The sequence below is a fragment of the Strongylocentrotus purpuratus genome, unplaced genomic scaffold (assembly GCF_000002235.5).
Source record: "Strongylocentrotus purpuratus isolate Spur 01 unplaced genomic scaffold, Spur_5.0 spur5_scaffold_7, whole genome shotgun sequence".
NCBI lineage: Eukaryota > Metazoa > Echinodermata > Echinoidea > Camarodonta > Strongylocentrotidae > Strongylocentrotus > Strongylocentrotus purpuratus.
The window spans coordinates 36,289,487-36,350,950 of NW_022145613.1; the positions used below are offsets into that span (position 1 = coordinate 36,289,487).

At 36.4% G+C, this 61,464-nt stretch overlaps 4 protein-coding genes across 5 annotated transcripts; 1 reads left to right on the plus strand and 3 right to left on the minus strand.

Annotated features, from left to right (window-relative positions):
- Positions 1–2,449: 2,449 nt before the first annotated feature.
- LOC591391 lies at positions 2,450–9,962 on the minus strand. The gene is made up of 13 exons (XM_011662825.2): positions 9,930–9,962; positions 9,064–9,132; positions 8,088–8,135; positions 7,384–7,457; positions 6,976–7,089; positions 6,303–6,409; positions 5,621–5,728; positions 5,100–5,200; positions 4,503–4,616; positions 3,976–4,105; positions 3,404–3,509; positions 2,935–2,998; positions 2,450–2,551 (listed from the first exon to the last, which is right to left on the minus strand). The coding sequence occupies exons 1-12, from the start codon at positions 9,939–9,941 to the stop codon at positions 2,986–2,988; spliced, it is 996 nt and encodes a 331-aa protein (XP_011661127.1). The 5' UTR covers positions 9,942–9,962; the 3' UTR covers positions 2,450–2,551; positions 2,935–2,985.
- Positions 9,963–12,701: 2,739 nt separating this feature from the next.
- LOC115919909 (uncharacterized protein K02A2.6-like) lies at positions 12,702–16,496 on the minus strand. Its single transcript, XM_030974541.1, has one exon. It carries the CDS (start codon positions 16,494–16,496, stop codon positions 12,702–12,704), a length of 3,795 nt encoding a protein of 1,264 aa, XP_030830401.1.
- Positions 16,497–19,531: 3,035 nt separating this feature from the next.
- On the plus strand, positions 19,532–44,701 carry LOC590836 (probable GPI-anchored adhesin-like protein PGA55). Its single transcript, XM_790424.5, has 4 exons — positions 19,532–19,788; positions 30,540–31,027; positions 35,674–35,817; positions 39,711–44,701. The coding sequence occupies exons 2-4, from the start codon at positions 30,727–30,729 to the stop codon at positions 42,329–42,331; spliced, it is 3,066 nt and encodes a 1,021-aa protein (XP_795517.3). The 5' UTR covers positions 19,532–19,788; positions 30,540–30,726; the 3' UTR covers positions 42,332–44,701.
- A 7,383-nt stretch (positions 44,702–52,084) lies between these two features.
- Positions 52,085–58,591, minus strand: LOC584614 (LETM1 domain-containing protein 1). 2 transcript variants are annotated; one of them, XM_784471.5, is made up of 9 exons: positions 58,424–58,591; positions 57,074–57,264; positions 56,336–56,451; positions 55,854–55,936; positions 55,164–55,356; positions 54,761–54,856; positions 53,930–54,085; positions 53,181–53,277; positions 52,085–52,805 (listed from the first exon to the last, which is right to left on the minus strand). In XM_784471.5, the coding sequence occupies exons 1-9, from the start codon at positions 58,570–58,572 to the stop codon at positions 52,678–52,680; spliced, it is 1,209 nt and encodes a 402-aa protein (XP_789564.4). In that variant the 5' UTR covers positions 58,573–58,591; the 3' UTR covers positions 52,085–52,677. The 2 variants fall into 2 exon arrangements, with proteins under 2 accessions (XP_789564.4, XP_030829567.1); XM_030973707.1 differs by lacking the exon at positions 52,085–52,805 and having other exon boundaries at positions 53,192–53,277; positions 53,855–54,085.
- Positions 58,592–61,464: the final 2,873 nt, after the last annotated feature.

Below are 61,464 nucleotides of genomic sequence, written 5' to 3' on the forward strand. Positions count from 1 at the left end.
TCAATAAGTAGGCGGTTTCCCGGCAAAATTTGTATCATAACGTATTAGTAAAAACATGTTTCACATGATTGGCAATAAGAGCTTCCATTTCATTTTTTGAGAGGGGGGCGTTTCCAGAACTGGTCTATAACTTTAAGAAATCAATAGTCAAACTCACTCTCTTTTTCTAAGATGACAGCAATGCTCTCCTTGAATCTGTTGATGGCTCTCATCAGGTGAATGCTCTCTTTGTGAATGTTGCCAAGTAGCATCTTGATATCCTGCTCCTGTCGCCGCTTCTCGGCAAGAAATCTACGGGGAGTGAGGATCAAGAAGTAGGATGAATAGCTGATACATCCTCTGAGTGTGCTAATTTATAATTACCATTCCGGTAATTAAAAGCATGATATATCAACGTATATACATTTGCATGCACGGTCAAACCTGTACAGAAAGACCACCCAAGGGAAACATAAAAAGAGGGTCTTTTTTGGCAAGCTTAATTTACCATTATAAGAAAACATTACATCAAGGGAAACAAACAGGCATATGGTCTTTATAGCAAATTTTACTATTACACATGCTTCAAGGGAATCGCGATCACGAGAACGGGACGTACAGACGGACGTACGGACAACCCGAAAACATAATGCCTCTGGCTACTTCTTAACGGGGGCATAAAAAGGTGGTCTTTCTATACAGGAGGTCAGAAAGCAATTGATCTTTGACATTTGACCCTCACCTACTTCTCTCCTTATCCAGATAGACCTTCAGTTTGTCAATCTCAGCCTCATAGTCTCCCTTGATGCTGGCGAGACGTTGTTTGAACTGCGTCGACGTGTCGCTCGAGAGCGAGACTTCTTTGCTTCTAGGCGCCCTCAGGAGTTCCTTGACCTGCCGCTGGAATTCCTTGACCTGTCGACCAAGTTCAGCAATGTTATGCTCCTAGAGTTTCAGCCAAGAAAAAACAAGCGACAATTAATGACGTTCATGTAGCAAACATTTAATTTGATACAATTGTAATGAATATGCAAATTAGATGATTGATGAATATGCTAATTTCAGACGTTGCTCGAGTTGAGTATAATTAAAGCACGAATTCGGATCAAAGGTAACCAATCGTCTCAATTTTATAATTATATCTATATAATTCTAAGTTGTGAAAGGGGAAAATTATGAGTTAATTGCCCCGACCCAACACACTACGAACTAACAAATTGAGCTACACTTAAAGGTAAAGACCAGTATTGGAAATGCCCCAATTTCAAAAAATGAAATGGAAGCTCTCATTACCAATCATGTGAAAGAATATGTTTTGACTAATACATGATGATAAAAAATTTGCTGGGAAACCGCCTACTAATTCATATATTTGGTAAATTTGTTTCTCTCATGGTCTGTGAGAGATATAGGGTAGTCCCATATACGTCAATCTGTGTATAGTGCTTGTAACTTTACGAAGAATGGGCCGAATTTCTTATCATTTTGATGATTCCAGAACCTTGCAGATGCTAGATGCTAGATGATCAACCTTTTCTGATCGATTCCACAACGTTTCTTTCACAATGCAATCGCATGACCATAACTGGTCTTTACCTTTAAACCCATGCTAAATTGAAGTCACACATTACCTAGAGAACACACAGAAATATCATTTGTTTCAACTGGAAACTACACATCGATATACATTTCATTTTCTGGCTCATAGGTTGGGTTTGTTTCACTTGAGATCACTTAATTTGAAGGAGGATGTTTAATAAAGGACAAGTACTTTTTAAGGCTAACCATTGGTGTCAAAGGTCACAGGTTGAGTGAATTAAGTTTGTTTTACGGTAAATAACATAAATATAACATTCTACCTGTGCTTCTATTGTTGCTTCTTTGGAATTTAATTCAGCTTTCTGTGTTGAAATCTCTCGGTGAAGGTCATCTGTCTTTAAATCATATTAAAAAAAAAATGTTTTTACACCTAAAAAGAAGGTTCTCTTTTCAAAGTTACAACAAAGTTACAATGCTCTTTTTTTTAATTCTGTGAAAGCCGGTAAAGGGGCGAAAAATAGGGGCAGCCTTTAAACATGGAAACATATACATGCACATGAATATACTGGCTTGAGACATCCATCCTTAAAGACCTTTAAAAAATTAGCAATCATTCAAATATTACCTTTACATAGTGAACAGGGAAATGTAATACAAATATGACTACTATCAATATACCTATAATGTATTTGGTGTCACATTTTCATGGGAGGGGAAAAACAGAACAAACTCTCATGTCTGTCCTCTTTGTTAAAATGATTGGGATGTAAGCATCAACATTCATCATGACAAATGGTCGAAAGCATCGTTCGTTCGTTCGTGTCTCCTTAGATCAAGATAGTTAATATGTAAAGTTCCTTAATCAAAAGTAAATTAAATTAAATCAAGTTCTTCCATGAAAGGCATCTTACATCTTTCTTGAGATCCTTGATCTGTGTTTGGTACTGCTCTTTGAGTGATTCTGTCTGGTTCTTCCCATCTTTCTTCTGATACTCAGCGAGATCCAACTCATGGGCATACTCCTCTTGGGTTTCTGATAAAACAATATATGAGGGCATTGTAGTCTAGTGACTGATGGGACTGGGGATCATCACATGCTAAATGGTTTAAAAGGTCCTTTGGTTAATCTCCTTTTGCAAACCTCAATCCAGGGGTAAATGAGTAACTACAGTCATATATGGCCACTTTTGCTATAAATGTGGTAATAATATACGAGTGCCAGGAATATTAAGATGTGGACATGAGCGCTATATAATTCGCCATCATTACCAATTTCATTATTAAGATAATTGATGAAAAACATCTAATCAAAGCATACATGTAGCTGAAATTTTGCTACATTTTCTTTAACATCAATTTCGCTTTCCAAATCTTACTTCTGCTTCGAAATATTGTCAAACACAAATGAGTACTCACGCAGCGTCTCTCGCAATTCAGACTCCAAGCTATTGACAACTTTCTCCAACTTCATGACTGTGTCCTGTAGCATAAACATGAGAAATAAAAACATGTCAACATTTTATCCTGAGACAAAGCCATGCACAAGAGATTATTGGGACACTTCTTGACTCATAATGGAATGTTGATGACTCCCTAAGCCCAACATTTCATTATATTCTTCTGTCTATTCATGCTTACAACTATCCATTTATCCTTCTATTTCACTTCTGGCCGATGCTCGCCCAGCGAGTGAATTTCTCCGGCAGTATGAATGGCATATGCGGGCAAGCGTTGGTTTCACCTTTGTTTACATAAGGCATATTCTATCAGTGCTTTTTTATAGAGTCACTATGAAAAAGGTATTAGTCATTCATTTATTCATCATCTTGTTATTAAATCAATATCTGATTTCTCAAGTCAGTCATCCAACTCTCCTCCATCTTACCGCTTCATTTTGTACTTTGTTTCTAAATCTTTCAACATCTTCTTGTGTTGTTCCTCCATCTTTACTATGACTGCTTCTAGTACGTTGGACTTCGCAAGAGCAGCAACTAAGCAGAAAGGAAAACACAGAATAATTGTTTGAAGTAGTACTAATGATAACATTCTGGATTTATAAAGTAAAAATCAAGTATAATTTAAGTATATTCTGTATAAATTCAAGTACATTTATAAAAAATAAGGACAGAAGTGGAATGAAAAACAGAAAAATTTAGATTTTCAAAAGGGAGTATACACTCACAGTATTAATATTTCAAAAGAAGAATGTTATATCTTGTAAAGTAGAACATTTTTATCTGGCTGGACAAATAAAAATAAAGGCAAAATTTGATTTTGAATGAGAATACATCAACCTATTGCTACATGGTTATTCCTTACAGGGCAAAATAGAAAAATAAATTTCATCACATCCACGACTCCATCGGCACTATGGTGGTATGGTTAACAGTGACAGAGAGGAGACAGTATGATATGACAGGTATCCCTAATTCCACACGATGACATAAAAATCCTCACCCTTTTCTTTCTCAAGTATGTTGAACTGGGCTACATATTTTGGTGAGTCCTCGTTGATCTGTGATTCAACCTTTGTCTTGAGAGAGGATATCTCCACCTTTGATTCTTTAATCTTTTTGTTGAGATCAGTCTGGAAACAAAGAGCAACCAAACACAGGAAATTCCAAGTAAAAAGCATTTCAAGCAATTCAACCATTTCAAACTCAGAAGAAACAGCACTTCTCAGGGCTGGCTTATCCTAAAATAAAATCACCAATGTTATGAATAAAAAACATCAATCTAGGTATATAATCAGACCAAGATATAAAGCAGTCACCTGACACACATTATAAGCTAGTTCAAGTGATGATCACACCAATAATGGAGGTATTCCCACTGTATTCAATACTGCATTAACAATCTTCCAATTGCTTGCTCAACTGGCAAATTCCTTGATATTTTCATCTAGCATACAATAACTTTTACTATAGAATGACAAAAGAAATAACGATTCCTACTCAGCAACATTTTCATTGATTCAAACTTACCAGCTTTTCGTTGTTCTTCTTGATAACATTCTCAACTTGTTCCAGTCTTTGGATTTTTTTCTTCAACTCCACCTCAACTTTTTCATTCAACCTTGACACATGGTTGATCTTAACCTAGGTGGGAATAAATATACAGGATTGAAAATTTCTCATTATTTTTCTTCTCACATAAAATTGGTCATTGTAATCTTAGGCTAAATAACTGTACTTTCTAAACATCCCACTAAAGCTCAACTTAAATCAACAACATGAATGCAAAAATAAATGTTATCATGTTATCCCTAATTACAAAGGAATAATTCTTCTTTGAGGGGGGGGGGGGATAACAATCAGGGGAGAATTCTGTGATTTAAACAGTACAAACAACAGATACTTTGAGCGGGGAGACTTAGACTTTGCTTAAACAAAAATACCTTTTCGAGATGTGTAATAGAATTACTTGATAACTGATCAGCTGACAAAAATTTTGAAGTGGGCGGAGGGGTGCAGGTTGGGATTAGCAACTGCTCTTTCAAAATGAATTCTTCACAAGGGCTTTGACTTCAAATGTAAATGGCCATCTGGAATATTGTATTCAATACGTGTGATCCTACTTACCTCACATTCTAAGATCTCTTGACCAAGATGGCTGTTTTCTTCGTTTCTCCTCTCCATGGCTAGCATCATAAAGTTGAACTTCTTCAAAGCATTTTTCATGGCTGTGAAGAGAGTTTGTGTATTTTGTTAAAGCAGAAATGCAAAGTTTCAAAATAGCCCTGGATATACAGTGTATAGGGTTAAGCCATTGACTTTACTAGATACTCCAATCATCCAGGCTACATACATTAACAGCTTCGCTCCCAAAGGCAATGGTTCACCCAGTTCCATAACAAACAAAGAATGTTGCTGGGTGTCATATTCTTTTGAGAATAAAACAAGCAAAATTTCCTACCACTTTTTCTAAGGGTTCAAAATAAGGTTTGAGAGAATAGGAAGAGATTATGTGGAACAAAAGATGGCCACACCTTTTACACAACATTGGGCTTATTACCCCTACCATGCTATGCAGACACAGCCTAGAAGCAACGGCTCCACCCCTGTAGGAATTAGTTACACAACTGAGTAAAGATATTTGATACCTGTACGATCATTACTAGTCCTAGCTATCCTGCATGCTATTTCTATTGAGTTCTCTACATCCTTGGCAGCACTCTGCCAATTTGCAATCTCCTTGAGAGTCTGCTCATCTGAAAAGAAAGACATTGCAGAAAGGACAGATGTTAAGGATGATGGAATGAAGCTAGGAAGGTAAAACTAGAAAGTAAGACTTACAAGATATCATATGAGAATTGAAAGTGATCTCCTAAATAGGATGTCCAAGGGTTCAAAACCAAGCCAATTCGCAAATACCCTTTGATACATATAATTCCCCAGTATCAAGTCACTCACATATTTTTAAAGCCATAGGACTATTGGCTGCTTATCTACAAGCATATCATAGCAGTCGGGCAAAATAAATCATCAAAATCATCATATCACAAGAAATGCATTAACCATTAAAAATACACAGAAAATGGTATATTTTGAAATCTACTATAAAAACAGAATATGCCTCCTCCTATACAGTAGCAAAGAGCGGAATACTAATATTTTTATTCAAAGGTCAAAAAAATTAATTTCTGTAGCGTATTTTCAAAATCAATATGAGAATGAGAGAAAAGGAAGAAAAAAATAAAGGAAAGACAGGATATGAGAGATAGATAAATAAGGGGGTGGAGTAGGAGTGTGAGAAAAACAGATATAGACAATCATGATATAAACCTGAGATGAGATGCTCTGTCCGTTCTACTTTTGGTTTAAGAAGAGCAAGCTTATCGATCGCATGACTGACATGATGGCTACTGCGCTCACTCTCGTCATCACTCATTCTGCAAATAAAGGATATGACCAAGAGTTTTACGTCAAAGAGTCAAAGTATCTGAAGCACTATCTCATATACAGTGGACAAATTTCATAAAGAGGAATTTCTTTCTTGAATCCCTTTGATAGTATACCTATACCTACAACAAGGTAACATTCCATAACAGGTGGGTTGTATGAAAGTAAGCTGCTTAAGTTCTGTGACGGTATGTATATAAATAAAACTTCATGATAAAAATTCTTATACTTTTCGCCATCACCTAAGACAAGAGGCATGGAGTCAGAGTGATATCAATTGTAGGGGCAGGAATCTTTGACTTATTAGAGGCATAATAGCCTTTAAACACATTATATGGTAGCACTAGGACACACCTAAAATAGCTGTATGCTATGTCTATTTGAGGGGGGGGGGGGTTGTAGCCAGTGATAAGGCATCATTGTAAATTTGCATGATCTCTGGGTAATTTGAGACATGAGCCTATACTTTGGAGGCTATAAATTGTTTACAAATCAACACGAATATCACTCATAAAATTGTTAAAATTTATGTAAGTTAAGTTAAGAGTGAACTTACTCTTGACTATGGTCCTTGAGCATCTCAGAGAGTAGTTCAAAGATTTCTTTCCCAAGTCGCCTCAGTTTGTCTTTGTACCGTTTCTTGTATTTATTTCCATCAGCCCATATCTGACTACAAAATTTGGCAATAAAAATCACAAGGATAAATCTCAACATAAAATATGTTTAAACATAACTGCAGAAAGTAACTATGTGTTGTGAACATCTGAATAGGTACCTAACAACTACAGTATATATCAACCAAGAAAAGTAGCTTCAAAATCTTTATAAATTTACATGTATCTTACAAAATATATTAATCACTATCTAAAATTATAAAATGGGACTATAAAACCTGAACAAAATCATTAAAGAAACATCACCTTACAGGGTCAAAACAGTGTCACTTAATGTTGAATTATCTTACCTACAATCCTGGTTTAGTTGAATGATTTCAGTCTCGGCCTCCTTTAATACATCCTCTGTGACCAAATTGCTCTCCTACAGGTTTAATAAAATAATCAAATCAATCAATCACTTGATTATTACATAATTCTTTACCTGTTACTTGCTCATACAGTCAAACCTGCCTAAGTGTCCACCTGTATAGAAAGACCACTTGTCTATAAAGACCACCTTTCTTGTTTCCCTTGAAAATGGTTTCTCATTGAAACATGTACCAAAGGAACCTGTACATAAAGACCACCTGCCTATAAAGACAACTTTTCTTGCCTCCCTTGGGTGGTCTTTATAGACAGGTTTCACTGTACCACTTTTTTATCGAATAATATAGCCTTCAAAAGCACTTAAAAGTGTTGTAATTAAGATTATCTGCCAAAATTAAAACCATGATGTCATATATATTGAATATCACATCTTGACCCGTGATGACAGTAAAGGATGAGACAATTATCCTTCTGTAGTCTTGTTCATAGTCAGTACAGAAATAAGAAACACAAAATTAAAAATTGAGTGAAGTGTTTTGTATGAGATTAGATTAAATATTATAATTCAAAATTTCTTTGGGATTTGTACAAGTCTCAAATTTATTTCAATTTGAATTAAAGTCGAAAAAAGTTGGAGATTCTGAAGGAAGAACTCCTTCAGAGGAATAGAACAGCATTCACTTACCAGAGTAGTTTGAACATCAAACAGCCAATCGTTCACTTCCTCCATATTCTGAAACAGAAAAAATATCATCAAAATAATAATAGTAAGCAGAATTTTGCCACGTAAGACCAGCATACATCACTACCAAATTTTACGACTTAATAAAAATGTGATCAAAATATTGATTTTCCAACTGCTCATTCATTGCTGTAGTCGCAAAAATGACATGAGAATTCAAAATCCTTTTGTGAAACGAGATTAAATAATATACCTATTAGCGAGGAGCCTAGATACGTTATACCTTTTAATTCAGTAATTTATTTTCTCTCCCCCCTCCTTCAAATAATGTTAAATTTCCATGATTTGCTAAATCGTCCCCACTGCTAAAATTGTTCTCAATATTATCTTGTATGTACATGTAGAAACAGACAACGGCAACTGTCAGGCATTTGCGCTCAGCTCGGGAAAACATTGCAAATGCTCTGCTTGTCTTGGATCTCAGAACAAGGACTTTCTTGGGAAAGTTGTTACCGTAGCAACGGTTTTCATGACGACAAGAGAAGAGACTCGACAGCATTGGATCACAGTTGTACAGTGTATGAAAATGATTATTTAATAAAGTAACTGTCAGATTTAAACTTTATTTTTAGATTGATGACAGATATTTTTGTAAAATATTGACTTCAGCAATTTATAATGCTGGAAAAAAGGTGAGTTTTTCTTTATTTATTTGTGTAGTGAATTTTCTACACATGTAGTGGTGGTTCATTCGTGAAAATGGGTAAACGTGTCTCTAGTTTTCTCATCAAACAAAATTGGTCCTATGTGGGACTAATGAGTAGGCTTTAAATGAGAGAGACAGTAGCAATAAAAAGATTATTTGGTATACTCTGGATTTAGAAACTAAATTCAATGGAAGATGATCTTTCTGAAGATCGGTCACTTTCCTGGGAATATTGGTACATTTTCTAAACAGAACTTATATGAGTATTCTTACCCTTTCGCATGATACGCAATTCTGTCCAAACTCATGAATCGTATCCAAGACCATCTGCTTATGCAGCATCTACAAACACACAAAAACATGTTGAAAAATATATCAAATAACAAGACACCCCTAGGATTACTTTTAACTTTCTGACTTACTTGCTCCTGAATATAATAATAATAATAATAATAATAATCTTTTAAAGTACACTCTAAATTTTATTAAGTTAAACCAAAAAATGGAAATTCTTTTTGCCCAATTGATTGTGAGCCCGGCAGCCACTGAGCAGCACCAGATCGACGTTGCTCTTTCCCTCATCGTTGAATGCCAAATAAGGCAGCAGCAACTCCCGTCTTTTAACGTCTTTTGGTATGACGCGGCCGGAGTTCGAACCCACGACCTCCTGGTTGTGAGGCGGACGCTCTACTGACTGAGCCAACACACCTGTCTGCAAAAAAATTCTACAAAACATCACACAAATTTTTGTAAAGTAACAAAATCTATTACACAAAAGTTTCTTAGATGCCTCGTTACAAATAATTGTATTTCAATACCAGTAGTCAGAATGCAAACTGCATACCTTAGGTGTTGTTAGGTAGGACAAGCCATGTTTGTCATACCTGACTTTTGAAATACAATGACTTGTAACAGGTGAATTAAATAATTCGTAAAGACACACTTAACAAAGATTTGTGCATTAAATTTGATTACATTACGAAAATGGCCTTTTGAACAGCATCATCAAAATTCAAGAGATAATAAACAACTTTTTTTTTTGTATTCTTTTATCCAAATGTAAGTTTATATTTACGTAAAAATCATTGGAATATTGATTTCAAATCATATCAAATTGAAATGAAGCAAATGGATCTTACATCTTTTTTCATTTTGTTTGTTAGGAAGCCAGGTGGCCTCCTCCTCCTTCTCTCTTCCTCAAGGATCTATGAAAAAGGGGATATAAAGTAACATAAGAGAGAGCATGACGCTCCAAATGGAAAAAAAGAAGACATTTTTTTAATCCATGAGAAGAGCAGGTCAGTTAAAAAAGAACTTCCGGTACATATACAACACACAAAAAAACTCATAATAGCACTTACCAATTGTTCTATCACAATTCTTTTCCTCAACTTTCTATTGGTACTTATTTTGAATAAAAAATGATAATAATAATAAATGATATCTGTGTAGTGTATATTGAGAATTTATATGCTTTGTAAGATGAGGAAAGGTACAGAATTAGAAAATAATAGGAAATACAACTCGAGTTAGTTATCAACTTAACTTAAGCATTCATGCATCATCTATATTTCTCCTATAAATCCAACCGTGTTTACCTTTCAACATGGAAATGTAAACAATATCTTACTTATCTAGGTAATACAAATAGTCAAGTTTTTTTTTTCTTTTTCAAGCCATTCAGTCCAAGCAACGCGCCAACACACCAGTGTCATTAATCAGACCAAGTGACATTTAACGTCAACTACAAGCTGATTGGACGTTTTTTGGTCACAGTCAAGTTAGACTGAATATGGTTGCTGTATATAATCTTGTTATTAATTGACAAAATATATCTTCCTAAACTCACCTCTTCCTCTGTCAGCTCAAGGTCCCCACTCACTCCAAAGTGTCTCAAGGCCTATACAAAAAGATATCAAAATACATTAGAATAAATATGATCTAATAATCAATAATGATCATATTAATGACTTGTTGTAATTATTTAGAATAGAACAGTAATGCTTCTGTCCAAACTGACATTGAACTGTATATACCAGGCTGTAGTTAGGCAATGACAATTGGTTATCCTTTTGATATAGCACTAAAAATCCTTGTAACAAATTATGTAATTCCAACTTTATCTGGACTAGACAAGCATATAATGCACAATAAAAGTATATATGTATATGTACATGTATTAAAGGTACTTTGTCATAGTAAGATATATTTTCACTTCTATCATTATTGTGATATAAAAACAAAACTTCTTAAATCAACTTCTTCTAGGATTTCTCCCACATAAAACTGAAATGATGCCAATATCAGCATTCCAGATATGCATATATCTCTGTTTTTTGTTCTTTGCCAAATATTTAGCTAAACTTTAGCATACACTGTACCTCACCGATAGAGTGCTTGTACATAGACGATAGGAGCATAGGATAAGGCTTCAGGTAAAGTTTCGGATTAGGATTAGGCTTAGGTTTAGGGGTAGGGATAGACAGAAATAACTGTCTGGTATGGGTCATTTAATAAAACTGACATTTGTCAACATAGAGGCGGTCAGACCGTCAGAGGAGCCAGATGTAATCTCAGTAGAACAACCGTCGATATCAGAGACTGAAGCTTTCGGTCTTAGAATTAGAGTTAGAATTAGCCATCGAAAACTTAAGTCTTTGGTGCAGCAATTGTCATCCAATTGACATTTGGTCGACTTTGCGGTTGAGCATTCTTAAGTTGTTCCAAATATTCTTTGACATTTTGAGCTTACCGCTTTTATTCTGCTATGAATAGCTGTAAGTTGCATGATGATCTCCCTCTTGATTCGATACTGTTTGTTGAATTCCAAGAAATCAAAGACGGCATCAACATGAAAAGTGGAATCCACGCGTCCATCAGCCTCTGACAATGGCAGAACTTCCATCTCACCCCAATCCTTTGACATGGTGGAAGTATTTTTCTATTCCTGTCTGCAAATGAGAGGTAGTTTATGACAATGGAAAGTTGAAAGGAATTAGTATTTAAAGCAAATTACTTGTGTCAGACGCACAGTTATAAGATGACATGTTTCCAAATACCCCTTTTGGCTTTAGTCGAAGCTCCCCAAAAGTACAGCAAGTGGATGGAAACTTCATTAAATAATTATCAGTCTTCTCACTTTCTGTGATAGTTTGAGATTTTAGAAAGAAAATCAAGTATTTCAATACTTGTTTCTACCACATGTATCATGAAAGATCTATCTGGTCACTGGCCTTCAGAACAACCAAAAACACAGAACAAAGAGAAGAAAAATACATTTTAAAGAAGTGTTGGTAATACTTATATTTCTGGATTCCATTCTTGAATCTTGTGATGTTCTTGTAAGTATCATATCCTTAATACAGGAGTTACATACTAGTTATAGTTAGGAGGCATAAAATGACAATAGTTACAACATGGTTATGTGCTATAAGAGAGGGCTATCAAAGCTCTTCATTTACTAGATGTATTTTCACTGTTACAAGTCTACCACAAGGTGGCGCTATTTCACTGTTGACTTCAAGATACATTGACTCATATCATTACACCTTTCCTTCTTTAAAGAAGCATGTCCTTATATGTACTACAATAACGCAAACCATGTTGTTCCGAATTAAACCGTACTAAAACGTTTGAGAATGTTACATAAGCTTTCAAACCCTGACCTTTGTATTGTAAATATGCATGTGTGTATTCCATAACAATCAGCTCACACATTTTTGATATAATGATAATAAGTGATCCAATTATCACCGAGGTATACATAACAATTAGTGATCCAATTATCACTGAGGTGTAAACTTCTAACTTCAACAAGCATATATTTAAAACTTAGTATAAACAGTAACACCGCAATTATACTTGCTTGATTCTTACTTACTAACTGTTTATTGTTTTTATTATTCATGAGTTCAGTTGAGTTTGTAATCTTGTAGGTATGCTGGCTGTTTAGTCTGCCGCTGACTTCTGCGGAATTGTTCTGAGCTCTGCCCGGAGTTGTCACTACTCGATGTCATGTTTGGTGGTGACTCGGTAGGGGTTGGAGGTGTGTTTTGAGGATTGTCCGTTGCAGAGGGTTCTTGATCCACAGCCAAGTCAGTATTATCATCAAACTGTTCATTTGATTTTCGAAGATGTCGGCGGTTTCTTCGAATCTCTGCTCCGCGCTCAGTTCGGATGGAGTATGACCGAATACCAACTTTCTCGAGAACGATGGCACTTTCCCAGGCCCTGGCATGCTTTTTTGGCTTAACCCTTACAGTATCTCCGACTTTAAGTTCTGGCAGATCTTTGGCACCGCGATTGTAGTAATGTGCCTGCTTTTCGCGATTCTTTTCTTTTCGTTGATTAGTGTCTGTTTGTAGCTTCGGTTTAAGTAGAACGCTAGCTATCGGCAGATTGTTTCGAAGTCTGCGACCGAATAGACGTTGAGCAGGTGAACTGTTCAAGCCAACAGTTGGTGTGTTTCTCCACACAAGAAGGCTCATGTAGAAGTCCTCCTCTCCTTTCTTAGTCTTTTTCAGAAGCTGCTTTGCGATTTTCACCGCATTTTCCGCTTTTCCGTTACTTTGCGGATATTCTGGCGAACTTGTAGTATGCTCGAAACCGTATACACTCGCGAATTGATTAAAATCATGCGAATTGAACGGGGGTCCATTGTCGGATTGGAACGTTTCCGGGATGCCGTGATTCGCGAAATGTCTCTTCAATCGAGTGATCACAGCTGGCGCATCCTTTTTCCCGGTCAAGTTGTCTATCTCCCAGTAATCGGAAAAATAGTCCACTGTGCAAAGATAGTCACGGCCATCTAGCGAGAAAATGTCACATCCGATTTTCTGCCAAGGACGCGTTGGTAGTTCATGGTGTATGAGAGTTTCCTTCCTTTGTGATGAAGCATATATGTTGCATGCTTCACACCGCGACAAGTAGTCCTTCATGTCGGATGTCATATTCGGCCAATAGACACACTCCCTTGCTCTTTGTAGTGTGCTCTCGAGGCCTGTGTGACTAGCGTGTAGTTTTTTGCGAATTTCGACTCTCATGTCCGCGGGGATGACACATCTCAGTCCTTTGAACACGATACCGTTATCGCTTGTTAGTTCGTGACGAATGCTGAAGAACGGTCTTGCCTCCGGCGTACAAGTCTGGCTAGTGCTCGGCCATCCTGACGCAATATACTCCATCACTGCGTTCAGGGCTGTATCGCGCGCGGTAGATTCGCGGATCTCTTGTTGCGAATTCTGAGATACTGGAATAGCATCAATAAGGTGAATACGCTCGACCTCTTCTTCAATGCCTGATCTGTCACCGTTCTCCAGGAACGCTCGCGATAGTGTATCAGCAAGGTACATCTCTGTACCTGGTATGTACTTGATTTCAACATCATACTGACTCAGTCTTATCATTAGTCTCTGAAGGCGTTTAGGAGCTGTTGCAAGAGGTTTGCTCAAAATGTCGACAAGAGGCTTGTGATCCGTCAACAAAGTCACCTTCCGACCATAAACGTAGTCATGATGTCGCTCTAGTCCGAATACTTGTGCTAACAATTCTTTCTCAATTTGCGAGTAACGGGTTTCCGCTGGTGTGAGAGCTCGACTCGCATAGGACACCGGTTGTCCATCTTGTAGTAATGCATACCCGAGTCCGTATTGGGATGCATCACCTTGCCCCTCGGTGGGACACTTCTCATCGAAATATCGCAAAACCGGGGCGCGGCTGACCAGATCTTTGATTTCTTGGAACGTTACTTCTTGTTCCTGTCCCCACAGGAATTCTGCACCTTTGTGTGTAAGGCGTCTGAGTGGTTCGCTAATGTCCGATAGTCGCGGCAGGAACTTCCCGAGGTACTTCACCATTCCTACAAATCGTTGTATCGCTTCAACTGAATCTGGACGCGGCATATTCTTTATAGCTTCCACTTTCTTAGGATCAATTTTCAGTCCATCCTTACTCAGAACGTGTCCCATGAACTTGATCTGTTCAGACTTGTAGTCAAACTTCTCCTCGTTAAGGCGGATTCCTCGCTCAGAACATCTGTCGAGAAATGCTTTCAAGTTCTCATCGTGGTTGTCGTTCGCTTCAGCCATGTCGGCTCCATGTCCTGTTATGATGATGTCATCTGCGATCTTGAACACACCTTCCAACCCTTCCAAGTTACAGTCCAATTGTTGTTGGAATATCTCCGGCGCTGGGGAGATTCCAAAGGGCATCCTATTCCACTTGTATCTGCCCCACGGGGTCTGGAACGTTGTCAAACGAGTTGATTCATCATCAAGTTCTATTTGCAAAAAGCCTTCTTTACAGTCTGCTTTAGTGAAGACTTGAGCTTTGGACATGTGTGGTAGTACATCTTCAATCACAGGGAGAGGGTAATGTCCCCTTTTCAAGGCCTTATTTAAGTATAAGGGATCTATACATACTCTGATATTCCCATTAGGCTTCTGCACTGTTACCAAACCCGAGACCCATTCTGTTGGTTCTACAACCTTCTCGATGTATCCCAACCCCTCTAGTCTGGTCAATTCTGATTTCAACTTTTCTTTGACTGCCAAAGGCACACGCCTTGGAGGCATTACAACAGGCTCTACAGCCGGATCCACCTGAAGATGTACCTTCCCAGGCATCTTCCCACGTCCCTTGAAGACTTTAGGGTACGCATTTATCACATCTACTTTGCTTAAAGCTTTGCCTACAATTGTGCAACCATCTGACACTGATCCCACCACAAAGTTTTTGTGTTGTACTTTTAGGATTTTCATTATCTGGGACATCCTAGCACCTATCAAGGGCGTGCAATCCTCATGAACGACCACAAACTTTACGTCATACTTTCTATGGTTCTTTGGGTTCTTCAGAACAATGTTACATACACCTATCCCATCTACTGTGGCCTTATTACCATACAATGAGAGTCTTCGTGTACCATAGTTAATCTCAACATTGTCAGGGACATGTCTCTTTGGTATAACATTGCACGTGGCCCCGCTATCCACCTGCATTGAAATTTTGTTTCCTCGTATTAAAAATGCAGCCATCACTTTGTCTTTGTAGGTACTATTATCACCAATTGCATTTAGGGCCAACACCTCTTCACCATCATCTTGGACTAGTCTGATTTTGTTTCTGAACTGTGTCTCTTTCATACAGACCTTGGCAAAGTGATTCATATTGCCACATTTATTACACTTTTTTCCATAAGCTGGGCATTTTCGGACTTCATGAGAACCACCACAGTATTTACAGTTTTTAATGACCTTAGGCTCTTTATCTCTATAAGTGCTTTCTTTGTTTCTCAGAAATGAAACACTTTCATCACTCTTGGTCATGTCCTTCATGTGTTGCTTTGTTGCGTAGAACGCGTGGCCAATTTTGATGCCTGCCTCGAGTGTGAGGTTACTTTCTTGGAGTAGCCTTTTTTGGAGAGTGTTGTCGGCAACTCCACACACCAGCCTATCTCTGATCAGGCTGTCTCTCAATTGCCCAAAATCACATGACTTGGCCAACGCGCGTAGTCTAACAACAAAAGCATCAAATGAATCTGACCCTTGAGTACAGTTGTTGAATTTAAATCTCTCATAGATAACATTGGTAGCCCCTGTACAATGCCTGCCCCAAAGATCTAAGACTACTGACATCTTCTGTCTGTCAGCATCCGACTCATATGGAAGGTTATTATGAATATCTAAGGCATCTGACCCAATGGCCATTACAAATGTGGCCACTCGTATTTTCTCATCTCTCTCTGTAAGACCAGTCACCAATTCATAACTATCCCATAATTGGCTGAATTTCGACCAATTGGACTTGAGGTCTCCTTCTACGGACAGCCTCGGCAGTGGAATACCCTGTGCCATAATCCAACACTATATGCTACACTTGGGACTACAATGTACAACTGACTACCAGTGCACCCGTACCACGAATTTATGCATACATATTCACAACAAATTTATGCATTCATCTTCATCAAAATGTTGCTTCCTACTACATCAAACAACAGATATCATATTATCAACCACTTCTGTCACCATGTAAGTATCATATCCTTAATACAGGAGTTACATACTAGTTATAGTTAGGAGGCATAAAATGACAATAGTTACAACATGGTTATGTGCTATAAGAGAGGGCTATCAAAGCTCTTCATTTATTTTCACTGTTACAAGTCTACCACAAGGTGGCGCTATTTCACTGTTGACTTCAAGATACATTGACTCATATCATTACAGTTCTCATCATCAGATTTTGCTCAATAACATTTATATCAAACTATAGACAGAAATAACCGTCTGATTTGGTCATTTCTTTTATAAAACTGACATTTGTTGACATTCCCAAATACATAATCTATAAAATCTATAATCGGAGGTCTAGTGGAGCCAGACGTAGTCTCAGTGGAACAACCGACGATTAGAGAGACTGAAGTTTTCGGTCTAATCAAACTAGACTCTACTGATGTAGCTGTGCCCTATTTCTGCCATTTAACATTTTCTCATTTGAATAAACTTTACTTTTTAAAGCCAGTTTGGTTCCACATGAATACGTTAAGTAAGTTAGGTGTAAGAATAAGAATGGTCAGCGCTAGCGCCGTACTTACCACAAATACAAATCACTCGTATACTGCCGTGTGTCCTCGCCAGCACCATGCAATGGCAGGCCGAGGGCCAGGGGTCGAGTCCAGGCTGAATATTTACCCGACCAGCTCAGCTCAGCTCAGGGGATAAGCAGCACCCGAGTCACAACTTGTCAATTAGCTTGGAACAGCTGTTCAGTGTTTGTTAGCTTCACTAAAGTCTTGTAAAGACAGTCTTTAATCCTTCCATTATCTAGGATACATTGTCATTTAATACCTTGTGAATGTCAGCAGCCTATTGTTGAAAATGTAAACAAACGGTTACACATAAAGCACGTGTACGTTGGTTTCCTGTGAGCTCATAATGAGCTCAGTGGCGTGCGCGCGCGGGTACTCGAGCGTAAATGCTAGGTACTTTTCTAGAGGATGCAAATACAACTTTGCAGAATTCCAATCAATTTGTTGTACAAATGTTTCGTTAATGTTAATATTATTGTAATTTTCTAATGATACTTGATAATTTAATATCCATATAAATGTGTTTTTTATTAACTACTCAACTCCAAGTCGGTATTGTGATATTTGTTACCCCTACGAAGAATGGTATCTACTGAGAGTGACTATTTGTTTTATTTACAGTATTAGTCTTAATTCAAGAAGAAATATATTAACATAAATATATTATACATATACGATATAATATACATCGACACTGCAAACTATATTCAAAGCCTTCAAACATTAACTTTTCACTTCTAAGGCCGAACTTATTCTTGATTATACTGAATTTGCTTCATTCATATAAGTGGTAATGGAAATGAAAATTCAGAATGATCAATAAAACATATAAATAAATTTTTTTTTTTTTTAAATTCACTTAGATTCTAGGCCTAAACTCTTATAAGATTTTAAGTTGCTATAAATAGGGCTCATTCGTACAGGATATTTTAGTCTCGTTTGTCTTCATCCACCTTAGTTTATAAAGAGGATAATGCCTTAACAAAACAAAATTTGTTGTATTGCCCTTTGGCTTTGCAACGGTCAGCTTTTAAAATAAATTTTATTTATTTTACATTTTTTTGAAGAAAAAAAATGTATTAAAGCATTCAAAACTGAGAAATATCAGCCCAAAGAGGGAGTTTTAAAAAAAGAGTTCCGACCGACCGACCTATGTTTCGGCACCTAAAGGGCAATATATAACATCTTTTTTTAGGCCTAAGTTGATTTTCTGTGCTAAGCCGGCTTTTCGTAAATTGTTTGGATGCCAGGAGTAACTGAATGAGGGGTATATAATGATGGCTACCCCCTCCCCCCCAAAAAAAAAAAAGAAGAAGAAGAGAGGCAGAGAGAGAGAAAACGATTTCTAATATTTCAATCTCGTTAATTTAACGTGCATTCAATTGTTGTTTTCTGATGTTAATAATGATGATAAATGTAACTTATATAGCGCCAAATCCACTTTGTGGAGTGCTCAAGGCACATGTAGAAATAATGAAGTTTTTGTCACTGTCAATAGAATTCATGTTGAATTTGTGGCATTTCTTTTGTGAAATCATTGAATGTGAAATTTATGTGAAACTTATGAAACTAATAAACCTGAAACCTGAAGAGTGAGAGAAAGAGAACGAGAGAGAGAGAGAGAGAGAGAGAGAGAGAGGAGGGAGAAAAAAGGTGGGGGTGAGGTGAAGGGAGGCCTGTTAGTGTTACTAGTTGCTATCGAATAACATTGTTAGGTATATCTTTCTCTCTCAATTCCCCCCAATTCCCCATATTGGAGACTTCCTTCAAAATATGATCGTGGGATAATACAAGAAAATTGCCCTCCCCCATTCCGGGACATTGATGGATTCGCTCCTGGTAAATAGTCCGACTGAAATATATATAATATAGTTATAATCAAAATTAAATTTCTTGCTAAAGATTTTTTAACCCTGATATGTATGTTAATGTTTTATTTTTTTCTCTGATCGTTCCATCAAGAAAGGGGTGCGACCCCTTATCACCCTGTAGATCTTTCCTTTTCTTTTAGTCGCAGTACAGCCTATACAGGCCATGTTACCATCTCTTGTCGTACTGGAAAATTCAATACAAAAAGCCTTCTAAAAAGCTACTAATATATTTGTTTACAGCAGGAAGATGCTAATTCATGCACACAGCTATACGCAGAACACACAGCGAAGTGCATTGCATTAGCATTGCATCGCGGGGCTGCGCTATGTTCGCGTGCGCACGTACGTAGATCGCTGTTGTATCAATGAAATTAATTGTGTGTGAAGAAATGAATGGGTGTGGAGCAGAAACTCCAGACGTGTATTGTTCCTTTTAAATCATTTGTTATTTTTATAACAAAGCAAGAGAGAAAGAGTGCTGCGGCCGGGAGACATTCTTCTGGGATATTATTCCGTGATTTACCCATAGTTTTTGTGGTAAGTCTTCTCGCATTTTTATGTTTTAGTGTGATTAATGTAATCAAACTGTGAGCAATGCCAATGGTGAGTGTGAGAGTCGGCTGACTTGGGCCACTGCAACTGTCCATACCGTATAGGCCTACCCGCGGCCTGTACTAAAGCCAGCCTCAGTCTGAGCTCTTCTAACTAAGCATCGGCCTCGGCTCTAGTAATGTAAGCAGGCTACACTAGTTTGATTGCCCCTCTTTATTACACTTTCTCCCATATGAAGTAAGATAAAATAAGATCTAAGAAAAAAGTAAGATCAACAAAGATGAGAAACATAGCCGCTAGACTAGTGAGTAGATCTAGTCTACTGAGTAGTGTACTTTCGTATCCATTTTTTTACCAATTTCATATCCATTCATAAAATCGTAGCAAAGGAATTTTAGGCTATTATTTGCCCAATTTTTGGTGCTAGCCTGCTGCCTAGTTCAGAAGTCTATCCAAAATTTGACCCGTATCTCCGGCGTGGAAATACCTTACTAAACATAGACTACCCAAAATGTCCAAATAAAGGTTATGATTTAAAAGTCGATATGTTTGTTACCTGTTTCGTGTCAATTTTCTTATATTTTTTAGAGTATTTTTCCTATAATTGAAGAATTATAATATGCACTTTCTCACAGGATTCACAGCAAACTGAAGCACAATACAATTACATACCGTCCCGACGGTCGGGTGTGCGCGTGTGTTAAAGGGAGTGTATCATGGGAAATATTGGTTAAGGCCATCTACGTTTACTTTTTGACAACTGCACATTAACGAATGGACTTGATTAACTGGGTCAGCGTGAGCTAGAGTTTGCGAAACAGACCAAAGTTCTTCTCACGCTTCGGTTTTGCGTATGTGGCACACAAGTGAATGCTGCGGTCGTGTCGTTCGTAGTCGTATTATACCCGATTGGCCCCGAGTAGGGCCGTGGGAAAGACACATAGTCTCGTCATGATACACTCCCTTTAAGTTAGCGACTGAAATCTTAGTTTACGGTCGCTAACTGAACACACGCGCGTGATTATGTGTGCGCCCCACCGTTGGTACGGTATGCTATTGTCCTTCTTGATCATCATCATCTTCTTCTTCCTCTTCATCCTCCTCCCTCTCTTCTTATTCTTAGTACTAGTAGTATTAGTAGTAGTAGTATTTTGATATTATTATTATGTTTTCTTCTTCTTGTAATTAGAATCTAATTTTTGTAGTTTGTAAAATGTAACTTTTTGTTCAATCTACTTACCCTTGGAATGGCTTATAAGAGCAGAAACCAATCCCAAGAGCAAGTTATTAATGTGAAATTATCCTCTTTTTTCAAAACAAGTGGGCTCACTAGTGACCCTTTACTCATGTAATGTTCATTTATATCATTATTCCGTTCTTTTTCCTCCTAGCATACGTGTAATGTCTAATTTTTTTATATATTTTTTTTTTTATTGCTGTGTACTTATGTACTGTGCTGCATGATCAAAGCCATTTTAAACAACCTTTTCTTTCTTTCACCAAGTTGCTGATGATTCATAGATCATTAGTCCTGCCTTACATTTTACAAGATCTAGAAATAAAAGAAAAGGGACATTAAAAAGACAGCGTTCACTTGCTTACAGTGTAATTTGTTTTCATGCATTTATTACAAACTGGTTACGTGTAGCACTCGCTGTAAAGTTCTAGACCATTACAGTATGTCCTTATTCTTTTCCATTATTGTCATTCACAAGAAAAAAAACTTGTTTGCTTTGCTGCTCTCTCATTTCTTCCTCCTGATTAATTTCAACTTACAGCAAAATGACAATAACATAATTTAGGAGATACATGTACATGTATTTAGATGTTTGTTAAACACAGATGATGGGTACTCATCTCATCTCATCTGTCCGGTAGTCTGGCTGACCGTTGGGGCACCACTGTAGATTTTACAACCAGCTGATGGCGATGTTTTTGTCTGTCCAGATGACTTTTAGTTTGGTCACTGCAGCTGTGGTCTGGGCTATCCTGGAGAGTACTTCAAGCTTGGATCCCTCATCCGATACTAGTATAACTCACATACATGTACATGTGTAAATAGACCTATTAAGATTATTGTGTGAACATTGACATTTGGTAGCAAAACATATCATACACCCCCTGTACATGCAATGTGATGTGTGCTATATAAGAGATGAATACATATTCATTTTTTGTACCACACTTTATGTTCTTGCTGCCCTTGCTAGCAGATCATAGCCTACACTATTCAGTATCATGAACCTCATGAGAACTGAAGATACTAGTTTACTACATGTACATGTACATGTAAAAGTAAAATGATACCAAAACAGAATTATCATGATTTAATGTAAATGAAGTGATTACATATAAAGCGAATACATGTACGTCTTTTGTCATTTTGGTTCACATTAGAGTCGCGCAGTAATAAAGTCTGTGAAAAATTTGCAGGTAACTTCAAGTTCATGTATTCATGTAAACGTATAGAGCATGGCCCAATTTAAAAGAGGGTACTATCACATAACTAGACAAAGACCCAATTTAACTAAGTTTCAAAGTCACAAACAAAAGCACAAACAACAAAATCAGAAAAGCGGGCAATTTAAGTTCTGTAAATGTCGAAATTACATCAGTGTCTAGATCTAGTGCATACATGTACAAGTACATTGTACAGTATGTGCAAAGACTGCAGCTCAAAACCTGAATTTCTTGTTTTAACTGTTGGGAAATAGTCTACCGGTATAACCTATTTCTATCTTTTGAAAATCTGCTTGTGGAAATGGAATACCACCTTTTTTAATGAACCATACCGGTATTTGTTTAACCTGTTGTGCACTACCATACTGTACATGTATGCCGTGAATATTACTGGTACACTGCAGACATTACAGCATGTACATTGTACATGTACAGTTTGTGTGGGTCTGAACTTGTTAAACAGTTCATGTTCACGTCAAAGCTGTAGATTGTCCACCAGCATCAAGTAAATTGGCCCTTCCTGAGAAGGCAGACAGGGCTATTTTGGGAGAAAGGAAAGGGGATGAATGTATTTGGCTGAAAAACATACAACATGATTTGTTAGCCATTGAGTGTATGACGAGAATAGGGATCGACAATCAATTAAAACGAACACATGTGTGCCTGCAATCTTCATTTACATACAGGCCTACATGTATACATGTACAGTATGTGTATGCCTACACTTTCTGTTCCCGTTTATTTGTATGTTTATTTTGTCAATACTTGTAGATGAGAGAAAATCATTTGATGTGATTTGTTATTTGCTCCAACTCTCATTTCTTCCAGTTCCAGTCGTCTCCCCCCCCCCCCCTTATTGTTATTTTGACTGTTCATGAGTTCTAGAGAAAAAAACAAATCTCTGTATAATACAGACAATACAGTACAGTAGTATGGATATGTGACGGTCATCTTGAAAAAATATCAAACAAGACACAAGAATTTTTGATCCCTCCTCTTTTTCAAAACTAAAGGATGAGAATTTTTTTACATGTACAGGTACATGTGAATGTGAGAATTATTTTCATTTGGCTTGCAGAAAATGTCTGACAGTCCCTTTGCATCCTACAATTCATGTCCATCAGAATTAGTTTCATTGTTGCAACATGTCAGAATAAATGGATCCATGGAGCTTAATATAGAGCTGCATGGAAAGATGAAGAAAGAAAGCATTAATGTCGGTCTAAATGAGGATGCTCAGGACAGGAACAAGACTAGAGGGAGGGAGTGTCATCATGGGGCGAAAGTCAGTAACCCCTCGTAAGAGGTAAAATACTGACTTTAGTAAATGATGATGATGATGATGATGTAAATCTGATTCAAAATACAGATGAATGCTACAGTACATACATGTAGTCGACAATGATGTGGCTCTATGCTTTACATGTACTGTACATTTAGTACAGGTAAGAGTCTAGTCAAGCATCGCCGTCTAGGCGTCTACATCTATGCACTTGTAGAGTAAACGAGGCCAAGTTTGTTACTCAATGCAGTGCCTATTGTTAAACCCTTATTTTCAATTCCAATTCCCCTGGGGGCAGCGAGCCATGTCATCAGTTGCCATGGAAATCAAGATATCGAGTGATGGGTGACTGCATTTGTCTCTTAGCAACCAAATTCCAACCACTTTACATTACTCCTCCAAAGATCCTTTCAAGTCTGGTTGGCAAATACATCTCACTGACTCCTTTTCTCCATCTCCCTTTCACCTATTCTGCCAACCTCTACATATCTTTTTGTATTTCTTTATATATTCGCTTGCCAGTTGCCACACACCCTATGTTAATGTTAAGGACAAGTATTTCTGGGAGACTTTATTGTGTCATTTCTGTGTTGCATCACTAAATTATAAATATTCATTCGGTACATGTACTGTACAGTACATACCAATATGTCTGCCTAATACCGGTATGTCAAGCTGTATTATGTATCCCATCTGTAACCCTATCAGAAATATACACAGAGCTCCTACAGTACATGCAGTTTGTGAAAAGGAGGATTCAAAGTCCACTGCACTCCAGATTCAGTGCTCTTGAAAGTGAGAAGACTTTGTTGAATAATTGCATGTACACTGTAGATGTGATTATATGAAATTGGATTAATCAATGTCTTTCTATGAATAATGGCTAATGAATTACTAGAGAGAGGTGTATTTATGGTCTTCAGTCAGAAAATTCTGGATCCACAAAAGGGTTCTAAAAAGTAACATACCACTTTCTGTTATTAACTTAGATTATCGCACCTTCCATTATCGGTTTCATTATGACATTTATCTGAATAATTAATAGAGCAATGACCTACATGTACATGAACAAGTATACCTGTAACTTGTACAAATTTGATTTTAGAAATATTTTAGTATAATCCTTCTGCACCATCAACAATATGAAAAGTGGGGGATGAGGGCAAAATACTCAGATTGAAAGTAATACTGTAGTTGCTTTTTTTTTGCTTCAAATAGAAAGAGAATGTTTAAGATTTCCTTTCATGAAAATACAGTTTATATCTCCTGCTACAGATGAATGCTGAAAATCATTTTTTGGGTTGTATTTCTGCATGTAGTTTGGACCCCACATCGAACTGAAATGTTTGTATTTGCCAGCATATAATGCATACCCATCATTCATTACCCCATCACACAAAAAACATAGTTGACATTCCTCTAGAGAGAGGGGTCAGCGAGGGATTGACCTCTACAACTTTCACCCAGTGAAAATGGACTTGATCATGGCTTGTTGTTTTCATGTACCTACATGTACATGTGTACATCTGTAGGCCTGCAGTTCTATTTAGAGCAGTGTACAATTTTATAATATATTTTATCATACTGTACTGTACATGTTTATCTGAATTACTGGAAAGGGCTATTGTTATGTTCTTTATTTGGCGAATCTGGCAAAGGATGTGTGGTAGTCAAAAGAGCGCTTTTGCAAATGCTGAACATGTACATTTACCAGTTGGCATTCAACTTTCAAGTACATTTATATTCACTGTTAGCAGAGTTCTCTTTTACATGATGAGGTTTTTTTTTTCTCAAAGGCCTTTTATGAACAGTATTTCTTTTAGAGTGCCACAAATACAATATACCGGTACATGTATATTTGTAATTACGGTAATAAGTATCTAGGCCCCAATTACTTACAACAAGTGGATGCAACATACACTTTATGCTGTAAATTTCATAAGATCGGAAACACAATTTATCCCTAATAATAATTAGTTTTATCCAAAAGTCTTTGTTTTAATCAGATGTACTTTCATGATGTACATTGTATATGTACATACAGTACATGTACATTGTACATGTACGTGAACTGTTTGCATAGCCATAGCTGTGTTTGCAAATACATACATGGTGCGTAGCTGTGTTTGCAAATACATGTACCTGTAGAAAATATCAGAATTGGATTTCATAATCATTGTTCTTTGAGCATGTTTTAAATCTGATGGTGATATGCTTTTATCAAAACATGAATGCTTATTTGCCGGGCAAACTGTGATCCCTGACCATGACATACTGGCATAGAGTCAGCAGAGTACATGTAGGAACGAACCGTGTGAGGTCAAAATCTGAAGCATGAAAACACAGGAATTGAGGAATTCTATTAAAGAGCCTTTGGTGACGAAATCAACACCCGCCCACAGTTCTGTAAAGGTCACTGAATAATCATGAGCAGTTCTTTATCTCCTTGACATATCCTATAGAATGTGATACACACTTACAGGTTTGAAGACTGAAATTATGACAGATGTATTCTGTATGTGCTCCTATCACCCTCTTTGGTGATGAATAACATATGTACATGTACAATGTGTACATGTATATGTACCAACATTATAGGATGATGCATGGAAGGCGTACATGTAGCCTCCATTTATATTCCTCCATTTATATTCCTCCCCAAGCCCTCAACAGTGCATGTTCAATACATGTACTGTATGCTGAGATTTTAAATTTGTTATTTGAATTACAATATACATACACTGCACTGCATATATTATACAATGTTCATGTAAGCTGATGTGACACTTGTGTTCTGAGTCACTTTAGGATTTAAGATAACATTTCCAGCATTTGGAATGATTTGCTGATCCTGATTAAAAACATTGATCCAGACTTCATGCCTGTACAGTATGTACAGTATATATGTACATGTACTGTACAGTACATTGTAGATACTCTGTCTTTTACAAGTGTAAACACCTTTATTTTGCTCTTATGTATTACAGAGTATTCCACTGCAAATGACAAGATATTAAAGGTGAAATGTGTTCCTACATTGTGTGAAAATTAGTTTGTTGACAAAATAATATATTGTATTTGTTATGGAAAAGGTGACTGTCCTTTAAGCAATAATTGCGTTTACTGATAATGTCAGCTTTAGTTGAATCTAGATTTCTGTCTGTTCCCTGCTTCATTATGTTTTGAAACATTTTTATAAGCTGCCCTTTTAAAGGTTTCAAAGTCCTGTACAACCATAAAAACTTCTTGAATTTGCAAATGTAGATTAAGCTCATGAAAAAACATTATATTTGATGCAAAGAAAACTACAATTTCAGTTGAAAATGAATGTACAGTGTATAGGCCACATCACATTATTATACATGAAACACAAAGATGAAAGAAAGGGGGGAAAATGTATTTCCTGTATTTATTACATTGTCAATGTTACCTACTGATCTGCTTATGACTTTCCCTTCCAGAAGTTAAATGTTATACTACATTCAGTCCTACAATGTACATGTATGCAAAATAATAGGGGGAAACAATCTAAGAAACAATGTGAAAATGATTAGAATTATATTTTATTCTATTCTTTTCTATTTACATGTACAGTACATGTACAGTACTGTTTGGCCCAATACTTTAATACAATGAAGGCCTACATGCACTTGTACACATATGTTTAACATGTAGGTGCATTGTACTTTTAATACAAGTCAAGAACAGCCTTATCAGCTATGCAAACATCCGATGCAGATTAGTTATTCACCAAGGTCTGCCACAGGAGACTAAACATTGCCTGTCAGGCTGTCAGACATCCAAATATTTTCATCTCGGCTCATTCATGCTTGACCTACATTGGCAGCATGTAATGTAGAGCAGACGTAATTAAGCCTTTGTGTAAATAGTTGTCTCTTGGCCTTACATTTCAAGATGCCCCTGGATTGCAGCAGAAAGATGGACCAAGGTCATAGATATGTCTTTTTATCGATCGTTGAACTAATTTTAATGGAAGAAAATATTGAAATACATCTACCTATTAAAAGAAAGCCTTGTACATGTATGTCTAGTTATGTTCAGACATCATGCCTCTGGTATGAATTGTACTAAGTAATTTCTATCTTTCTGTTTTTTTTTTTGGGGGGGGGGGAGTGATTGGCGACCAGCATCTGGCAACATGGATGGATTATTCCATCGTCCTTCAGATAGTTTAATAGACAAGTACATGAAGGCCTCCACGTTCATTTCTGTTCTGTTTTGGCTTCAACAGGCATACATGTACATATAAATGTAATTTTGGCATGACTATGATAAAAAATGAGTTGATGAGATTGCATTCTATTCAGGCTCTCCATTCACAGCATGCCTGCATCATTGACTCAATCCAGTGCACCTCACCGGCGCTCATGCTAATGATATTACTGGCACGATGCGTATTTCCAGGCGAGAATCCTCAAACAATTAACGGGAGCCCCAAGAGAGGGTCGTGAGCAGAAAGCCGAGATGCGCAGAATGCATGAGCGCCAATCCTCCCAATTGTGATGCATTCATGTTGGTGTGCACTACATGCCCTTGTACATGTACATTGTATGCTTGCGCATGAAAAGTGGTGTGTGTTATCTATAGACCAAGCTATAAACGCATATACAGTACAGTGTATTTATAAAATGCAGATGGATGTTGTTATGAAATCCAATATGTTCAAAATCAAATCAAATGGGATAATTTGGATTGTTTGTACACGTATGTTTGTATTCCTGAGGCTACTTGAGATATAAAACATGTACAATGTAGCCAGGTACAGTTGAACTTGAAGATTGTATGGGCATGATTAAATGTGTACATGTACATGTACATCCCAAATACACCTTATTTTTGATGAAAATGTGGTCAATACGTACTGGTATGTCTCTGACGGGGGGGCGGGGGGGGGGGGGGAATGTCGATTTCACCTTCATGGCTATGGGTGGTGTCTGATGAACTACAATAAGAAAATGCAGATTTAAAATCAAGTAGACAAATACCAATATTTTTTTCCTACATGTATTTATTCTTGGGAATTTATGGGAAGATGGGGTAAAAAATATGTTTATCATTGTTTGCTACACTGTACATTTATTGCATTTAAAAAGGGTGATGAAAGAAATTTCACATTGAAGGTGTTTTTTTAACCAACTACCCCCTAAAACAAACAGACAAAACAATGGCATATGTACATAATAAAGTCTATTTATTTATTTATTTGGGTGATAATCCCAATATAAAAAACAGTAATAAACCATCTTAGAGAATGGACTTACAAATGTACATTACGTGTAGTCATGTACATGTAAGAACAAAGTTATTGTTTATTTCAAATATTTCAAGGGTAATGAAATCTACATGTTTATATGACACCTCTTCTTTTTATTGTCTTTTGTTTGTAATTTTATCATCTGTTTTAAAATACCCATTGTTCATCAGATTTGATTTTATGACATTGACGCAAGATTACCTATTTTGCATTTCTTTGTCTATTTCTCGAAATTTCAGGTGTGGGTACAGTACGAAAATGAACAGACTTAAATGTCTTCATGTTAGTTTGTTTAGATGAAATGTACTTCTTGAGATAACCTGTACTGCTATATAAGAAGATGTTCATAAAAAGAAGACACACACACCCTACCTAACAACACATGCAGCCTACCCTATTACTAAATAATCATGTTTGCATAATGCTGCAATTGAAAGTGAGGGGGATCCTTGCCTAACAAATCAGGTGGTCTCCATGGCAACGACTGCCGTCATAGCACATTCCATTATGTCAGTTGCTGAATGATATCTCGGTCAGAACAGGTATACACATGCATGGGCCGTGGGCGGACATGAAAGATGTTGCCAGGCATTGAATCTGAATAAATGGATTTTGCGATGATCTGCATGCTCACATCTATATACACCAGTGCAAGGCAATTTGGACGCATCCATAATCATCCATGATCACAATTATGCACTTGTTAGACAACACAGATATACATGTATAGAGTTCTTTATGTGCCTTTGCAGCCTTATCAAATACAGGTTTCCCCCAACTTTCGTTATGTAAAATGTCTGTGGTCTTCAACACTTTACTGGTTGCTTGAAGGGCAATCTACCCCTTGTAATACATTTATTTGTATGAATACAAAAAAATAAAGATGAACAGAATGGCGAAAGTTTGAAATAGATTGTCTACTTCTGGTTTTCTGCTTTCTTTGAGAGCACTTTGCTATGAAAGTTGGATTTTTTCTCTCTCAAAAAAATGTAATCTCTAGTATTATGTAGCAAAGGGCATCTAGTCAACTTGCATGTTAACACATGAGCATGTACATGTATGCAGGCTTCATTTTAAAGCTGGACTTGCTAGGGAGGGCTTACCGGTACATGTAAAGCCTACGTGCACATGGATGTATGTGTACATTTAGTTCTGTTGTAGGCATAGGCTTTTTATGTTTTATGACACTGTGACGCAGCTGTTTTAACTTATCATGCAGACCAACGCTAACGATGTGACTGATGGCATGTGCCCTAATCTCACAAGTATTAGATCTAGGTTTTTATGCCTCTGCTACAAAGTAGCCGGAGGCATTATGTGTTTGGGTTGATTTTCTTGCATACATGTAGCATGTGCAAGCACAGTACACGTTACAGATACTCATCTTACATTTGGTATGTGAACGTAAAAATGGTTTGATAGTTTCCTTCATCAAAAACAAATCTAAAATGTTCTTTTTGAATTGGATGAGTGTCTTTTGGAATGGAGCAAAATAAGGGATAGTCATTTCTAAAAAATAAGAAACTGTACAATCTACATACGCATACCGGTATGACTTTTTTAGGGTGGAATCAATGTCTGCTCTGATGTGTATCTTTTGATATTATAATTGCTTATTTACAAAATAAAATTGATTCTCTACATACTGGTATTGATAGTGATGTACATTTAATTGTATGCTTTAAACCTTTATTCCTTTATTCTGCTTCAATCCTGCAGATTCCATAATGTAGTCCTCAAAGGAACCAAGTCCCAAGCAACTCATTAAGACAACTCACAACTCCCAGCAACATCTCCCAGCAACAACTCCCAGCAACATTCCAGCAACAACTCAGCTGAGCCTCTCTTTGTCCAATCACATGCTGCCACAACTCAAACTGACCAATCACCATCCTTCAACCTCATCATGAACCAATCAACAGAGCAGAATTCAGAGGTAGCCTCATCGTCATCATCATCATGCTCATCAACACCTCCCTCAGCACCATCATCAAGCTCCTCGTCGGACACCATTGCATCAACGTCGGCTTTGACGTCGACCGCGGAAGCAGCAACATCTTCAGCGGTGAAGGTGGAGAACCAGCAACTGCATGGGATCAAGAAAGTTGTCTCAGCCTTGAAACGTAAACGCACTCCCTGCCCAGAAACTACCAAAGATGGAGACGAAGACGAAGAATCCTCCTCCAAGAAATCAAGACTGGATGATGGTAATATTCATGGCATGGATGTTATTTATACATACATGTACTTGTATTTTACTGATATTATATATGGCCACATTACTTTTTCAACATGGCTTATGAATATTACATTTACATCAGTTATAATTAGGCCTGAGTCATCACGGGTTTTGCCGAACCCGGGTTTGACTTGAAAATTTCGGGCGGGGACCGGGTACCCGAAATTTTCACCACTGCGCTGACACTAAAAATCGTGTGCATGCAGTGGCGGGAGTTAGACTAAGTTGCTGTTCTAATAATGCGACGGAAAAGACAGTTACTGCTTTCAAAACAATAAAATAATCAATGGAATTAAATTAAGATGCTTTAAAAAATAAATGGATATCGTTTCAGTTGACGGTAGGTGTTTTTATCGCTCTAAAATTGAGGCTGCAAGAAAGGAATCACGCTTCGTGGTACCGATCGGGTGCGTTCAGAAACGGAAGTGGAAATAGATCTATGACCCACTGAAGACAGAGCAAGAAAATGCCACACACAAGACTAAAATGTTGATCAGACTATTGCAATTAAATCGTAATACTAAAGGCATTAATTTAATTGTCAAAATATATCCACAACATAATGGTTTACCCTTGATAGTTTGATGAAGGAAAATAAATTAAAGCTCTTGAAATAACATCGAAGTGCCTTTCGTTCGTTCTAAAATGTGTGTATAACGGCAAGCAGAAGTTACGAGTCAAGCTTGATATGCACGTTTACATCCCTACACCGTCATCCGACCTGATCGGAACAATAAGCATTAAACCAATTAAAAAACATCACGGAAGACTTTAAGGGACTCCAATTCAACAAAATTACCGTAAAATAATTATTTGCTTTGACAAATAATACTATGATATTCATAATATCTTACAGAAATAATGATATTTCATGAGCTACGTACTCGATGTCGAGTTCAGCTAGCCATCATTTTGAAATGAGACGTAGTTGTCATGCAGTAGACTGTAGAGGGCAGTATGCAGAAGAGAGAGGAAAAAGCGCGGGCCTGAGATCACGTGATATTCACGTGACTATTACGTGATTTTTTTTTCTCCCTCTCTAGCTGCGAGCTGCCGCATTCTGCGCTGCATGCATGACAACTACGTCTCATTTCAAAATGATGGCTAGTTGAACTCGATATCGAGTACGTAGCTCATGAAATATCATTATTTCTGTAAGATATTATGAATATCTATAGTATTATTTGTCAAAGCAAATAATTATTTTACGGTAATTTTGTTGAATTGGAGTCCCTTAAAGTCTTACGTGATGTTTTTTAATTGGTTTAATGCTTATTGTTCCGATCAGGTCGGATGACGGTGTAGATTTAAACGTGCATATCAAGCTTGACTCGTAACTTCTGCTTGCCGTTATACATGTACACGCATTTTTTAGAACGAACGAAAGGCACTTCGATGTTATTTCAAGAGCTCTAATTTATTTTCCTTCATCAAACTATCAAGGATAAACCATTATGTTGTGGATATATTTTGACAATTAAATTAATGCCTTTAGTATTACGATTTAATTGCAATAGTCTGATCAATATTTTAGTCTTGTGTGTGGCATTTTCTTGCTCTGTCTTCAGTGGGTCATAGATCTATTTCCACTTCCGTTTCTGAACGCACTCGATCGGTACCACGAAGCGTGATTCCTTTCTTGCAGCCTCAATTTTAGAGCGATAAAAACACCTACCGTCAACTGAAACAATATCCATTTATTTCTAAAGCATATTTATTTGATTATATTGAAATATAAGTTTGTGAATTCCATATTTTTAGTTCTATATAATATTTCAAAATATCAGTGTGAAATTTAATTTTGAAAAACCCGAAACCCGAAAACCAAAAACCGGGTTTCAGCTCGACGGTCGGGGCCCGGGCGGGGACCCGTTTCGACTCAGGCCTAGTTATAATAAAGATAAACCAGGCTGGGGCATATTGCTCACAAATGTTTGCTCCTTCAAGGACTTCAAAAAAAGTTCACAGTGGAAAAAAGACGAGCTTCATTTAACAATAGGCAGTAAAATCATAAGACAAAAACAATCTATAACTATAATATAGCAAATATATAGCCCTTGAAATTGAAGATTCATTTTTTTTTCCCTGCTTAGACGTAATGTACATGTTGCCTGAAGTATGAAGGATAGTGTCATGTACAGATAAGTTATGCCATGCAAAATGCAAAGCTCTCCTCCATTTACATTTACATGTGGGTGAGAAAAGCACTTTAATTCTTACTCTTGTATGCGATGCTCCTACAGTGCTTTTTGTAGATGTGGATTTAGGGGTTGTATCTGAGTCTCAAGGAAATAGAAGGCACTATTTCTTTTGTTTGTTATGTCTATCTTTGCCAGTCTCCCACCACACCCTTCCCCTCTCCTTAATGCAATTTCCTCACTCCTTTCATTGGCAATTGTGGTGATGGACTAACTGACAGGACGGCTTGTGTTAATGATACAAAGACATACGAACTTTGTATTTGTGTATTACCCTGCTCAATGTGAAGTCTGATTTGAAAGTAATGAGTGAATTTGAATGAAATATTACTTTATCATTCTAGAGGGTATACTTGAAAGGTAAAACAGACAATAAACAAACACTCTCATGTAGACTTAATGCTTTTCAATGTGCATTGTCATAATATACTAACTACTGAACGTGCTACATGTTATTACACATCACAAGCTATGATTAGGCCTTATTATTAATTTTTTAATTACTTTAGAATACAAAATGCAAGGAAATCTTGTAATCACATCAAACCTAAATCATCAAAGATCATCTTTGTTTTTACAGGTACATGTACATGTAAATAGTGAATAGCCATTCTTTTGTTCCACCCATTACTAGGAAGAACGGAAGTACTAACGGTACCTATATGTATAAGTGCAAATACAAACAATAGGCCTACAAGATCATTTGTATAGGGACTACTGTCCAGTGTTGATTTGTCTACACCCATTCAGTAAAGTAAACAATGATGACTCATACATGTACTGTACATTAGGTCTCTGTGTGAAGAAAGGGCATCTTCTCACTCCTGTGCGCACTCCAGACCAAGCACAAACATGATCTGGAGATAATCAGGATCAAATAAGATAAACAGCTAGGACATGTTGAACTAGTGTAAATAGTTCATGTAAACTTCTGTAGTATCTCTAATTATTCATGTCCATTTAGTATTTGCTCAGTACCTAAATAGAGCTCTGACCATTGAGTCATTGCTGTCTGTTGTCTTCACCTGTCTCACCCATACACGGTATAGACTTACATGTACATTCGTTACATTCCTCAACCTCTTCATGAAGAAACAGATGGAGAAGGTGCACATATTTCCATGAACTTTATATCTTTATTGCACAAAAAGCAAACAAAGAGAGCACTTATAAAAAAAGGAAAGTATTTTAATTTTTCTTTTTTTTTTGTCTACTACACTATGTGTAATTTGACGCACAAAGTAAGCATTGAAAACTGATTTGCGGATACAAAGGGAAAGTGAACAAATTTTTAGCAAAATTCCATAAAATAGTATGAGTTCAAAGCACTTTGATTTGTGCCTAAAATGTAAATACAGTCTTTTTTAATGCATCTATCTGTTTTTTTTTCTTAAAATTTAGATCATGATTTTTTATCTCCAAAAATAGATAGTCCCTGAGATCGATGTAAATCCGGTTTAAAATTAGGGGGTTGAGTTGCCGATTTTTCATGACTTGCTTAAACGCATATTACAAGTGATGGGATTTCTAAAAAAAATTAAGTTTTTTTTGTAACTCTGACTATGACCCCTGATTGAATGAGACTACCTTACAGGATGCTGTTATCATAAAAAATACCCATCTTCCCATCTTGTACTAATATACGGTTGTATTCTTGTAGTATGGTTGATGAATCATAACTCATCATGGCTAAGGATTTTACTAATATCCGGTTTGTGACACTCTCTCACACATTATTGAACCAAGCTGTAATTACATGAATGTGCTTTCGTATTCCTGTCGCTATTGAAGTACTTGGAACAGATGTTTTGATTTTTCAGTGGGGGGGGGGGGGGTACAGGGGAGCAAATAAATGCATGTACAATATAATGTGGAAGTGGAAGTGGAATTATCAGTTCACAAGTACTATTTGCAGGGAATAATTTTCCTCAAATTTTTTGATTAGCAATTTCAGCCGATGGATAAATATTTCAAATGAAATTCTGTACATTTCTATGGAAGAAAACTGCTACACAAAAGATATTTTGTATAGCAGTCATGCAAAAATGCATAGCGAATTGCGATGCGATACCAGGAAAATTATTCCCTGATTTGTTACATTAAGATATTGTTATGTGAGAATCTAAATTAGGGGTAATTATTTTTTTAGCTAATTCATGTTATGATGTACTGTACATACATGTATCTTGAATTTGTTTTGTAGTATTTCCCCTATAAGTATAACCTACATTGCAGCAATTTTTCTTTACAGTATTATCACATTAGTTGTTTCATAGTTCCTGGCAACAATATATTACGATATACAGTTCTTTACTTTTAGGGGGGTGGTCAAGGGAAATTTTGGGAAACTTGTTAGCAATGAAAATAGTATGTTGCTTTGACTAAATTATTTCTACTTTTTTTTCTGTTGTATTAGAATCATCGTCATCAGGAGAGGTCAGTTCTGCAGTTAAGGTCAAGAAAAAGAAGAGGCGGGTGGTCTTTGATGGAGTGACTGTATTCTTCTTCCGGAGGACTCAAGGATTTACATCAGTCCCTAGTCAGGGTGGATCCACTCTAGGTATGTGCATTCAAGGCTTATCAAAAGCTTTTTGTTGTAAACATGATTAAACAAAATTAATTTTGGAGGTGTCGTGGTCTAGGGAATAAGTCCCTGGAGTATGGAGCTGAAGGTACAGGGTCCCTGTGACTGCACTTGTGTCCTTTGGCAAGACATCAATCTACATTTCCCACTCTCCAGCTAGGTGAAGTATGTGGGTACCCGGTAGGAATTAGTTTCTTGAAATGCTAGAGCATCATAATGGCAGCCACATTAAAACCAGGGTAATACCAGTGGGGTACAAGGAGTGTACAGGTGCAACTGCTACTGCTATTGCTACTGCTACTGCTTCTACTACTGCTACTTCTGCTACTACTGCTGCTACTACTTCTGTTGTAAACATGATTAAACAAAATCAATTGCGGAGGTGTCATGATATACTACTACTACTATTACTATTAAAAGTACTACTACTACTACTACTGCTATTATTATTACTACTACTTCTACTACTATTATTACTACTTCCACTGTAACCTTGTTACTTCTACAGCATGTATAAATCTTTTTCCTGTAGCATTATGCATGTTGCTTTGGTGCTCTGACATATGCTCCAGCGACAAGTTCTCTGGCCATCAATTTTTTTCAAAGTTATAGGCATGGGTTTGGAGTTATTAGTGGGTTTTAGGGTTAGGGGTTAGGGATAGGGTTTAGTCTAGTGTTGAAGGTATATGTAGGTATTCAGATTAATACAGTAGGGTATGGACGTGGAAAAATCGTCTCTGGAGATGACGTGTACAACCAGTGCTTTACTTAATCTTCCTCCCGATTTCTTGTGCTCACTGTCGCCATGGAAACTTATCTTTCTATCCATCTCCTTGCTTTCCTTCTGCCTGCTTTAGTTTCCTCTTATCTTTCATTTTATTGCCACACACTTATCTCTCCTCCTTACCTTACCTGTCTGTAAATGTTATCCCTTCGCTACCTCATTTACGATATCTATCAAAATAAAAGTGGAAAGGAGTCAAAAGACAATTTTTGAATGATGAGATGAGCTGGGTGTATAAAGAAAAAAATTGTCAGTTAAAATTACTAGCTCTTTTTTTTCCACTTCTGGAAGAAAAAGAACATGTATTTTATTTTTCTCAATACATAACATCCATTCATTTTTTAATACACTACCAATTCCAAATTTGAAGTCGTATATGTCACCTGTAGCCCTAAAATACAAAGGATCGTTTAGCTATAGTGCATACACCCTTCTATACCTGGAAAGCCATGTGAATCATGCTACCTTGAAGGTCCTTGATTTATCTGGAGGACCCTAGATGCCAGCCCAAAAGAGCTATTTTAGTCTGCATATCCTGATAAAAACTCATCATTATCTGATGCACTATTCTCCCTGCATGCATCCCTTCTCTCTCCAAACCCCAACTCATTTTACTCTCTGTTTTTATCATCTGTCCACTTGCTTGCTGTACCTATTTTTAGCCTTCTCACTTGTCATTCCACTTCCTCCTGCCCTTCCATGATGTGTTTGTTGTCTTCACTTGTTGCCATGGTAATGGATGTAGTTAACATACATGTGAGTAAAGCCCCAAGCAAGCACCAAGTTCAGGTTTCATTCTCCATAATCCCTGGTGGGGAATGATGTGTCATTTTTTTCATGATGAAACTTAGGACTCGTCAAAGTATTACAAAACTATTTACAAGAATATTTTTAGATTAAAATGGGCCCAGTACTGTTTCTGTGCACAGATGCATGCACCTTGCTATTTTTATAGCCTTTAGCCGGTTCCATGATACCAATACTTTCTTCTCCTCCCAATTTTTGCCAGGTCATACTTAATTTGCTGATATCAATTCAGTAATCCATGTCACTCGAGGTTACTGGATATATCTTTCAGTCTTTCAAGACTGTCTCTGTAGCTGCCTTAGCTATCTCTCCCTCTCTCTCTCTCTCTCTCTCTCTCTGCCCATCTCTCTAACTCTCTCTCTCTGTCTCTGTCTCTTTCTCTTTCCTGCTCTCTCATGCTCTCTCATGCACCTCTTACATGTATCTGCCTTCTCTTTAGTAGAGGTCTATATTTGTTTATAAATTTGTCTTATTGCAGATGTAGTTGTAATGATATATTTATACTTATCAATACATGTACATATTTCTTCCCACCCACCTTCCTTTGTAGTGATACATGATATCACATATTGTCTGTATTATTGTGTAAGCAAGATTAGACCCATCATTATACCCGACCTGAAGTCTCTGCCAAGCCCGGCTAGGCAGCCTTCGGAAGCCCTGACTTCCTGTCACTAATCGAGACCTCTCTAAATTTGGCTACAACCCCCGGGGGGTCATGATGAGAGATGCCTTGCATGTTACCTAACATCTTAAAGGGGACCAGTCACCAATATTATTTTGCTCTGCACATGCAGATTTGGGCTCTTATGCCGATGTGTAATAATTGTCCATTTCAATGAATACAATCAGCGGCCAATAATGCATTCAAACTTTCAGCTAACAAATCGATGCACCCCATAAGCTTGCATGCATGTTACAGAAGTTTACTCAGAATGAAAGTCCGTACAGGTCTTGATAATGATCTTTTTACACCTCATAATCTCTTGAAACATTTTGAAGGTCTCATAAACTTCTTTGGGGATAATTGTATTTGTTGTAATTTTATACACGTTGAATTTATAGATGACTTGTCCCTTTAAACATTTCCCATTCAAATTATGGAATAATGTTTTATCAACTTCACGTTTGTATTCGTTCAAAATACTACTGGAGGCTGGTGGAAATGAATTTGTATTCATGTCACATTACGTTCCTATTGAAGCTGTACATGTATGTCTGTTCAGAAATTTCTTTCATTTTGTTCATGACACACTTGTACATGGTTTGTAGCAAATGTGTTCCTATGAAGGTTTGATAATCATGTTAGACGACATTGGAAAGAGATCAAGGCTTTTCCTATAGAATTTTAGAATTACAGGATATTAGAATGACAGCTCTATAGATCAATTGACACAAACGATTGAGTTAAGGAAAAGGTATAAATCTGAAAGGAAGATCTGATAATAGAAAAGTGATTAAACTGTCTCTAAAGTTTGTTAACAGATGCACATCATGTGTGACCAAAACATCCTCTGTTTGCTCCCAAATGTTGACATTTCTTTATTAAAAAGTAGTCAGAATGTTTGTAAATTCAAATGAAAAACAAAAATGGAAAGTATGCAGTGAAAATGATTGCCAATACTTATTTTCCCACTATTATGCATGGAGAGGAAAATTGGCCAATTCAGCGACAGTTTAGCTTGTTCACTGTTGGTAATTAGAAAAGGAAGGAAAAGTCAATTTAGCCAAAGTTCAGAACAATTTCAGTTGTAGATAAGATGAACTAATTTTGACGGAAGTAATAACTGAAATGTCAACTTCCGTGCGTTTGACAGTATTCAAGCTAAGACATGTTTATAGTAAAATGTTCAGCTACTCAGGAGTTTAGAAGAATTAACTGAATACTTTTAATACACATTTTAAACTGAAAGAAATGTCCCAATTTGTATTTAACCTTGATTTATGCAGAGTGTACATTTGACATAATAGGAATATGTGGATAGACCCTGAAAGAAATTGAGATTCAGGTTCAAGCTTTTCCTTTTTTTAAACTTTAATATCACATTAGTATGATCAGATTGGGGTGACTGTAACATTGAATAACAGAGCTCTTCTTTCTTTGAAATATTTCTCGGGGACAAAACTTATGTTTCCAAACATAGACAATTATTCTCAGATACACATATACTGCTCTTTCTGCTACAACGTGTATAAATATTTGTATCACATTAATCATTGTCATGATAGTTTCCAAATATATTTAAAATGTGTATTTTCTTTCTTGTTTGTTATGCAGGTATGGCTCCAAGACATGAAACCATCGGGAAGTTCAGCCTGAAACAGTTTGAGATCTCCCAAGATAAATGTCATAGAGCCATTCTACGCAAGCAGCTGATGGACAGACGATGTCAGCAGCTGAGGGAGTCCTCACCTTGCTCCACAATGACCTTAAGAGAAGCAGAATCAGACTTAGACGAGGAACTAGACAACATCAACATCAATGACTACTACTTCTTACAGCCGATTCCAACCAAACAAAGACGGGTGCTACTGAAGCGTTCAGGTGTGAAGAAGATTGACAACACAGAGAAGATGGAGCTGAAGCGGATACGGCTTTCTAGGGAGTCTTGTGGTTGTGACTGTCAGGTGGTGTGTGACCCAGAGACTTGCATGTGTAGTTTGGCTGGCATCAAATGTCAGGTGGACAGGCAGTCTTTTCCTTGTGGATGCACCAAAGAGGGCTGCCAGAACAAGTTTGGGAGAATAGAGTTCAATCCTTCGAGGGTGAGGAATCATTTTATTCAGACTGTGGTGCGACTTGACATGGAGCATCGACAAGAAGATAGGATGAATCCTGGTGGACGAAGGAACCTAGAAGATTGCTTTGAGGGTCCTCCAGACATGAGCTCCCTCTCACACCCTCTTGAAGATTGGGGTCATCAAGCCTCAACCAGTTCCAGCCATATGTATTCAGGAAGCCTTAATGGAAGGGACTATTATGGGAATGTGGACATCCCTTTAGGAGATGACAGGGCCAGCTGTAGCTCCTCCCCGTATTCCAAGTCATGTGATGCTTATGGAAGTGGAAATTCCTTGGAGGAGAACATTCCAGTTGAGGTACGCCCTCCAAGGCATCATGACTTGATTCCTCAAATGCTGCAGTTCAATGAGTCCGAGGACGAAAGTGCTATGACCCAACCTATCGCACCCTTATGTAATGTTCCCTTGCCCACAATGCCTTGCTATGACAGTTCTGAAGATAATCTGAGTTCAACATCAGATACAACATCTAGCTCGGAAGCAAGCTCCAACTATGATCTTAACGAATGCAGTGCATCCTTCAACATGAAATCATCAGCTGATTACAACCTTGCCAGTAGTTTAGTGCAATCATCAGAGGTTAATAGTCTGTCCCATAGTTCAACTGTAGAGGGCACCTTGCCACATTTGACGCCACTAGAGGTAGCCACTATCTTCTCTACCTCTAAACAAACTGTTGATGACGCAAACAGTAAGACATATACTGAACTGAAGCAGCCAGACAGCTACACCAATAGTAGCTTTTCAACTGGTCTGTACAATCCTGAAAATTCCGCCCATAGTAGTTACAGTGAGATTTTTATGCCGTATGATAATTCAAAAGTAGCAGAAAGCATCCCACTCACACTCCCTACATTGACACCAGCACCTCCTGCGTACACCACCTGCAGTAGTCCTACTTCATCCACTACATACACAGTCATGACTTCACTGAATGATGTGGATTCCTTAGCTGAGATGCAAGAGACTGCCATAGCCACCAGCAAGCTCAGTTCAGTCACGTTTGGGATGAAGGATGATCCTTCTTCCTCATTCACTCCACCAGAACCTCTCCTTTACAGCTCAACATCCATGGGTAGTGTGACGGACATCTCCTCTAGCTACCCTGTCACTCCACGTTGTAATGAAAGCCATGGGAATGAAGCCACAGCAGCTGAAACCACTGATGGTCCTAGTGTCCACCAAGGAGGTGGAATTAATGGCAACAGGATCTCTCCTGCAGTAGACAGTCCAAGTGATACTGTCCTTGGTAATCCTTGCATGCCAGTTGGACTCTGCTCATCCAGTGAGGAAAGACCAGTCTTTGACAGTGTTGATGCCGTTCAGTCTCACACAGATCGAGAATCCACCGATACATGCAGTGTGGAGAGTTCGCCAAGAGACCACCCATTACAGGAATTTAACAATACTGGCATTTCATGCTGCAGCACAACTTCACAAGAGGGTGAAAGCATCGGCTTGAGATGTGACCTTGAGGCTAGTGATGAGAACATTTCCAGTAATTCTACAATAGTCAATAGTGTTGAAGGTGTCTGCCAATCTGAATCCAGCTCCTCCACTCACCCACAACCAATCACTGATCGTGATGAATCACAGAAAAATACAGAATCTACAAAGTGTACAAATTCTTCAATGCCAAATGACCTTGTGACTTGCAGTGACAAGGTCGAGAATCATGCATCAGAGACTATTGTTTCAAGAGGACCAGTCCATAGCACTGTACCGAGTAAACCAGTACCAATTATGAAGAAGCTTGCTGATCATACACTCACAAATGGGACCATGCCAGTTCTGTCACATCTGCCAAGAGAAGTGCTGACAGAAGATTCAACAATAGACCTAGCCAAGAAGATCCAAGTCCTGAGAGGGAACAGCGAAGGTGACGCCACTCCTTCCATCTCACCAGACTCCTTGAGTCCTGATGGTGCTATGTCAGATGACCCGTTCAGACAAGCTCTTGATCCATCGGCCATCGATGAGTCATCTTTCAGCAGCTCGGACAGTGCGGTTGGTCACATGTCTAGTGTCGGCTTCCCTGAGCTGTCGTCTGGACTACCCACCGGACCCCCTCTTGTTCCAGCCGGAATCTCTGAATGAAATCTCTCCTTCTTATAGGTCATAGAAATAGTGGGTATTCAGAAGAAAAGTCCAGAATATTCTTTTGTTAATGGACCAAGTTTATCCATCTCAAGTCAACTCAAGTTACTGTAATATATCTTTAATTAACAAACCTCATTAGACAACTCAACATGCTTACATTTTCAACTTTCTTAGACATTGTCAATCCTTGCCATATATATTTATATCATACAATCCACATATACTCAACGGGTTAGAATTTTGTTGATGATATGTTTTCATTCGTTAAGTGAGTTTCAGACTCTGAAGTTTGAAGAGAGAGATTTAGAATCATTCAAAGGATTGATGTGATCTCAAGGCAAGTGGCCTCTTTTTTAAGCAACAAAAAGGTCTTACAAAAGATGTTTAAGATTAATAGTTCTGCTCACTAACAGTATGTTATTTACTCGAAGGAAGTTCAGTTGGTCCATTCTTCTTTACGTGGAAGCATACATCAACAGAGTCTAAACAGTATTAGGTAGTTTTAAGACATTAATGCCATTACCTTTCCAAGATATGAAGGGGCCCGTTGCACAAAACTTACCATTGATGGTAACTTTGCCATCAATGGTAACTACCATGGAAACCTTGATTTTGATTGGCTGTTGAGCCCTGTTACCATCATGGTAATTGCCATTGATGGCAAAGTTACCATCAATGGTAAGTTTATGCTCCGGCCCAGTTGCCCTGTCTATTCACCTAAGTGTGATTTTTAACAGAGTATTGGTAATATATATCAGAGGGTGTATATCGATTGATATAACTTACAAGATACTTGCCAAGGCTGCTTGCCAAATTAACAGTGGACACATAAACATGGTTTTATGCACTCAATATTTGAGGGCTCTTGGGTCAACGGGGTGAGACGTTCTTTTCTTTTTTTTCATTTTAATCTCAGCAATCAAGCTATTTTTGGTTACACATATATACATAGAAAGGTATCGATGTGCCTCTAATCATCATGGATTGCATCAGTAGAGGCCAACTCAACATTTTCTGCAGGGATGATTGCTTATTTTCATCAAAGATTAAAGGGGGGGGGGGTGGTTGCAGATGGACTGTACATGTATGTTAAATTTGGAGTAGGAGTTTTGGTTGGGTTAGTTGGTCATGAATATGGGTGCTCAACGGCATCTCGTACTATTTTTTCTACATAAATTACAGATGTTCAGTGGCATCTATCATATTTCTCGGGATATACACTGTATGAAATATGTTCATGAGAGTTTGTTTCATGAAGTTCTTTCATACTTGAACAATATCTTAAGAGATATTTCTTTCAGATGTATGTAGTGTAAATCTAAGCAGTGTGTAGATCTACAAAATGTATATGTATCAGAACAACTCAGTATGCAAAGCAGTGCATATACTATTCAATTGTATTATATCCGTAGTGTTGTGGTGCTTCTAAATACAAATCCAGTGCAATGGTAGTGTATAATGATAGTTTTCAGTTTCAAAGAAATAGTTTTTTAGTAGCCTAATAAAAGTGCAAATTCCTTTTTTTATAAACCAAGTGACTAAAGCATTTTTGATAAGCTTTATTTATTCTGCATGAAGAGACTGTACATTCTACATGATGTAGTGATATTGAGAAGGACAGTGTATGTCTTTGCTTTGTCGCAAACTTGAGAAATGAATAGTGTAGAGTAAGATTTTTTTATAAATTTGTTGTACATATAAGATTTTCAAACTTGGATAAGAATAGTAAAAGGATGAGCACCTTGGAATGTTTGCATTCTTTATGTATCTTCGAGATATATATCCTAACATGAACCATGAAAATAGTTATATACAACTCTTTGATAACAATACTTAACACTGGGTAATGCAAGCCAGCTCGTTATTTGCTAGGAGGTTTGATGCAGAGTTGAAATGTGCTAAGGAATCATCATTTTATAACAAAATATCATGCAAGAATAATTTAAATATTTGAAATTGTATGTATTAAGTGATATTACAAAACAAAATGCCAATCATAATATTAGAAGCTGTTCTGATGTATTGAGTCTACAGTTTGAATGATGACTGTAGCCATAATACATACACGTGGTTTCTTCTCAACAAATAAAGGAGAAAAACAAGTGAGATTATTTATGATTGACTTTTATCACATGTTTGTTCGTATCCTCTGAGGCTGTAAACTTGTCTTTTTGTGCATCACTCTGGTTTTTTTTGTTACAGGTTGATACATGTACTTTGAAACATTATTTGTTTGTAATGTATTACATTTATTGATATTATTGTGTGTCTTATGTAGAGAAAGAAAGATTTAGATTTGTTTTCATCTAGATCAATTAAATGTTCCAAGAATATGTGTACTATTTCCACAGATACGCCTACAGTTGAGACGTTGTCATCAATAATGATCTTTTTAATCTAATTTATGCGAGGTGGATTTCTGATACATAAAATCATGAAATCAAAGAGAAATTGAGTTATTAAAAAGAAAATATAAAATTTGGGGCGTGTTACACTATTGCAAAATGTGAAAACTTCAGAATCATCATTTTTGGGCCAGTGAAAAAGGAGAGCCTAGTCAATTTGACAGTAGGCCTTTTGGCAACTGGCAGGGTTATTGGTAATTATAATATTAGTCATTTTCTACTTAAAGTCAAAAGGCAAAGAGCTCATGAGCATGAACATCTTTGTATTATCTTCTTGTAATCTTTTTCTGGGTCGGGGGGGGGATCTCCCTTGCTGTTTGTCTTATCTCTCCTTCTTTTTGTAAAGGAAAAAGTACTGGTTACCTTGTATGTTTCTTTCAATTTTTCTTCTTGTCTCTGTTTTTTTATTTCATATTCCCATATAACCATAAGGATGTCATCACCTTACAGAAGTCATTCATGAGTTTCTTGAAATGGCTTTGTGTATGTATGACTTTACATTCAGGGAAATGAATATTTTTACCCCAAAAGTATGTTTTCAGAAAATACTGTTCTATACATAAAGAACGTTTTTTCATTACAAAAGTTTTGGTGGTAATATTTACATAACAAATAGAACTCATCCCAGCAACGAAAGAGAAAAGACAAAATATTTCATGTATTCCTTTAGTTAAGGTATATATATGTGAGAACATTCAAACAAACAGATGCATTATATTTTTAATTATTTAAATCGTTGATACTGAAGACAACACTATCTACTAACAAGTAAATGTAGGCTTGTGTTTTGAAACACAAAGTGCAGTAAACAATTTCTTGCATATACCACATGGTAGACACCTTTAACATTATAGGTATTGATATATAAATATATATATATATATATATATATATATTCTTTGTTTTACAGGGCACCCAATTATCATTTTAAAAGCATTGTAGTACAGAGTTACCTAATTTTTATTGAGTTTTACGGCTCTCACTCGTTTTAAGTCTTAACAATGTTTTTAAGATGCATTAAATAATAAATCACTCGTCTAAGATTCATATAAAAAGGTGGTTTGGTTATCAGCAAGTTCATTAGCACTCTTAACATAATGCTGTAAAAGCATGATTTGATACAGTATATAATATTGTATATTTTGTATGATACTATTACAGCTAAGTGTATGATATATTGTATGCAATGTATGTATTACATGTATTATATATTGTTATATATACATGTAATATATATCAAATACATTTAATATATAGTATATTTTATGTATGAAATAGTGTGTTTAAAAAATGTGAGTTTGGGAAGACACATGCTTATTTCAGAGTTAATTACATTGAAAAGGAATTTTGTCTCATTATTTTTTCAACTGATTGGAATATTTTGAAATAGCTGCTAGCCTCCCACAAAGAATTGTCTGACATGCAGATATATATACCTCCTTTGTGAGTTATTCAATAGCGGGAATATATTTTCTAAGTCAAATAGAAATGAATCATTAAAGTTAGCTTCCAAAACAAACTCAAAATAATATTCTTTTTCAAACAAACTACATTCAAAGATTAATATACTTTAAAAAAAAAATATGATTCTACATGTATGTGAAACAGTATTATTATTTTATTTTATTTTCATCAAAATTCTTTATGAAATACAAAGATATGTTGTGTATACTAGGATGTTCTTGGACAAAAACATCTGTTTTAACTCTGTATGTATGATATGTAAAATAAGGAAATGTGTAAAGCTAGTTTTAAAAAAGCAGTAAAATGCATTTACTTGTTTGTACATAACAGCAAAGTAAAAAAAGTAAAGTTATGAATTCTTAAATTTTGTAGCTTACCTCGCAGGGAGCCACATTATTAGATGTTTATATTATTTGTGGCTGAGCATATTTGTGCAAGTTGTTTTCATGGAAACAAAAACTACCTTGTATTTAACCCTCCTGTTGCTACCACTCACCAAACATTGGATTTACATCATGTATGTCATGGTATTTCTTCTTGAATTCCAAACTGGGTTGAAGCAAGCAGAATAGCATGTAAATAAGGATAATATTGTCCTTTCTCAATGGGCATTTTTAATGTGATCACCTTGTGTTTTTTTTAAATATTTTTTATTAATGCGGTTAGAAAACAAGGTTTGAATCCTCACTCCTCAAGAAATTTAGTTGAAGGGTTCTCATAATCTTCAAATCTAGTACATTTGGTCCTTCTGAAGACTGGTAATACAGCAAACAATTTGGTATACAGAAGTCTGTATGGAATCAAAGATGTTTTAATGTTCTTGATGTAAACCCTAGAAGCAAGATTAATGCCAAGAAGATGACTGAAATCAAACGTGAAGTGAAGTATCCCTAGAATGAAACGATGACAACTTTTCAAACTTTCACATGAAATTATTTCATCTTTAAAATGATCATTTATTCTGATACCTTTCTACTATGCTTCTTTTTCCTAGACTACTTTTATAAAAAAATTAATTATATTTTAGGTTGTAAAGATATTTAAGAGAAAAACTGATTCATTCAGTCAGCCCAGTTTGGATATGCGCATGTTAAATCTTGATAAATTCTGAGAAGCAGTCTTGATTTTGAGGAGCTGCTTTCATGCTTTTTTTGAATTATGTCGTACTATACTGTATTCATTCGATTGTGACATTTTGTGCTTCTCTTTGCAAACATGAGTAATATTCTTATTGTATATTGTTAAGCTTGTTTTGTTGTGAAAGGTGCTGTAACATTTCTTGTTTTGTATACTTGCCAGTCAGTAATTGAGTCCTTTTTCAACTTATTAGTATCATTATTATTAGCTCAAGTTTCATGAAATATTCTTGTCTTAGCCAGTAGACTTTTTAATGATGTAGTCATCTTTGATGTCAGGAATGTATGTAGCAATCCAAAGAAACGGTAGATGTATAGTGTCCATTATTTCCTCAATAAATCAGATAAATACAATCAAGTGTTTCATTTCTCCCTTCATGGGGAAAATGTTCATGAATCATGATTTGTACGTAGTCTACAATATGTAAACAATTGTTTGATCAATTTTGTTGACAGATTTTCTCTGGTATAAATGTTCACGAGTCTGTGGTTCATTCGCTTTTCATCCATGTGATTGAATAGTTATAACAATAGAAAAGAATGTTTTAACAATAGAAAGATCAACTCTTACTATGTCTTCTTGCCAGTCACATAACATAACACATGACTTAAAAAATAATTTATTTTATTTTATTTATTAAACATTTTTTAGCAGAACTAAAGAGACAGAGGTAATACAAAACTCACTACTTCCATATAGTGCGTTTGTGAATAATAGATGAGGATTCTGAACTTCATCAGAACAATCAACTAAAACAAGATAAATGGGAGGTATAAAGCTTCTACATTTCGTTCAATGTTCTTGAGTGTAATTGATCTGTCTATCAGGTTGCATGAAAAGACCTGAGATTAAGGTAACTTTTAATGAGGATAGTTTAAAGGAATGCATCATAAACATTGACAGCAAATCTTTGAAATCAATATTTATCATGAGTACACTGTTTCAGTGATCTGCCAACTAAAGTGTTATTTTCATTGCTTATCATTTTCCTCAGAATTGTGGTGTAGGAAAGGAGCTTTTGGTACGATGCCTCATAATGTATCTCAGATGGGATTATCCTATAGTTCTAGGATTATCCTTTATGTCTGATTTTAATCCATTTGATGGTATATTTCTTGGATTACAGGTACATGTATGTTTCAAACCCAAGTTCGTACACAATTATACATGAGGACGAAAACTAAAAATCTTCCATATGTGGTAGATGGAGCAAATACCTGTGATTCTGATTGTTATTGTTTACAAATTGAAAGACAAATTGAAAGACAATATTGAAAGACAATATTGAAAGACAATATTGCTTATCCTTCATAGTATTTCACTATAGGGCATTACCATTCAACTCTAAGAGGATGGAGTTTTGAACATGTTGTAGAATACTGAAGTGCTAACGTCATATTTACTCATCGCCCAGGTTACTGGTTCTAAATAACAAAGCCTGTACATGAGGTTCACCTCAAAGTCAGTCAAGCAACGGGCTGGAGCAGGGTAAATTCAGTGTTTGGGGTTGGTGTGATCACCACACCATTTTAAAGCTCAAATTGTTTTGAACCAGCGACCTTGGCTGCTTGGCCAGTGTGACGTCAAACTTTGATACCCTATGATATAACCAAGTGGTCATCAGTGTTTTGAACGATGTTGGATGTTTACACAAAAATTTAGTTAAATGAGCTTTCATCTACTTATGTGACACATTTGCTGCACAGTACACATCATGTTCTTCAGTATTGCACAATTAGACGCACATCATGGTTCTGTTTTCTAAATGGATTGAATTCACAATCTATGGTGTCTCCAAATGGTCTGTATCACCACTCAAAAACAGTTGTAGCTTTCATACAAAAATGCCGCTGTATTAATGAAGATCTGAATAGATACTCTAAAGCAAGATTGATATGACATCTATATTTCACTGTGAGTTATCTTTTTCTTGTTTTTTTGCTCGAATCGACACTGTTTTATCTATACTTGTAGTTCATTAGTGATTACCTGCATTGTTTGATTAGTTGGATAACTGAGCTGCAAACTGGACAAATTTGGAAAGAAATTGTTCTCAAAGTGCTGTCTTTTTGTCATTGAATGTTGCTTTTAAAGATTAAGAATAAAAAAGAAAACCTTTACAAATGATGTATTGTATCATGTGCTTTGCCAAGATATGTAATCTACATGTAAGTTGAAGATGGAAAATAAAAATGGTTGAAAAATGTTGAATTTGGTGTCTGTGATATGATCATGTAATTGTGCGTAAGATGAACGGGAGAGAGAGAGAGAGAGAGATGGAGGGAGAGATGAGAGAGAGAGAGAGAGAGAGAGAGGGAGAAAGAGATCGAGGGAGAGAGAGAGATGGAGGGAAAGAGACAGACTGACAAACATACAGAGACACAGATGATGGATGATGTAAATGGTGAATTACTTGGAACTCTTATATTACAATCGGGACCAATGGATTACCGGTAAATCTTTAGAATAAAATAATGTAGAATGGAATGACAAAGACTGGTTTCCAGTTAAGAAATAAAGCATCTGCCACAAACTCAGTTGGAGCAACATAAACATATTTTGATATGAACAATGAAACACATTTTTGCATGAGAAATACATGTATCTTCTTGTATTTATTGATGTACAAGTACTCCACATTTAAGGCAAGCAATTAAAATGTCATATACATTTTAAAAGGAAATGCAAAACATCTTTCATCATTTCTCATTGAAAATGGTGTGATGTTGATTACAAATTAAATTCCATATATCAGCAATACCCCATAATATAATCATATTGTCATAAAATCATAAGTACTGAAAACTTTCTAAGTTTCAGTTTCATGTTGTCTATATCAAGCATGTTGCACAGAGAGTTCATTTTTAGATTTATGTACATCATTGATATACACTAAAGCAATACTCACATGAACTGAACCCTCTATAACCATTATACACCAACCCCCAAATAAACTATTCAGTGTTCGGGTATTCATGAAAGAAAAAGCAAAAGTAGGAATTGAACATGCTGATACTGACATGTTGTGATAGCTTAATGATATCTGAAATGAAATTGAAGCAAATTTACTACCAATTAATCACTAAGTCTGCACATAACTGCACTACCATTACTATAATATAACCCTGCAATAATCATTTCCATAAACAGTGGGGTAAAAAATCATCTATTCAAAGTTGAGCTTTGATAAAAATCTACAGTATCGCTTTGCTTTTTGGATTGCTTCTTGGAAAGCAAAGTGACAATGTAGATGCACATATTAATTATATATCTATCATATTCATCAAAAGTTGAAATAAAGGTTTCATATCTAGTACAAAACATATAATAATAACAATAATAATACATGTATATAGGGTTTATAAGACGTGAATCCATTTGAAAATTAAAATCTCAAGGCGCACTAGTGCAAAACATGAAAATACATAAACATACCTGTTCAAAATTACAATGTAACAAAAAAATATACAATGACTGAAAGCTCCAACAACAGTGTTATCAAGTTTTAAATGTCATAATTACCACATGATAGAAGGTCAATTTGAATGTACGAACATATCATTCGCCAGCAGGTTATTTAATAAAACTGTGTAATTTTGTATGAAATGTTTCTCATTATATTCCTTCTATTGTACTTATCCTCTAACATGCAAAAAATCCTGAAAATTTTTTCAAACCACAAAGATATTTACTGTTTTCTTTGAAGGCAACACTGTGCGGCACCCTCTAATTTCTCCCTGTCCCAACAATATGTGAATTTTCGCAACCGTTTTTCCATGAAAATAAGACATAAGCCAGGCTTTTAAAAATCTGTCAACACATAAATTTCTGGAATGGCATATAGAGCCAATTAATTGCTCTGTGACGATTTATATAATCACCTAAAATGTAATTAAATTATAATAATATATAATAAAGAGAATTAAGGAATCGATGATATCGATCAGATCAGTTTTTCCCATTTTTTTCATTAAAAATGGTCTGTTTTCACTCAACCTTTCAGATCATCTTTAATTGTACATCTAACATTAAAGTCACTACCATAGCACCATTTTCTCTGATCTGAACAATGTTACAAAGTCCCTTTAAAATGTCAACGTGTCACATGGTGTCATTAATACAGTACAGAATGTAATAGGATTTCAAATTAAGAGGTATATATGGAGTATCTATCATTCTTTCGGATGCTTTCTTTCTTTTGCAGAAGTGCTTTAATGCCATCAAAATCTTGGGGGAAAATTATGTTGTGGAAATCTTTAATTCCTTAGAGAATAAGAGAATGAAATGGGCTTAAAGGTACTACCGGTATGTCCCATTTGCAGGCCCAAAAAATGAAAAGGTTAAATTCCAACGGCATTTGAAAGATAATACTAATTTAGAACTTCCCTAAAGAAAGTGGGGCTTGAAAAAGTCTTCAAGTGGGAAAATAACGACTTTTAGTTGTCAAATCGACTTAGGAGCTATAGATCCAACAAGTAATAGTCTTGATTTTCAGACCATTGTACCGAATGGTCATACGTTTTATGCTGCACAAAGATTCAATCAGTTTAATTTTGGCCATCACAAGAAGTGGGTTATTGATGTAGACAAATGCTCATGTACCCTTTACAGCTCATTTTATGTATGTTATTACCAGAGAAGAAAAAAGGCAGTCAGTCACTCAATAGTGTCTGACAGTGAAGTCTAGCAAGTAAACGGGTTTCCTTGCATAATTTGAATATTAGGACACTGCTAACGTTTAAATTTCACAGATAGGATATACATGACATATTCATAATTCCTGTAAAGTTCTACAGAATTTGAGGTTAGCTGCAAAAGGGACATAGTACCTTTAAAGTCTAGTCTAAGACCATCATTTACAACTTAATTGTGAAGTAGAAAATCTTGGGAACTGTCATTTTTTTCATCGACATACCAATGAACCAAACAACAAATTATCAAAATGTGGTAAAATTTATGATACCGGTAATGAAAAACATATAGCTCTTGATTCATCTGTACATGATGTAAAATACCACAAAATCTACTCATTAATTACTGGAAGGTAATTTGTATAGATCTAATATTATTATGACTTAAATGGGAAATTGATCAAAGCAGCGAGCATAAAGGCAAATTATGACATGAATTCAGCTACACCATACCTTAATTAACATCTTTATCTCCCCCAAAATAGCATTACAGATTAATATTTGTATGTGTTAGTAGATAGCTATTATGAGTAGCTGACAGTACTTTGTGACATTCAATTGAAGATGTATTAGGTGCTATTCAAAGCCATACTTGTGCAAAAACATCTGGATGTAACTAGATGATCCTAGACAATAGAGTCAGACATCATACTTGGTGCTCATCTTTCTTAGATGTAGGTTGTACCTCATCCTTGACCGCCTGGACTTTCCCTTGGTGTGGACGTCCAGTCACAAGAAGAATGCTGGCATGGAGAAGCAGTGACCACTCTGCATCTAAGCAGATTTCAAACAGAACAACAACAAACTGTAACATGTGCACATTTCAATTACCGGTACCAGTATTGGTCAAGCATAGATAAAAGCAATTTCTTTAAATAAATAACAATGATAATTCATTTACTTAACTTAAGAGGAAGAAGATTATCCATTTTACCAATCAGTTAAACCAAATCATCTACACACTGCATCAAATTAATTGGTTCTGATACCAAGAGTCGCTATCATTGCAAATGTATCCCTGCAGTCAATCAAATATGGTTGAGCAAGTACAGGGCTAAGTCATTATCATGGGTAATATAATGATACATTATGATGGAGAAACATTACAGCAGCTGTTGCTGTTATCATAGTGAATGTTCAGACAATTACCTGTAAGACTTGTTGATATGTGAGTCCACTCTGTTAGCCAGTCTGTAAGGGTCTGCCTATCTGATCCTACTGGGTTCAGCCCTCGCTGGTAGCATAGCTAGGGAACAAATCAGTCATCAAAGGGAACATTTTTTATGTGATTTATGAATTTTTTTTTATTTTAATGAAAGCAGCGGTTTTCCTACGTACCTTTATCTTTAATATGGTTTTGGGGGGCTTCTTTTCAATTAAAAAAATGCATTATCTACAGTGAATTACACTACCATTTTCACCCATTGTTGTTATCACTACTTTCATCACCATATTAAGGACCACAGCTACTATCACTGTTACCTCCAGTTACCTCCAGGCGCAGATCCAGAGTGGGGGCTGAGCGGGCCTTGGCCCCCCAAAAAAAAACCAAAAAAAAAAAAAAAAAAAATTGCGGTCACTATGCCCCCCCACTTAGCGAAAATATTAGCCGATGCGAATTTTTCGGGGCAAGAACAGGAACAAATTAAGTGCTCACTTAAGAACAAATATCGGCCGGCACGATTTTTAAATTTCAAATTGATTTCAAATTTGGGCCTCTCTACCATCCTTCTAACCCCCACCACCAGCACCACCAATATTATACACCCCTGTCATCAGGATCATCCTCATCACTACCGCTTTTTTACAAATTACTTACTTACCATGAAAAATTATGACACTGTTATTTATCCTCATTTTGGTAAATGACCACAGATGAATTTAAAGGAGGGACTGACCTTCCTCAAGTCGTCTTCATCAATGCTATGTATGCCTGCCTTGAGTATGGCCTGGTCCATGGCTACCATCAGCGTTGAGTGAGTTGAGAGCCGTTTCCTCAGCGAAGAGCTAGCTGCTAAGAACACCCACTGGGAATGAAGCTTGCATAGATATTTCTGGAAGGCAATCCAAAATGAAAATGTATGACAAGTGAAAAGTCTTTAATTATGCATTCAACCATTTAATTGGTACAGATAGGGATTCTTCATACCATGTCATCCTAGGTAAGAAGCAAGATTACAAATCTTTGGCAAAGCCTGAACATATTGTTGATTAAACATATATCTTTATGATGATCAAGGCCATGATATATTCTCCATTAATAGGATTTTCATAATATATTTACTTTTCACCTATATATAAGCCATTCAATTTTAATCTTTGTATTCCTCAGTAAAGACGTGATGGTCAAACTTTCATTTGCCTTCAAAAATTCAGTCATTTTTGTACTTAGAGATGAATGCCCCTTAACTGCTTCTTAAATACCATACATGCCTATTCTTTCAATTCAAATTTAAATCTAAATTTAATATTTCAAATATATTTATTAATGCAATCAAAACATTTTTTTAACCAATAATTCCTTATTTCTGAAATGATGATAAATTTAATAAACTTGCATGGCTATTAAATGTTTCTTTTTGACATTAAAGCCAGAGTTACACTCATATGGAGCCCGGGAGACAACATGCTTGAAAAAAGTTTGATACAAAGTTTTTTCCCAAAACTTACTCTGTACACTTACAACTACCTTAGAATGTCATTTATCACATGATTTTTAGATAGCTTACCAAATGAGAACTTGAGAGTGACTTGAGAGATGTTTGTTGACTAAAGAGAGGCTGGAAAGACAGTAGCTCAGCTGCACTAAATGGCTGCTTCTCCAACTAAAGATAGGAATTGTACAAGTAAATTAAATCATATTTATTGCCATGACAGTTGATACACTTTGAAGTAATTCTTTAAATTTAAATGAGAAATACAACATGGCAGTATTTTAAATGATACTATTCATATGCTATAATTCAATGATACATGTATATAACTTAGGAACAAAATGGCAAAGAAACAAACAAGGCAATAGGGAAATACTTTTAAAGTATGTATCATGATGCAAAACAAGCCTTCCAAAACTGTCAAAGAATGGGATAATATTATCTGATGCACAATTTTAAGGCATAAAGCTATTATTACCTGATCTTCACCTATCCTCTGTTGTAAAGATTCAGCAAGATCTGATGTTGGGTTTTTCTTCAGTCTTTTATCCAGTTTCTTCAGTATAAATGGATAGAGACGACGCCTCTTCTTCTGGTTTTCTTGATGGTTGTTAGACACGTCTTCCGGGGTTATGAAGTGGTCAGACAGAAAGATTCTCTGGAAATACAACCTACAAAGAGCGTCAAGCATTAGACAAAAGAAAGTACAGTGAAACAAGGCATGTGTCAGGTAGTATGTCACATTGTCAAGTGCATGTTAATTCAAGAACTTTGTCTTGACATATGTATCAGAATCATGAGTATGTTGACAGTGCATGCTGCTTCTTTGCCCACATCAGAATAATCATTCCTTGTGGCTTTTGTAATAATAAGGAGACTCCCTCTGTTGAAATAATCATCCTTTCATGTGAAAAACTTGCTAAATACTCTGAGTGTAAAGAAAGCTAGAGGTCTTTAGCAATGCACTGATTTAACAAAGTAAAAGCTGTTTATTATACTTGTTGCTGTTGGGTCTAATTTTGAGCCAAGAGGGTATGCAGTGGTTAGCACAGCACTGTGTTCACTGGTGCTAGGAACTGAAAGAGGTTTGTTCCCTGCCTCGAAAATATTCATGTAATGACTACTTCACTTTCTAGATAGCTTTGATGCACAATGTAAGAGTACTTACACTACAGGTAGAGTGACATAGTATACAAAAGGGATGTTGACTATAACCAGTACTGGAAGAACCTTGGCAACATCTTGTTTCATCTGATGAAGTAATCAAGAAAGTAAACAAAACAAAATTGATGACAAATAACTGGTTCTAAACATTGGTCTGCAAAACAGTATTTATACCAAATATCTAGAATTCTTTTGGGAGTTGTTTTACAGAACTTTACAGCTTACTAGTAGACCATGATTTTGCACAATGGCTTCTAAAAGATATGAAGATCCAAAAATACCATACATGATAGGGAGGGCCTACTATTTAGCCTTTAAATAATAATATTTCTTTCTTTCCATCTCTCTCTCTCTCTCTCTCTCTCTCTACCTCTTTCTCTTTCTCTCTTTCTCTTTCTCTCCCTCTTTAGCTATCTTTATCAGCCAAAGCAACCTCTACGTGTGTCTACCTTGAAATTCCCGCTCCCCCGATTGTGTTATATTCACCTGCATCTTTTTGTAGAGATCTTTCCATTCTACATCTTCCAGTTTCACCTCACCATTCTTCAGCCTCTTGTTCAGTGAGTACACAAATCGGAAGTCTTGAACAAAGGATGTTGCACCTGCAGAGCACAAATTAAGAAGAAAACATCATGAATGGAAATAAAGAAATGCCAGGATTGATTAAACTTCATGTTTTGTTAAGCATTTTCAAGCCTTATACCAGATTGCACGAGTTTCTGCTTCCCAGTCAACTTGTGTTTGGAAACATTTTCCTGAGACTGAATTTTGTATTAATAAGATATTCCTTAACACACAAAATCATTCATGAAATCATATATTCCGATTTCATCCAGATAGTAACTAATGCAACACTAGGTAAGATATCTGAATTCATGAAGAAATCGATATGACAGGACTATTGCAAATACAGCTGACAAAAATGGACATCTGGAGTAACATAGAAAAGAGAATAAAAGGTGACATGTTAATTGAAAGCATGGACTGATTGTGAGAAAATGACTGAAATTGATAATTAGAACTTGCCACACAAGTAGATAAAATTCATTAGAGACTTGGGCAGTGTTTCACAAAACTGTCATAAGTACAAGTTGGCTAAAAACTCATAGAAATGCTTGTATGTTTCAATGGGAATCTGTGAACTTGTACTTATGACAGTTTCATGAAACTATGCCATGATCTAAAATTGAGACAAAGCTGATCATTGATGAGCTGACTACATACCATCCACAAAGCGCTCATAGAAGACCCGTGCCTTGGGGGAGACCCTGTTTAGAAACCAGATAGTAGCTTGATGCGTCTTCAGGGCTATATTCGTTATGATGCCTCCTTTGGGTTTCTCTCCATCTGATTTGTTGGTAGATGTTGGAGTACTGAATGTCCGGCATGAGGTACTCAACGGTCTGCATTTGATCCTGATGAGAGTAGAAATGAAATCAAATGTTTATTCATGTCAATGCTAGTAGTCTACTGCATTGGATGGAAAAAGACAGATCTACAGGGCTAAGAAGTATGTCTTGCTGAATGATTCTTGCTAATGAAGGCACTCGAGAAGTATACATCGGAAAAGAATTTGACAAAGTTCAAAAGGAAAACAAAAGTAGTTTTAGTGGAATTGTAAGCGGGTAGGATGATGAAGTAGAGTTTGTCTCCGCTGTATTTGTACATGATTGAAGGATTCTATCACTTGGATCATAGTTTCATAGAGATTACGATTCATCCTGTCCAAAAGATCTCTCGGATCTCCATCAACTTTTGTACCATATCCATGGTAGTTGGTGATCTTATTCTTACATGTTTCAATAGATTTAAAGCCATCATATCGTTGCTGTTTTACGAAGTGACGGTAGTGAAAAAAAATTGCATTCACTTTGCGTTACGATTTTTCTCACTACCGTCACTTCGTGAAAATAGGGACGATATGTATGAGTAAAAGGGTACACACACAAGCATGACAAGCAAGACTATTTACATAAATCTTTTAAATTTAAAACTTAACTCTTATGACACTTACTTATGTTAGACAATCCTATAACTTGTATGAGGGATGAAAAAATTGATTAATGCTAGTGAGACTTCATTATTCTTTTGTTAGTCCAAAGGCAAAAGTGACAACTATATTTTGTTAAGTGTCTGGACACACAACCATCATGACCATGACAACATGGCGTAAATATTCATAAATGAATGATACACGCCAATAAAATATTAAAAAACAATACAACAACACACACCACATGACAATAACATGGCCTGAAGATACACACAAAACAGTCATTGATTTTTATGTCGACAGCCTCTCAGACTCTCTGGAATCTCCACAAAAGAAAATGCAAAAATTTAAACAGTGCAGAGAATTTTTTTTCCTTCTTTCTTCTGCTTCCATTCAATTTTGATTAATGCAACTTGAATTCGGCGTAAATTTTCATATATGAATGATACACGCCAATAAAACTTAAACAACAACAACAACACCCATCAACTGATGATAGATCTACATCATACAACATAAAATTTAATGTATGGGACTTAATTAGAAATTCTGCTTCTGCATATGCTAGTAATTAGACATACCTAGAGTGACTGAACTGCCATTTTGATGGATATGTGCTATAATTCAGCCTTCTACATTGCCGCAATGATCCAAATAATGATGCATTGCGACTATTCACGTGAAAAACTTGGTACAGCTGACGGGATAAATTTCGACAGGGCGCTGCCATATTTGTTTCTTCATCAAAGTGCCCTCTAGAGGGAGACAGAGAGGAGCCAGTTGCAGATGGCTCTGCAATCGCCATACGACGCCCACCCCGCCCACCATACATACATACATACATACAATTGTCTTTTATATAGCGCAACATCCAACGAATTGCTCGAAGCGCTTTACAGAAAAAATGACATAGTAAACACAAGATAGTACATGTATAAAAGAGTAATTATAATAACAAACAAAAATATTAGAATTACAATTTACTTATTGAAGAGGTACGTTTTTAGTTTTTTCTTGAAAATTTCAACTGAGGGAGAGGTACGGAGGTCGAAAGGGAGGGTATTCCAAATTTTGGGGCCATAATAAAAGAAACTACACTCCCCCGATCTTGAATTGATACGTGGTAATCGGAGGAGCGTGGGGTCGTTAGAAGAGCGGAGGTTGTATTTAAGTCTAGGAGGAGTATGTAGAAGCACAGACAGATACATTGGTGCACAATTCAAACATTGGTAGACAATTAGGGAAACTTTGTATATGATTCTGTTATTTACGGTTAACCAGTGTAATTGCTTAAGTAGAGGAGATGCTGATTCATACCTGCTCCCTCCCAAAACAACCCGGGCAGCACGATTTTGGATTCGTCATTTTCATTACTATCATTACCACTAACACCACCACCACCACCACCATCATCATCAGCATCATCATTACAGTAAGCATCACCAGTGTTCACCACCATCAACACCACTAAATAATTTATGCTCGTCATCACCACCATCATCGTCGTCATCATCGTCTTTTTACAGGTTTATGAGTTAGATGTCCATGATAGGCATAATCATTTCCTAATCATGTCATTTTCGCTAAAATGCCTAAGCCTGTAAGCCATATGTTCTCGTCTATCCTAGAATTATAACTTTCAAATGTATACAGAAATAAATCATCACCATTATCATCACCATCACTATCATCATCACCATCATCATCACCATCACCACCATCATCATAATCATAAACATCATCTCCATCATCCCCGTCATCAAATTCAAAGAATGTTTAGTTAGATGTCTTGATTGGCATAATCAATTTCCTAATCATGTATATGTAGGCTACGCTCAAATTGGTAGGCCAATACACAATGTTGTTTGCTTTTGTTATCATTATTATAAGAACCCACAGTTATACAGCATACACCTCCAGCTGGCGCTATAGTTGCAATTTGTGTTCTGTTTTCAGGAGTAGGGTGAAATTTCGCCCTGGAGTGAGCACAACCATTGTCGCTCGGTGACACCAACTGAGAATTAAAAATGGTCTTCGCGTGATGAAAGATGACGTTCTCCAGTAACTGTTTGAATCTGTTCTTCTCTTTGCTTCCTCTCTTTTTAAAAAAATCATTATGTTTTCTATTTTGTGTTTGTCCTTCTTCTTATAACTTGTTACTCTCATTTAATTTTCTGTTCTCGTTATCTCCCTCTTTTTCCTCTGCATGCGTACCCGCGTTACTTGTACTTTTATATATATATATATATATATATATATATATATATATATATATATCTTTATTCCCATATTCGTTTTCCTCATCATCGTCACCTTTCCCCTCGGCTCAGCGTTTTCTTAACATCTACTGTACCGTATTTTTATCTTTCTTTTAATTTCTAGTCTCTGTACGAAAGTTCTATAACACCGGAAAAAACAGTCTTAAAGTATTTTGAAGTATTCGGTCCTGTTCAGTATCATTATATCGATACATTTTGTATCTGAAGGGTGCGCTTTCTTTAATATTTTTGTGTAGAGACACGGTTATGATAATATTAAAAAAGAGTCAATATTGGTCAAACTATTTTGCCGTAAAAACATTTGAAGTTGTTTACATAGAAGTGATAAGCTATAAAGCCCAATATAATAGGCTTGCGCTGAAAATACAGCTTATGCACATACATGTGGCTACATTAAGAACCATTAAGGTTTAGTAATCAGTGGTAATAGCAGAACAACCTACACATTTCATAAACCAAAGGCTTAGGGCCTACCTCATGTAAACTAGGTTATGAGTTTTAGCACCTCATTAATCTTATTGAAATGACGAGTTACGACTGGTTCCCTAGTTCTTTACACCTCAGGTTGAAACGTGAAAATTGTGTACGGTCTCGAGAGAAAATGTTTCGTTTTTACTGAAAAAAAAAGTTCTAAAACAGACGAACAAGCTTCTGGCAATGACTTGTGACGAGACGCCAAGGCATAATGTGCATTGTTATTGAGTTTTATCCACAAATATTTCTAGGCCACGATCACAATCGCCTTGGTTTTCATGGTGCCTGCATAAAACCACGATAAAATCAATTCTTCCGAAATTCAACTTTTTTTGATTAATCAGGGTAGGCCTATATGGAATTAAGAATTTACCATTATGTGCATTCATAGGCCCACCTGCTCCAAAAAATAAAAGTTACTTGTTATGATAAGCTAACACGAAGAAAAGCGTATTGCTGTGTAGTGTATAGCATAACATTAGGAATAGTTGATGAACTCTGGAAGAGCGGAACTCAGCGTTCTCTCTAATCGGGAAATTATCTCAAGTACATTTTTAAGTGTGAAACGATAATCGACTTTAGAATTGGATTTGTACTATTATGGCGGTTGCTTGAAGGCCTCCTTTTTAGATGGTGGATGGCTTAACATTAAACTTCAAAGGGTTGGGTGTTCCAAAATATCATAAATTATAGGCAGTAGGGCCTAAATTTTAGGAAAGCATCATTAAGAAGTTTCTGCTTATTTTATATAGTTATGTTAGTTTGCGTCTCCCTTATCTCCCTCTAATTATAACCTTTCTAGATCTTCTTTATGCCAATATCTAGTTTCAAGTGTTTTTTTAGGGTTCTTTCTCAGAAGCAAAGTTCCT

Excerpts from the sequence above, each read along its gene's own strand:
- LOC591391 (XM_011662825.2), bottom strand. Across the intron at positions 7,458-8,087 it reads TTGATGTTCAAACTACTCTG|GAGAGCAATTTGGTCACAGA; the intron begins GTAAGTGAATGC and ends TTAAACCTGTAG. Across the intron at positions 4,617-5,099 it reads AAGAGATCTTAGAATGTGAG|GTTAAGATCAACCATGTGTC; the intron begins GTAAGTAGGATC and ends ATTCCCACCTAG.
- LOC115919909 (XM_030974541.1), bottom strand. The coding sequence starts at position 16,496 with ATGGCCATTGGGTCAGATGCCTTAGATATTCATAATAACCTTCCATAT.
- LOC590836 (XM_790424.5), top strand. The coding sequence starts at position 30,727 with ATGAACCAATCAACAGAGCAGAATTCAGAGGTAGCCTCATCGTCATCA. Across the intron at positions 31,028-35,673 it reads GAAATCAAGACTGGATGATG|AATCATCGTCATCAGGAGAG; the intron begins GTAATATTCATG and ends CTGTTGTATTAG. Across the intron at positions 35,818-39,710 it reads TCAGGGTGGATCCACTCTAG|GTATGGCTCCAAGACATGAA; the intron begins GTATGTGCATTC and ends TTTGTTATGCAG.
- LOC584614 (XM_784471.5), bottom strand. The coding sequence starts at position 58,572 with ATGGCAGCGCCCTGTCGAAATTTATCCCGTCAGCTGTACCAAGTTTTT. Across the intron at positions 55,357-55,853 it reads TATGTCACTCTACCTGTAGT|GTTGTATTTCCAGAGAATCT; the intron begins GTAAGTACTCTT and ends CGCTCTTTGTAG. Across the intron at positions 54,086-54,760 it reads CACTCTCAAGTTCTCATTTG|AAATATCTATGCAAGCTTCA; the intron begins GTAAGCTATCTA and ends ATTGCCTTCCAG.